Below are 72089 nucleotides of genomic sequence, written 5' to 3'. Positions count from 1 at the left end.
AAGAAGAGACCCCAAGGTATTCGCTGATGGGCATAGTGAGTTCATGGAAGTTTTTATTTTTTGTCACAAGTTAGTGGAATATGAGACTTTGTATGAAAAAAAAAAAAAAATCATCATTTTCCACTAACTTGTGACAAAAAATAAAAAATTCTAGGAACTTGCCATGCCCCTCACGGAATACCTTGGGGTGTCTTCTTTCCAAAATGTGGTCACTTGTGGGGTAGTTATACTGCCCTGGCATTTTCCAGGGGCCCTAATGTGTTGTAAGTAGGTAAATGACCTGTGAAATCCGAAAGGTGCTCTTTGGAATGTGGGCCCCTTTGCCCACCTAGGCTGCAAAAAAGTGTCACACATGTGGTATCGCCGTACTCAGGAGAAGTTGGGGAATGTGTTTTGTGGTGTCATTTTACATATACCCATGCTGGGTGAGAGAAATATCTTGGCAAAAGACAACTTTTCCCATTTTTTTATACAAAGTTGGCATTTGACCAAGATATTTATCTCACCCAGCATGGGTATATGTAAAATGACACCCCAAAACACATTCCCCAACTTCTCCTGAATACGGAGATACCACATGTGTGACACTTTTTTGCAGCCTAGGTGGGCAAAGGTGCCCAAATTCCTTTTAGGAGGGCATTTTTAGACATTTGGATACCAGACTTCTTCTCACGCTTTGGGGCCCCTAAAATGCCAGGGCAGTATAAATACCCCACATGTGACCCCATTTTGGAAAAAAGACACCCCAAGGTATTCCGTGAGGGGCATGGCAAGTTCCTAGAATTTTTTATTTTTTGTCACAAGTTAGTGGAATATGAGACTTTGTATGAAAAAAAAAAAAAAATCATCAAAGTCTCATATTCTACTAACTTGTGACAAAAAATAAAAACTTCCATGAACTCACTATGCCCATCAGCGAATACCTTGGGGTGTCTTCTTTCCAAAATGGTGTTATTTGTGGGGTGTTTGTACTGCCCTGGCATTTGAGGGTCTCCGCAATCATTACATGTATGCCCAGCATTAGGAGTTTCTGCTATTCTCCTTATATTGAGCATACAGATAATGAGATTTTTTTTTTCCGTTCAGCCTCTGGGCTGAAAGAAAAAAATGAACGGCACAGATTTCTTCATTCGCATCGATCAATGTGGATAAAAAAATCTCTGCCAAAAAAAGAAAAAGGAGGGGAAAGGCGTCTGCCAGGACATAGGAGCTCCGCCCAACATCCATACCCACTTAGCTCGTATGCCCTGGCAAACCCGATTTCTCCATTCACATCAATCGATGTGGATGAATAAATCATTGCCGCGATTTTTTTTTTTATATATACAAAGTGTTTGCCAAAGTATATGAACACCGCCACCTCCTCAGCTCATATGCCGCGGCAAACGTATCTTTTACTGCAGAGGAGAAATCTCGTCTTGCAGCGCCGCATACACCGACTTGCGTGTAATCTGACAGCAGCGCAATGCTTCTGTCAGAATGCACATCAGTGCTGCAGCTAGTCGATCGGTTGGTCCACCTGGGAGGTAAAAAAAACAAAAGAAAAAAGAAAAAACCAGGCCGCAAAGCAATAACTTTATTAACTTTAGAACAGAACATTAACTTTTTTAAACTTTTTTAACTTTTTTACTTACCGGTAATTTTTTTTTTGTTTAGTTTTTTTTACCTTTATAGAACAAACCTCTCCTTCCCCATGGGACAATGTGCAAAGCGCAAATCGCCCAAAGATGTGGCAAAGTACGTTATGCACTTTATCCCAGGTGAAAGGAGAGGTTTGCAGCAGCTGTGAGTAAAAGGGCCCTAATAGCCCTGTGTGCCTGTCCTGTGAGATGCAATCCCTATGCTAGGTGTACCTGTGTGTGGTACTTCCGGAAACACTCTCCTAAGCATAGGGCAGGGTGGTCAGGGCAGTCAGGACAGAAATAGCGGGTGTCACGCCTTATTCCACTCCTGCTACAGACACAACATTTTTTTCGGGGTGGCGGTTGGGTTGAGGTACCAGCAACGACACTGGGGAAATGTCGCTCGTGTAGACGGCTAACTACACTGGTGGATGGGGCCACGGAACCTCCTGGGTAAAGGAGGTTCTCGATGATCTCTTCCTGGAATTTGAGGAAGGATCCTGTTCTCCCAGCCTTACTGTAGAGAACAAAACTATTATACAGCGCCAATTGAATTAAATATACAGACACCTTCTTATACCAGCGTCTGGTTCTGCGGGAAACTAAATAGGGAGCCAACATCTGGTCATTGAAGTCCACCCCTCCCATGAGCGCATTATATTCGTGGACTGAGAGGGGCTTTTCAATGACACGGGTTGCCCTTTCAATTTGGATTGTCGTGTCTGCGTGAATGGAGGAGAGCATGTAAACATCACGCTTGTCTCTCCATTTCACTGCGAGCAGTTCTTCGTTACACAAGGCAGCCCTCTCCTTCCTTGCAAGACGGGTGGTTACAAGCCATTGGGGGAAGCCCACGCGACTAGTTCGCGCGGTGCCACAGGCGCAAATCCGTTCTAGAAACAAATGCCTAAAGAGGGCCACACTTGTGTAAAAATTGTCCACATAAAGATGGTACCCCTTGCCGAATAAGGGTGACACCAAGTCCCAGACTGTCTTCCCACTGCTCCCCAGGTAGTCAGGGCAACCGACCGGCTCCAGGGTCTGATCTTTTCCCTCATAGATCCGAAATTTGTGGGTATAGCCTGTGGCCCTTTCACAGAGCTTATACAATTTGACCCCATACCGGGCACGCTTGCTTGGGATGTATTGTTTGAAGCCAAGGCGCCCGGTAAAATGTATTAGGGACTCGTCTACGCAGATGCTTTGCTCAGGGGTATACAAATCTGCAAATTTCTGGTTGAAATGGTCTATGAGAGGCCGAATTTTGTGGAGCCGGTCAAAAGCTGGGTGGCCTCTGGGACGGGAGGTGGTGTTGTCGCTAAAATGCAGAAAACGCAGGATGGCCTCAAATCGTGTTCTGGACATAGCAGCAGAGAACATGGGCATGTGATGAATCGGGTTCGTGGACCAATATGACCGCAATTCATGCTTTTTTGTCAGGCCCATGTTGAGGAGAAGGCCCAGAAAAATTTTAAGTTCGGAAACTTGGACTGGTTTCCACCGGAAAGGCTGGGCATAATAGCTTCCCGGGTTTGCGGTTATAAATTGTGTGGCATACTGGTTGGTCTCTGCCACGACTAAGTCCAAGAGCTCCGCAGTCAAGAACAGCTCAAAAAATCCCAGGGCCGAACCGATTTGAGCCGTCTCAACCCGAACTCCAGACTGGGCGGTGAAAGGGGGAACTACAGGTGCGGCTGAAGTTGGTGACTGCCAATCAGGGTTTGCCAGCACCTCAGGGATTCTAGGGGCTCTACGGGCCTGTCTGCGCGGTGGCTGCGACGGGGTAACTACTGCACGTGCCACCGTACCAGCTTCAACTGCCCTTCTGGTGCTCGCTACTTCACCAGGTTGTATGGCAGTGCTGGTACTAGGTCCAGGAAGGGCTGCGCTGCTGGTGTATGCCTCACCACGTGATCCGGCAGCGACAGCCCCACTCTGCTGCTCTTGAAGCGGATCCTGCGTAACCTGTGGTCTAGCGACACGGGGCCGGGTACGCCTGGTGCTGCCAGGGACCTCAACCTCCTCGTCCGAACTTTGGGTCAGAGAGCCACTGCTTTCTACAGGTTCATATTCTGACCCGCTAGATTCGTCAGATGAGGGTTCCCATTCCTCATCCGACTGGGTCAGAATCCTGTAGGCCTCTTCAGAAGAATACCCCCTGTTTGACATTTTGGACTACTAAATTTAGGGGTATTCCCTGAGACTACCCAAGAAAAAAAGCAAACCTGTCTTACAAAGGGGAGGCTAGCGAAGTACCGGAGGCCGCTGCGGTTGATAAAAAATATCAAAACTGATTTTTTTATCGCCGCAGTGCGTGTAAAGTGAATGTGCAGTGATCAAAAAATAATAATTTTTTATCACTGCGGTGGGGCGGGCGTGGGTGAACGCACGTGTGGGCGACCGATCAGGCCAACACTGCGTTTTGGGTGGAGGGCGAGCTAAGGTGACACTAATACTATTATAGATCTGACTGTGATCAGTTTTGATCACTCACAGATACTATAAAAGTACAAATGCTGATTAGCGATACGCTAATCAGCGAATAAAAGTGACTGCGGTGCGGTGGGGTGGGCGCTAACTGACGCTAACTACCTAACCAAGGGGCCTAAACTTTCCCTAAAACCTAACAGCCAATACTAGTGAAAAAAAAAAGTGACAGTTTACACTGATCACTTTTTGTCTTTCACTAGTGATTGACAGGGGCGATCAAAGGGGTGATCAAAGGGTTAATTGGGGTGCAGGGGGGTGATCTGGGGCTAAGGTGTAGTGTTGGTGCTACTCACAGTTCAGTCTGCTCCTGTGCTGGATCCAACCGACGAAAAGGACCAGCACAGGAGCAGAGAAGCCATATAACAGATCATATTTACTAATATGATCTGTTATATGGCTTGTGATTCGATTTTTTAAAAATCAGCAACCTGCCAGCGACGATCATTGGCTGGCAGGTTGCTGATGCAATTCTCCTCGAACTTTTGCCGGCCCGCGATGCGCATGCGCGGGCCGGCTGTGACCGAAATCTCGCGTCTCGCGAGAGGACGCGCCGGCGCGTCCACTCGGAATGAAACAACCACCTCCAGGACGCTTCTGTGCGTACAGCGGTCCGGAGGTGGTTAAAGGGGTATTGCCATCACAGACAATGGGGACATATCGCTAGGATATGCCCCCATTGTCTGATAGGTACAACAAGAATGGAGAGGGGAGAGCTGTGGCTAGAGGATCCCGGATTTCCCGGGGTCCGTCCACCACTAAGCGCTGCTCCCTGCTGCTCCCATAGAAGTGAATGGGAGCGCACCACGCACGCGCTGCCCCTGTTCCCATTCATTTATACGGGGCAAACGGAAATAGCCGAGCCAGTTCTTGGCTATTTTTGGCAGCCCTACAGAAATGAATGGAGGGCGGCTGCGCATGCGCAGTACGCCTTCCGTTCATTTACCTGCTTCATTATCATTGTAGGTGCGGGTCCCAGTGGTGGGACACGCACCTATCAGACAATGGGGGCATATCCTAGCGATATGCCCCCATTGTCTGTGATGGATATACCCATTTAACCCCAAAAGACAAGAGGGCACTGCGTCCGACTGGAGAAGAAAAAGTTCAGTCTCCAGAAGCGTCAAAGCCTCTTTACTGTAAGAACTGTGAATCTGTGGAATAGACTTCCTCAGGACGTGGTCACAGCAGGAACAGTGGACAGTTTTAAAAAGGGTTTAGATGAATTCTTAAAAGTAAATGACATTAATGCTTATGAAAACGTGTAGAAGTCTCACTTCCTTCTGGGATTCGTGTCCCCACCTATCCCTTGGTTGAACTTGATGGTCTTTTTTTAACCGTACGAACTATGTAACCACATTATACCATTCTGGTAATGTATAGTCAGGTTTATGGTATATAATTATGAATTAATGACCACTATTATGTTGATGTATTTTTCAACCTCTATCTTATCTTTTACTGCTTACATAAGGACATGTTTAGTGAGGTAATAAAAATCCATCAGGTTCAAGCTGCTATTTAGTTATAGATTTCATACAGTGATAACTGGGGACACGTCCTGTGTAATGCCCCTATGACTGTACTAAGAGTTCTTCATCGTACCATTTATTCACATTCAATGTCAACAGCGTGATATCAGTGAGTCTGAACACGTGAAATGATGAAAGGCCTCTTTATTGCTGCTCATTATAGGTGGTTTAGACATCTCCATAAAAGTAATCATTTATTACAGCAATCCTAGAAGGATGTTGTGTTGTACTATTAGATAAATGTGCGGGTGAAGGACTATATACAGTATAGCTATTAAAGGCAATACAGACCTTTGCGACCACTGTATTTCTTGATTCCAATGAATATACATTGCCATAACTTTGTGGACATTCTGAGGCCACATTCACATCTCCGTTTCGGATATTCTGTGCAAATGACGGGTGTCAGCTGGACAAAAAAACGTTGCATGCAATGGTTTTTGTCGGGCTGAAACCTAGCATTTATGCCAGAAATCAGCTGCATCACCACCGGACCTCGTTGCAGTCAATGGGGATCTGGCGGTGAAGTAGAGGATCTGGCAGGCTGCTCTGTGGCGGAGATGTGAACGTAGCCTAATTATTGACCTCAGGAATTTCCGCCACATCCATTGCAAACAGCTGCAGAAAAAACGCTGAAAATACAAAAACAGATTAGAAAAAAAGGATATATGTATGTTGCTATCTGGTTTTAACTGGCAGGGAAAAAAATGGTGACAAATTTCCTTCAATTATGACATATATCATGCAACTACACAAAGCAGCAAGCATAAAGGAAGGGTTGCTACCTCACACATCCCCTTTGGCTGTCCCCGGGGCTTCTCCATCCTTCCCGACAACTTCTACTGGTATACCCCTTAGTGACCAGGTGTAACCTGAAAAGGCCTCCTCGTTGTGCCTACGACAAAAGTACCTCCTACAGTCTATGTATTACGACGTCTGTTCACGTGGTCCTTGTACACCATGTGGGCTGGTTGCCGGATACCGGTGGTGTGTATTTAAGGCCATGTGCTGGTGCGGCAGTGCATATTCGCCTCTGTGTTGTGCATAGTGGCTGTGGATACTTTGTGATGTGAATATGATCATTGGTATGTCTCTGTTCTGTAATGCAAGGCAGGGGTTTAATCGCCTTTGCTTGCTGTGTCTTCACACACAGCAGATTTTGTGGCAGGAAATTCAGCGACTGAAAATCAGTTCCATTTACCTTAATGGAGAATGCAGAAATCCATGTGCTTGCTGCCACATTGAAATGCATGGAACTGATTTTCAATCATGGAATTATCTGCTGCGTGTGAAGGCACCCGGAAGTTTAATCCCTTCTTCTGTTTGTTTACACCTATGGGTGCTTTAGGCTAATGAGCTCAGCTATATGTTCTGTCTGTGTTTCCTGCCCCTTGGCTGAGCATCAATAATAGTTCCTGTATCGGCTTCTCTTCTCTGCCCCGTCCTTGCCAGTCTGTATGTCGTGACCTGTGTCCTTTGTCTTGTCTGACCTGTTCCTGCTGTGGTCTGTCTGTGTTACCCTGCTCTTGTTCCAGAGACCTGTGTTCTAATCTTGGTTTCTGTTCAGACTGTGCCTGTGGTTTCATGCGTTTCCTGATCCTGCTTGTGTTCCTGAGTAAGAGAGTAAGCTGCCAGGTACACCAGGACAATCCTAGGAGGTAGCGGTCTGGTGGCCGACCCGTAGCGAAGTCCACATCCGTGTTAAAGGGTAAATACCGGGGAGGAGCCAGATAATGCTCTTTGGTCCAACGTCAAACTGCTTACTTGGTACAGGGGTTCCACATTATCATCTGTCTTGATCCGTAATCAGGGGATCCGTAACAGTATGGGAGTTTTTGTGGCAGAGAAATGAGTAGTGCATCATGGGTTTGGTTGGATACAACAGAAATTGCTATATACAAGATGGAAACAAACCATAGGCATGTGTTCACATGATCAAAATGAGTCGGAAAAAAATAAAATATACAATAGGTAATGAACTACATGAGAATACAGTATCTGCTAAAAACCATAGTAATATCGGAAAACCTCTTTGACGTATCCTGGTAGAAAATGAGTGATGCAAGGCAACTAGGCATTTCATAAGAAGGACTGGTGCTGTTGTCGCTGCATCCCAGTGAGTCTAATCAATGGTTCTTGCCCTGGTTAAGGTAAGCAGTTTAATGGAATGTCAATCAAGCATGTCATCTCTCACATTCTCTATCATAGCTTGCGACCTTTTAACGCCATTTTAAGGCGCAAAGGCAGTGGCGTAACTAGAAATGACTGGGCCCCACAGCAAATTTTTGAATGCCCCCCCCCCCAGCAACTTCTTTGCACCCCCCTACTTCTGTGCAACTCCCACTCCTATGACTAGTCAAGATGGCTCTCTCAGACCAGGCCCAGAAGCCTCTACGTCTCTTTCCTACACGACATCACAAAGGAGTACGTACAGTGCAGTATGATAGGTATTACTTTACAGCATTTCGTTAAGTGACATGTGATCAATAAAAGTCCAAAGACAGATAATCAGGATGAAATATTGATGCTGCTACGTCAACCTTCTGAATCAGTTGGTTTTTCCATAAGAGGGGAAAAAGGCAGTGAAGGGGAAAGGGAAGAGAAAGAAAAAGGTGGGGGGTTAGTAACACAGCTTAACTTAGAAACCATAAACTGTGACTTCTCCCCGATCACGCCTGGTCTAAAAAAGTGGGCAGGGGACGGGCTGGCAGGGAAGATAAAGGGCTGGCCGGCCCGTCTTATTTACCATTTTCTACGCCTGCTTCAGGCATAGAAAAAGCTCTAAATGTAAGACAGCTCAGAAGCTGTCTTACATTTAAAAGCGGCACAGGATGCGCCGAAGTTATGAAGAGGCCGGCGCCTCTTCATAGCTTTGACGATCCACCACCATAGCAGGGGTTTTATTAAGAACGGCGTCTAAAACGCTGGTCTTAATAAATGTGCCCCTATGTTCCTATAGAGCCCTGCCACAGTCTCCATGGGAAACTATGTGTGGCAGCCTTGGATCATTCAGGAGGACCGAGGCTGCTGCACGCACAATAACCGGCTCCCCCAATCCCTGTTAGGGGGAGATGGCGCACGCCCAGGATTTTGCGCTCTAAGATGCCATGGTCACATTTGACCATGGCATCTAAAGAGTTAAATGTGTGCGATTGATGTTATAGGCCAGTGGTGGCAAACCAATGGCATGGGTGCCAGAGGCGGCACTCAGAGCCCTCTCTGTGGGCACCTGCACCCTGGAAAAAGTCTATGGTGTACAAATATGCCTTAGACTTTACCTGACATTCATCAGCGCAGGGCGCACTGTGGGCAGCACATTGAATGTAGGCAGGATATCATAGCTAAATGGTAAAGTACATAAAAGATATACTATATTGGACTGTAGTATTCAGGTTACACTGCCGTGTTGGCACTTTGCGATAAATAAGTGGGTTCTAGGTTGCAGTTTGGGCACTCGGTCTCTAAAAGGTTCCCCATCACTGTTACAGTCGTTCCCATACATTAGCCCCAGGTGTCTGCTGTTTTAAAACCTGGCAACTATGGCACCCACTGTGCTCATGAGCGCCATCTTTAAAGAAGGGCTAAACAGCTGAGTATTTTTTTTTTCGTGAGGTCTGGGCAGCATGGGATTCTTATTTCATCATTTCTAATGTGCAGATGTTTTCTCTCAGATTACATTCTCGACCTACCCTACCTAGTTTGTTCTCCCTGCCCCCCGCCCCCGCACTTCTTGACTTATCTTTTTTGTACTGTCTGACGTGGTTTAATGTCTTTTTGTCTTCACAGTCGTAGATTCTCCACATAATTTGTTACTGATAGTTAATGTTTTAGGGGATGCACTGCTGCTGGCTATGCCCAATGTGCTTTGGGCTGGCGTCCTGACCTTTTCTATACCTCAAGGCTTTTTGCATTTTCTTTCAGTCATTGATGCTTTGTTTCATTTAGGCCCCTTTCACACGGGCAAGAATCCCGCGCGGGTGCAATGCGTGAGGTGAACGCATTGCACCCACACTGAATCCGGACCCATTCACTTCAATGGGGCTGTTCAGATGAGCGGTGATTTTCACGCATCACTTGTGCGTTGTTTTGAAAATCGCAGCATGTTCTATATTCTGTGTTTTTCACGCAACGCAGGCCCCATAGAAATGAATGGGGATGCGTGAAAATCGCAAGCATCTGCAAGCAAGTGCGGATGCAATCCGATTTCCACGCATGGTTGCTAGGAGATGATGTTAGTAAATTGCTAAAATTCAATTTACTGTATTATTTTCCCTTATAACATGGTTAATAATAGCATTCTTAATACAGAATGCTTACTAAAATGTGGATTGAGGGGTTAAAAAATAAATTTGAAATAACTTACCTTATCCAATTGATCGGGCAGCTGGCATCATCTTCTTTCTTCTTTTTTCAGGACCTGCAAAAGGACCTTTGATGATGTAATTGCGCTCAGCTGACGTCAGCGCAGGTCCTGCTGAATGAAGATAGATTTCTATCTTCATTCAGCAGGACCTGAGCTGACGTCACCGCGCTCACGTGGTGAGCGCGATTATGTCATCAAAGGTCCTTTTGCAGGTCCTGAAAAAAGAAGCAAGTAGACGATGCCAGCTGCGCGATCAATTGGATGAGGTGAGTTAATTATTATTATTTTTTTAACCCCTCAATCCACATTTTACTAAGCATTCTGTATTAAGAATGCTATTATTTTCCTTTATAACCATGTTATAAGGGAAAATAATAAAATTATTAGAACACCTAACCCAAACCCGAACTTCAGTGAAGAATTCCGGGTTCGGGTCTGAGTACCACATTCAGTTTCTTTTCACGCACGATAAAAACTGAACATTGGAACGCAACCGCAGTCAAAACTGACTGCAATTGTGTGCCTACTCGTGCAGTTTTCCAGCAATACACACGCAACGCATCTGGAGCACATCCGGAACGCTCGTGTGAAAGAGGCCTTAATGATTTTCTTATTATGTCTGCTCTATACTGGACATCAGGGTGCTGTATTCTTCATATTTTGTCCTTGTATTGGAATATCCTATATAAAACAATAAAAATGTACAGTTTAAAAAAAAAAACTTGGAACAAGGCACTAGGCAGCTTGAAATAAAATCCACAAGTGCAAGGGACCAGATCAGTTCATCCAAGAATATGTCCTTGTTAATTCGTAAAGGATAGGCAGGACGCAGGGGCGTAGCTATAGTGGAAGCGGCTGCTTTGGGGCCCGAATTCAGAAAGGGTCCGCCCAGGAGGAGGACTAAAAGATTTTATTGTCAGGGTCTCCTCAACAGTATTATGCAATGAGATTAAATACAGTCACAGTATATACAGTATATGGATTTCAGCAGGGCCCCTTAAGGCTCCATTCACACGTCCGTAGAATGGGTCCGCATCCATTGCGCAATTATGCGGAACGGGTGTGGACCCATTCATTCTCTATGGGGCAGGAAGAGATGCGGACAGCACACAGTGTGCTGTCCGCATCCGCATTTCCGGAGCGAGGCCCCGATCTTCCGGTCCGCAGCTCTGGAAAAAAATAGAGCATGTCCTATTCTTGTCTGGACAAGAACAGGCATTTCTATGGGGGTGCCGGCCGGGTGTATTGCGGATCCGCAATGCACTACGGACATCTGAATAGAGCCTACGATGAATGGAACTGATTTTCAGTCGCAGGAATTTAACAAAATCTGCCATATGTGAAGGCACTACTAGGCTACCTACACACGTAGCGGATTACGCATGTTTTTTCCATGCTGTTTTTCATGCAGAAAAACTGCAGTGTAATTGTCAAGGCTGATATCAGCCTGTTATTGTGGGAGGGGTGTAGGCTTTATAAGCTCCCCTCCCACAGACACTCAGCGTTTGGCGTCTCTCAGTGCAATCTTCCCGGGTCACGTCAGTCTCGCTTAGCCCGGCTTCAGCCAGGTAAGTATGGCCGCCCGCGTCCTACCTTCTCTCCGCGTCCCCGCCACCTCCTTCTCTACTGCAAGCCCTTCGGTCCTCTTTCCCGCACCTCCACAGAGCGGCAGCCCCCATCCCTCCGGCTTGGCTGCGGCGATCGCGGTGTTTCACCGGCCGGGTAGACGCCATTCCTCCGGCTGTCCCGGCCGGCAGACCTCATGCTCCTTCTGATCCGGGGCGGGGGGGGGGGGGGGGGGGGCGGTTCAGTCTCCTCCCCGTCCACGCCTCCTCCACGTCGCAGCCTGAAGAGGGGCCGGCGGCTCAAACTCCCAACTTTAGCCAGCTAGTCGGCACGCTCAGGCTCCTTGCGATCCGGGGCGGGGGGTGTGGTTCAGGCTCCTCCCCGTCCACGCCTCCACCACGTCGCAGCCTACAGAGGGGCCGGCTGTTCAGCTCCCCACAATTGCCTAGCCAGTCGGCACACTCAGCACTATTGCCCCACAATCACAATTTTCTTCCCTAGACCAGGGATCCACACTTTTCGCATGATGGGGAAAAAAAATAAAGAACTTCACTTGCTGCATTCGTCAAAAATTCTATATCCCAAACTAGGCCTGCGGCAGGCACTTCTGGGTCCCAGCCGAGACAAAACACGGGTACTGACAAACTAGGCCGTCCCATAGTCTTCCTGGGCAACAGCCAGATTTGCAATAATTACAACTTGGCAACCTGCAATTATAACCAGTGCAGGGCACTCCACGTCTGCTCCACATGCTTCAGAGCCCACCCCCTGTCAGTTTGCCCAAATACAACCGCCAGAAACAAGTGACTAGGCAGGGTCAACGTGGACCTGTTAGCAACGCTCCTCCATGACCATCACAACCCTCACCAGGTACAATTTTTAGTCAAAGGTTTCACAGAGGATTTTCATACCGGTCTCGTGGCCCTTCCTCAGTCTTCTTGGGGAGGCCCCAACCTCAGGTCCGCAGTTACCGATGCCGCTTCGGTGGGTCCTCTGATTCAGGCGGAGCTGGAGAAGGGTTTCCTCATCAGGCCTTTCTCTAGTATTCCTTTCGACTATTGGAGGATCAATCCCATCGGCATCGGCACCAAAAAATTCTCTAATAAAAAACGATTAATCTATGACCTCTCAGCGCCTCATGGCTCAGGCATCCCTAGCCTCCACTCTCTAGTTCCTTCAGAGGAGTTCTCCATGAAATACTCCTCACTCAGCGAGGGCATCTCACTCATTCTTCTAACAGGCTTAGGGGCATGGCTGTCCAAAGTAGACCTTGCGGACGCCTTTAAGTTGCTTCCCATCGACCCACAACTTTGGAAATTTTACAGCTTAAAGTGGGACGGCTTGTACTACTTCGCCAACCGCCTCACCTTCGGCTCAAACAGCAGTCCATGGCTATTTAATCAGTTCGCCCAGGCCCTGCACTGGGTCCTGGTCGACCACTGCAATTGCCCAATGGTCATCCATTACCTGGATGACTTTCTGTTGATAGAGCAGCCCGGCGTCACACCCTGCAAACTTGATAGTGTCCTGCAGGTCTTTGCAAGCCTCAACATCCCCGTCGCCTCAACTAAAATAGAAGGGCCCTCAACCACCATAAACCTTCCTCGGCATAGTCTTAGACACCCAAAAAATGGAAGCAAGACTGCCAGAGGAGAAACTGTCCAAAATCAAGGAGCTTATTTCCAAATTTGTGGGTTGCAGGGTTCTCTTGAAGCAGGAATTACAATCCCTGCTGGGCATGCTGAATTTCGCCGCCAGAATAATGCCCCAGGGCAAGGCCTTTTTATCGAGGTTATTGGATCTGCTCCCAGCAGCCACAGAGCAGGACTCCCTGGTATTTCTGGATGCCCAAGCAATGGCCGACTTGACCATGTGGGATTCTTTCCTGACCAACTGGAACGGGATCTCCTTATTTGTTCCCCAATGGAGTCCTTCTTCTCCTACAATGTTTTCAGACGCAGCCACCTCCAGAGGTTTCGCTGCCATCTACAATAACCAGTGGTTTGCAGGCCAGTGGCCACCCGAAATCTCGTCTCTCAGTGAGTACCTCAGATCCTTCCCTCTGTTAGAAATATACCCGATTGTAGCGGCCGCCCAAGTTTGGGGCAGGCAGTGGGCCAATTCCCCGGTGACATTCATCATGGACAGTCAGGCAGTAGTGGACATCATCACCAAGGGCAGGTCAAAATCACATCACATCATGCCCTTTGTCCGCAAATTAATTTGGCTCTCTTTACAGTACAATTTCCAGATATCATGTAGACATATCCAGGGCGTCCAGAATTCAGCCGCTGACGCACTGTCACGCTTCAATTTCCAACATTTCTTTCAGGTCATGCCAGAGGCGGAGCCAGCAGGACTATCCCCTCCAGAGTTGAACACCCTACGCATGGACTAGCACAATTCATTTCATCCGCCAACTCCCTCGTAAAAAGGTCGCTATCTGCCAACACAGATAGAAATTACAAAACCGGTTGGAACAGCTTTAAAAGAATTATTACTTCTCCGCACCCAAGAAGCGGCACAGATAAGATCACTTATTTAATGGCGTTTCTGGCTTACTGTCACCAACATCTCAAACTCGGCTATAATTCCATCAGATTATACATGGCAGGGGTACAATACTACTCTACCTTAAAATATCCTGATAGTAGGGCGATCTTCGCGTCCCCCACAATCAAGGCAATTCTTAGGGGGATTCAAAAAAGTAGCCAACCTTGCACTCCAAGCAGACAACCAGTTTCAGGGGAACTGTTCAGGAAGCTCTCAAATTCCCTAGACAGCAACCCTTTTGGGCTCCAACCCAGCACAGTTATCCAGGCGGCCATGTATCTGGGCTTCTACGGTTTCCTGTTACCAGGAGAATTCACAGGTTTCTCTTCCAAATCCAAGGGCCTAACCAAGAGCCAGCTAGCCTGGAATCACGATCATTTCATCTTGCAACTACCGTCCACCAAAACGTCACAATCAGGGCCTCCCGTCCAAGTCAAATATTTCAAATCCTTCAATAAGTGGTGCCCAGTCCAGGTTCTAAATAAATTATTGAGCTCCTTTGGTCATTCCTCCCCAGATAGCCCGCTATTGCCCTTCAAATCCAAGCCCCTCACGACAGCACAGTTCGTATCCCACATCCGCCTACTAGTTTCAGGCCTAGGTATTGAACCATATCAGGACACTCCTTTCAGATCGGGGCTGCCTCTGCGGCATTCAAGCACAACGTACCCAGTCATATCATCCGTAAAATGGGTCGTTGGGAATCATCTTGCTTCACCAGGTACATTCCCAATCCACACCAGGAAATGTCAGACGTTTATCTCAAACTAGTTTTGTAATCCATGTACCTTTTCAATAAAATCCTAAAATCTACCCTGCTTGACTTTTTGGCCCCATATAGGCTACCCACGTTCGCGGCTATGGGCACAATCCAGGCCTGTTAGTTATTCAGTAGCACGGATAGGTCTATTCCTGGGCACCGCCACGCCAGCTCCAGTATCCGTAGCCACTACCATAATACAGTATTAGCAAAGTGAATGAGATCTGACAAATCTCATGTACACTTAGCTTTTTTTTCTGTGTGGAATTTTTTTTTTAATAGTATTTATTTCTTCACATTTTAGTTCACAGAACATCAACATCCCAACCGGGATGAAAGAAAACCAGAAAGAACATTGAAAGTAATTGAAGACAGTTAGCCCAGGAATCGCAGTAAGCAGTCACAGGAAAAATCCTATAAGGGCTTGTTCACACGAAGCACGGGCACCTGCCATGTGGCAGCCGCATAGGCATCGCGGCCCCATTCACTTGAATGGGTCCGCGATCCCTCCGTTGCGCAAAAAGATAGCGCAAGCTCTATCTTTTTGCGGTGCGGAAGCACGGAACGGAACCTCAGAAAGCACTCCGTAGTGCTTCCGTAGTGTTCCGTGGTTCCGTTCCGCATCTCCAGATTTGCGGACCCATTGAAATGAATGGGTCCGCATCCATGATGTGGAATGGCCACGGAACGGGACCCATGTATTGCAGATCCACAAATGCGGTCCGCAATACGGGCACAGGCTTCACACGCTCGTGTGAACGAGCCCTAATAATGAGGGAACCCAAACAAAATTACTTGCGTGTGACTATTTGGCAGTATCCCCCCAGACATGTTGAGCGATCGCTAGACGTCGTTCACACTACACACCCATGCACACCAAGCACCCCGTTACCTCACCCAAGTTTATACTGGCCAGACTCCCCATATCTTCTCAAATCGGTCTGGAGTCCCTCTAGCAGCGTCAGTTAGCTTATACATGTGGAGATCAGCATTTGTGAGCTGTATCCACCGTTCCGGAGTAGGGGCCTTGGGTGGTTTCCAGTTCAGAAGAATAGCCTTTCTCCCATAGAACATGAATAAACGGAGCAGTCTTCTGCCATATTTAGTGGAGATTACGTCAACCACAAGGCCCTTCTGTGTGAAAATTAACCTTGCCGTGCGAATTTAAAAATCTGCAGCGTCTAAATTATTTGTGAGAATTTTGGTGTGGATTTCAGCCTTTTCAGTGCAAGGGGTGAGATTGGGGAAAACCCGCCAAAACCAGGTTTGGGTCAAAAGCACAGAAAATAAGGAAATCTTTCCATAAGGCCTCTTGCACACGACCGTATATATTTTGCGGTCCGCAAAAAATACGGATGACGTCCGAGTGCATTCCGTATTTTTCGGAACGGAACAGCTGGCCCCTAATAGAACAGTCCTATCCTTGTCCGTTATGTGGACAATAATAGGACAAGTTCTATCTTTTAGGCCTCTTTCACACGACCATTTCCCCCCCCCCCCCCATTTACGGGCCGTTTTTTGCGTTCCGTATACGGTACGTATACAAAACCATTCATTTCAATGGTTCCGCAAAAAGAAGTACGGGACTACGTGGTGCTTCCGTAGGGTTCCGTTCCGCACCATTCCACATCTGCGGAATGCACACGGAACAGAGCCCGTGTATTGCGGATCCACAAATGCGGTCCGCAATACGGCAACGGGAAGCACACGTTCGTGTGCAAAAGGCCTGAGTCTGCTGATCAGTAACGCCGGCAAATGTGGCGCTGCCAGCGATAGAACATGTTTGTATATAAATGCACTGGGTTTGGATTTTGACATTCGGTTGTGGGATCCGGCAGGTCTACATTCACTATCATTAGGTGCCATGCTATGTCACCCTGTAGCCGCAGCCTAAAAGTAGCACTTCTGACAACAGACATGTTACAGGTCCTTCTATGTCCCTCCTTTCCTCGGTGATGATATCTATCACTTCCATGTGCCGTTTACGATTAGACATAGGGGGTCATTTATCAAAGTGGTGTAAAGTAGAACTGGCTTTGTTGCCCACAGCAACCAGATTCCACCTTTCATTTTTCACAGCTCCTTTGGAAAATGAAAGGAGGAATCTGATTGGTTGCTATCGGCATCTAAGCCAGTACTACTGTACACCAGTTTGATAAATGCCCCCATAATACCTGCCAGCACTTCTATACTCTACGCTGACACACTACCGGACACTCTCTGTGCAACAGCGCCATCTAGTGGTGGCAGCACACACTTACAGCCTCTTATGACGACTCTAGGTAAAAACTAGTCGGTGACGTAACAATATACGTCACAACATGACCCTCTAGCGCGCCGCTGACGTACTGGGACTGCGCAGTGAGGACATGAGCTCTGCGGCTCGGCTAATGTAGCGTAGGTATCGCAGGGGCGAGAGTGAAGCACGCTGGGAGCACGCTGCACAGGTAAGCATGAGGCATGCCGGGAACCCGGAAGTAAACAGACTCTGGAGCAGTGGCTGATGGGAGAGTGCCCCGGGGCAGTATGGGAGCTGGTGCTGAGCACCCAGTGTGCAGTGTGAGGGTTAATACGGCGAGTATTCTGGGGCTTGTTGCCCTCCTGACACAGTAAAGAGGTCAGTGCCGGTTCACAGTGGGCCCCCCAGCGCTGAGAGCTTACATCAAGGGGCCCTCGCCTGGGAGCCAGGGGCCACAGAAACATTGTGACTTGGTACTGTGCAGTGAGGGTGTTCTATCATGGGCACCGGCTATCTGCTGCCCTGGGCATACCTGATGGCAGGACATACTGATTCCGGCTGTGCAGAGTAAACATCAGAGCCAGTTTAACTCTTCGCCTGTCCCTATACCAGGAATAGCAGTTCCCTGTAATGATAAGGTTGGGATTTGCTGGAGTAAGGCAGTGTTGACATCGGCACTAGGGCACTCGGTTGGGGGGGCCCGTCTCTTTTGGATGACAAGAGTAGCGTAACATATCGAGCTATTCCTGTCATCATAATGATGTTAACCTTGATGGGACCTCGAGGCTAGTTTCACATATGTGGACGGCTGTTCCAGCATAGAATGCTGGGAATCGGCAGAGAAAACCGCTGCGCGCAGCATTTTTTTGTCTGGCCGGTTTTCAGCACATTCATTTCCGGGTCTCTGCCGGACCTCATTTTAGTCAATGCCGGATCCGGAGAAATCCAGCGGGCTGTGCTGGTAAAGAACTCTACCGCCTGTGTGAAGTTCCCCTTAGACCAGTGACAGATGAGCGAGTTCAATGAAATACGCTGTGTCTGTGATCGTGGTTTCCCATTTTGACCTCTGCTCCTCTGAGAGGATGGAAGAGCATTACAGTGATTTATAATGCTGTGTGACCCTTCCAGATCCCGAATCTACTGAACTGTCCAGACATAATGCTGTCAGTGTAATTCCATAGATCCGTGAACTGGCAGGGAATTATAAATGATTGTAGTGCCACGCGATACTATGGGAGGAGCAGAGGTCAGAACGGGAAATCACACTGCCACACGCAGTGTGTTTCTCGCATTGCACTCGCTCATCTGTAACTAGCCATCAAGTAGGTAAATGGAAGCCATGACACCAGTATAAACAGGGCCTAACGGATACTTTTCATTTCTGTAAGATTTCTCAATGGCTTAAAGGGGTATTCAGTTATGTGAAGTTATCCCTTATCCACAGGATAGGGCAGGGATCGGCAACCTTCGGCGCTACAGCTGCTGTGAAACTACAACTCCCAGCATGCAAACATTCTCGGCTGCTCTTCTAACTCCCATAGAAGTGAATGAAGCATTCTGGGAGATGTAGTTTCTGAACAGCTGGAGGTTGCTGATCCCTGGGATACAGGGATAACTATTAGATCCCCACCAATCACCACAACAAGGACCCTCCACCCTGTGTAGCGCCCCTCCCCCCCCTTTCCCATGACATTAACAGAGCGGTGACCTCTGCTATCTCTGGAACTCCCATAAAAGTGAATGGAGCAAATGCATGCTTGGCCAGCTGTTCTTTCCATTTTGGGAGGCTCCACGTGGTACAGGGTTAGGCTACATGCACACGAACGTTGTTTGTTTCCGTGTCCGTTCCAATTTTTCTTGCAGATAGAATGCGGACCCATTCATTTCAGTGGGTCCGCAAAAAATGCAGACAGCACACCATGTGCTGTCCGCATCAGTATGTCCGTTCTGTAGCCCCGCAAAAAGATAGAACATGTCCTATTCTTGTCATTGTTACGATGGATCTGCAAAAAAAAAAACGGATGGCATATGGATGTCATGTTTTTGTTTTTTTTTTGCGGACCGCAAAACACATGGTCGTGTGCATGTAGCCTTATCGTGAGAGATTGGTGTAGGTCCCAGCGGTAGGACTCCTATACTGTGGATAGGCATAACTTCACATAATCGGAATACTTCTCTAATGGTAAAAAAAAATATATAAAGTCTGTGGGGCCTATTTATCATAAGCTGTATGCCAGTTTTTAGGCGTACAAAAGTTGTATGTTTGCGCAGGTGGCATTTTGTGCAGCAGTTTGACTTAAATTTTATGCTGCTTTCGCCACTTTTGAAAAAATTGGGCTTGGCCCCCCCATGGCCTGACAGATTTGCCTTCAGAGAAATCCTATAACGTTTGACGGACTGTTAGTTGAAGTTTTCTTTACGACAAACCTAGTTCTAAAAGTTTTTTTTAAATCTTTTTAGAATACTGCAATCGGCAATCTGGAATCATGGACTCCTCTCCTCCCGTTGGTGTATGCCTTGATATGTGCCCGGCGAGAGAGATGCGAGAGCGGGAAAGCCAAGGACGTCTGCATCAGTTCGAAATACAGAGTGTTCAGTGGACATATAAAGGTCACAGAAGAAGAGGTCATCCTGTCGCTGATCCCAAAAAGACTGTGAAAGAGTACAGGCGCCCTGCGGCAGGGAAAGAACTGTCCTGCCCTATAGACCTGCGGACCCCTGCAACCCTAGCCAAAACCGTTCAGTATCTCTTGATGGAGGTCTGGCCAAGTGTCAACTACAGGGATTTGTCGAGTTTGGCCAAGGCTTACTCTTTTGTGTTTGACCGCCTACGTGCTATTAGACAGGACCTGATTGTGCAAAGAATTAGGGGGCAGGGAGGGGCTCTAGTTTTAGAAGGAAGCCTTGGGTTTTTGCTTTGTGCCCCCTATTTGGTGAGGGACTTGTCGATAGCAGACTATGATGAAGTGCTACACTGCACGCAGGTACGGGAATGCTTCGCCGAGCTAATGGAGTGTTACAGAGGGGCTGGAGGATTTACAAGACAAGCTGAATTTCAGTCTCTTCTTCTTCTTTATGACTTAGGTAAGGCTCATTGATATTACACATTCAGAGTCAGTACTACTACTGGCTGATCGCCAAGTAGTGACCGGTAGATTGCAGTGAGAGGCCAACTCTCTAATCTTCATCTCATTCTTTGTTGTAATCAGTGGCTGCCACTTACTTGAGACCACCCAAATAATAATGCTGCTGCCCTGTGTCAGAAATTGTGATGTCACAAGATCTCATGACATCATGTGATGCTTTCTGAGTGAGCATGTTGTAGCTGACTCAAAAAAATATAACACGTCCTATTCTCGTCCGTCTTGCAAACAAGAATAGGCATTGTTACAATGGATCCGCAAAAAATGGCTGCGACGCAGACATCACATGCGGATCCGCATTTTGCAGACTGTAGAATACGTACGGTCGCGTATGTGCTTCATGTGAGCCTGTCTTTACTGTGATCTTAATGCGTGTGACTGAGGTGTTAATAAGTCCCCAATTAACATACTCTTTCGCCAACAGAGTTTGGCACAGATTCCGTGCCAAAAAGCCTCCACCGACTGTGCGGGTTCCACTTCCCATTGTTTTTAATGGGTGAACGTGCATCCGTTCATATAACTGCAGTTTAGAGCTGTTCGGAAATTCCCAGCTCACCTCTCAAAGTAGATGCTGCAGGAGACGCCACTGAGCCGACTCTCAGGTGAAACCGTTGTGAAAATAACCCAAAAGGAGGAATGTCTTTTTACTTTATAGCTGTGACTGGGCTGAAAACTGCGGCGGGCCTCTGCTCACGGTTTAACCTCATTGGATGGGGCTAAACCAAGAGCAGGTCCAGCACATTCAAATTGAAAAAAAGGCGGCAGAAACCATAGAGATTTTTAATATGCTATGAATTCTGCCTTTCCAAAATCTGCCATGTGAATGGGTTCTCAAGTGGCGTCTGTGGCTGGCACGAATGGTCTTTGTTTGAAAGCACTTAGGGGCTGAAGGCACTGGGGGAGTGGAGATGAAGGAACCGGGGGAACAGAGCTGATCGCACTGGGGTGGGGGGGAGCTGATGCACAGGGGGGAACGAAGGGTGTTGGGTAGTGTTGAGCGAACTTCTGTTTTAAGTTCGGCGTCTAAAGTTCGGCTTCCGGTTAGCGGAGAATCCCGATATGGATTCCGAATTCCGTTGTGGTCCATGGTAGCAGAATCGAAAATGGCCAATTATTGATTCCGCTACCACGGACCACAACGGAATTCGGAATCCATATCGGGATTCTCCGCTAACCGGAAGCCGAACTTTAGACGCCGAACTTAAAACAGAAGTTCGCTCAACACTAGTGTTGGGGACTAATGGCAGGGGGTCTGATGAGTTTTTATAAAGGAAAACAGTCTATTAATTCATTTTTTCTTATTACATTACTCGATTAATCGTAAAAAATAATCGATAGAATACTGGATTCCTGAAATAATCGTTTACTGCAGCCCTAAACCAGACCGTAGCGATCGCTCCTCCCATACTCTGGAGGAAATGTATCGGTCAGAACGCCGTTGTCCCGTGTAAAAGGACCTTTACTTACAGAGGAATTTGCTCCCTGTTCAAGCAATGACATTGCCAGTGAAATTACCAAACTATTGCCCTAGTTTATGACTTATTAATATGACTCAAACCATCATGACTGGTAGATCTCCGTCTCTACACAAAGTAGCCTCCATACCACTGTTTAGCACTCGGAGACATGTAAAAATAAAACCGATCCATGTCCTTGGTGAAGCTTTCAGAGGTCCAGTATCTTTGTGTTAGGGATGGAGAAACTGCAGGAGAAGTAGAGAAGAGACGTGTATATCGCTCTCCGTTATAACTTCATCTCCCTCCACAATTTCACTTATGTTTCTGGGTAATAAAAACTGCATCAAACTGTGTGAACTGGACTCAACAACTTGTCTAATAATGTGTATGTCCCATTTCTGCCTTGCAGGTAACCTGGATACTATACACAGAGCTCTGCAACTCCCTCATGGGCTCCTGCAATCTGCACATGTCCGTCTAGCCCTCGGTATAAGCAGAGCCCACTTAGAAAATAACTGGGTACGGCTTTTTCGCCTGGTGTACCAACTGAACTGCCTTCAGGCTTGTGCTTTTTACCGCCACTTGCCAAGCTCCCGCCACAAGGCACTTTGCCCCCTAATACATGCGTACAGCAGCCGGAACTGTCGCTTCCCACTTGACCTCCTTACCAGAATGATGGCACTGGACAGCCCTTCACTAACCACGGAAATGTGCACCAAGCGCGGACAGACGGTAACGTCCGGAGAACAACCTTCAGTCTTGTTCCTGAAAACAACACTCAAGGATGTGAAGCTTGAGCTTCCAGGCCGAGAGATGAACTTGGTGGAGCAAAAGAAAGGCAAAGCGTCTTGGGCAGAAGTGATGATGGGACAGGACCATGGCATCACAAACCCAATAGCATCATTACATTAGATTTGAACCCAGGCTGTCTGGCTAAATAAGACCCTAAACATTTTTTGTGTGGATTTCAAAAACTTAATTTGTATAAAAAAAAAAAACAACATCCTTAAAGTGTGACATTATACCTAGAAAATGGCGATGGTCACCATGCTTTGGTGCTGGCGTTTTATTTCTGCCGCTGTTTTAGTTGGTATTATTGTGTGTGCTTTTTGTTTCATACAATAAGTTTTAGTTTGTCTTTTATGCAGTCTGTTTTTTAAGCACGGCCATCTTATTTCCTGCTGGATAGCTCTAGAAGTATGCCTTCTTCTCAAGGTATATTCACATTTTATATGTTTCTTAGGAAACTGGAATAAAGTTTTGTCTCGCCACAATACAGGATCGGTCATCAGTATCAGATGGTAGTGATCTAACCACCCGCACCCCCACTGATAAGCGGTTTTAGGCAGCTGCTGTAACTGGAAAATAGACAGCGGATGGAGCCAGAAGCAGAAGGCTCTATCCACTGTGTAGTGGCTAAACTGCTATACGAAACCTCACCATGAAAGGAGCCTTCAGCTTCCTGCTCCATCTACTGTATACTTTCGGATGCTGGCAGCTGATCGGTGGGAGTGCGGCCTGTCAGGTCCCATCTGACCTGATATTGATGATGAGGATAGCTTATCAATGTCCCGGAAAACTCCTTTAAAGGGAACTTGTCGCCATGTACATGCCGTCCAATCTCTGGGTAGGAGATTATGGTGCAGGAGTAGCTGAGAGGATTTATATATAGTTTTGTGGGAACAGATTCTGTTTAACTTATATGTATTCATTTAAACCTCCTGCTCTTTTTAAGCTTGGGAGTGGTTGGTCCTACCCAGTGACTGACCACAGTCATCGAGGGGATGCTGTGGTCACTGATGGGCTCTGAAGAATAAGATAATTAGAGGTTTAAATGAATAAATGCTCAGATCCTCATGCACTATAACCTCGTGCTTAACATGAGGTTCCCTTTAACCCTCTGCACATTTGACTGTATTTGAAGTTCCCTTCCACATAGCGTCAATATTTAACATGAGTGACAGATTGTGTCGTTTTAAAGAACCCAGTAGAAAACCTTTCCCGAACTTTCTGGATAGCGCAGTTTGCATTTCTGATAATCCCGTGGCACATGTGGACGTCCACTCCATGAGACAGACTGTAGGCAGGTGGCAGCTGTTTTATTCCGTGCAGTCTGTGACTGCTGTAACTATTCCTAGTACAATAAGCGCACAGGGATCTAATCCTGACAATTGATTTAGCCCTTTTTGTTTTAGTTGGTATAGAAAATGCTTCTGGAATTAGTCTGTATTTCCACAAGCAGTGGACATCTGGAGAGGTGGGTTCGTATGCAGGAAATGCCGAAAATAGAGTTGAAATAAGGGCTCATGCGCACGAACGTGTGCCACCCGTGCCGTGCATTGAGGACTGCTAATTGCGGTCCCCAATGTACAGGCACCGTCTGTGTGGCGTGTGCTGGCAGATGCAGACTCATTCGACTTGAATGGGTCCGCGATCTGTCCGCATCGCAAAAAATTTGCATGTTCTATTATTATTATTTTTTTCTGGTGCAGCGGCACAGACCAAAATGCCGCAGAAGCACTCCCTATCTACCAGATTTCAGACCCTTTCAAGTGAATTGTTCCACATCCGTGATACAGTGTGCGCACAACCGGTGTCCGTATATTGCGGACCCTCTGTTTTGAAGGCCGCAATACAGCACTGCTGACACACGTTGGTGTGCATTAGCCCTAAGTGACACAGCACAGGCACACAGATCAGGTGACGTTTTTCTTATTAGTATGGATTTTGATTGTATTATGTATTGTAAAATTTTTCAGTTATTCTGTATTTCAAGAAATTAAATGTGCGTTGTGATAAATGACGGTAATGGGTCATGTAAAGAGTACCTATATTTAATTTATTAAACATTTTTACATATTTTTTTTTTGTCATCAAAATACATTGAGTTATTCATGTGATTAATAGTTTGTTATAGGGGTCTCCTGCTCCATTGATTACAGCGGACCTTGCCTGCCACTCGTGGGCAGTTACTGAATATGGATTTTGACTGAGAAAGAGAGCCCCAACCCACCATCACAGTATATCAATACACTGATATGAAGGGGAATCTGTCCCCTTCAACCCCCCCACCCCGCCCCCCAACGACAGTAGAGAAGCTGATTCTGAATCTGTGGTTTTTGTCTTTCTACTTGCTCGCCATGTGCTGTGCGGTACCTGATGAAGGAGTCCTCTCTGTTAGGGCTCATGCACACGACCGTTGTTGTTTTGTGGTCAGTTTTTCACGGATCCGTTGTTCCGTATCTGAGTTTTTTTTCCCCTCTGATTTAAGTCCTCTTCCATTCTGTTATTCCACAAAACATATCCGGATGGTTTCCGTATGCAATCAGTTTTTTGCGGGTCGGAAACAGTAACTTATTAATCACTAAACACATTAGCAATATGTGCTGGGCATAGCATTTCTACAGTATGGATCCGCAAAATACGGATGTGTTCAGTGTGCGTTCCGTATATTTTTTGCGGACCCATTGACTTGAATGCGGCCTCGGATTGTGATTTGCGGACAATAATAGGACATACACTACTTTTTTGCGGAATGGAAATGGAATGCACACGGAGTACCCTTCGTTGTTTTTTGCGGACCCGTTGAAGTGAATGGCAAAAAAAACGGAAGCTGAAAAAAAAAATACATTCGTGTGCATGAGCCCTTATAGCGAACCAGCTTAGGCTTAGTTCACATCAGGGTTCAGCCTTCCGTTCTGCTCTCCGTTCTGTTTTCTGTCCGTTCGTAAAACGAAACTGATTATTTCATAACGTACACCTTTATGTACGTTAAAAAACAAATAGCAGTAACGTATCTGTTAAAAAAACGGATACAAAAATGTCCGTTAAAAAGTCAAGGAACGGATCCCTTCGCTCTTTTTTTTTTTTTTTTTTTTCCCTCCCACATCTACATGCTTCAATGGTGCTATATTGTCATTTTGCATCACTTTTTGCAGAAAGTGGAACAATGCTGCCTGCTCATTTTCTTTTTTATGTGGACTATATGATTTGGAAACTTAGAAACAGGAGAATGGCTTTCATAAATCAAAGAAGACGGCGATATTGGGTGCATCCTATTACATCGTGCCGAATGACATGCGGTGTGTTTTTCACTCTTTTTCATGAACTTCGAAAACACCCAGAAAATTTTTCGGAGTATCTCAGTGTAAGTGTCTCAAGCTTTGATGACCTTGTTCAACATTTGCGTAGACGATTGAGACGCAAGGATACTAAATTTTGTTGGAGTGTAACTCCTGAAGAACGAGTTATGGTCACTTTGAGGTATGTATTGTACTGTTCACCAACATCATTCCTGTTTTATTTTTTTCAACTACAGTGTTTTTGTTCCTTTTGTTAACACCAGTTATTGTTTGGAATACATATTTAACATCAATGCTAATTTTATAATATATTGAGACTAGTATGGGATTGAAATCAATTAGCTCAAGAGACAATATTGCTCGGCTGAACAGATATAGTCCAAAGGTAGTTTGCAAAACATTTTACATTTGAGACTTTTGGTTAATGGAAGCCAGAAAGGTTGTATACCATATTTTCTATAAATCATGAAATACATAGTCTTTAAAGGGAATCTGTCACTAGCATATTAGCATTATTTTTTTTTATGAATACATGTGTAATAAAGTACCTTATTTCCATATGTCTTGTTCTTTTTATTCTGTGTCTTGTCATTTCTTCCAAAAAACGCTTCTTATGATATGCAAATGAAGCTGTAAGGAGCCCAGAGGGGCGTTATTCTTTGTCCACGGTGCCCAGAAACACCCCTCGGAAGTGCCGTGCCCGCCTAAATTTGAAAACTAATAACTCCTCCAAGCTCGCCTAAATCGCCTCCCAGAGGCGAGGCTAAGTGCTCCCCCTCCCCAGCGCCGCGCTCTGCGGCAAACACCCCCGATCCTCCTCTCGCCTGCATCCGAAATCCCGCGCAGTGCCTGCGACTGAGGGCAACAGCTTCAACAGCGTCACTGGGCATGCGCCGATCCCAGCTGGCTGAGGAAACAGCGAACACGTCACTGGGATCGGCGCATGCCCAGTGACGCTGTTGCCCTCAGTCGCCGGCACTGCGCCTGCGCGGGATTTCGGATGCAGGCGAGAGGAGGATTGGGGGTGTTTGCCGCAGAGCGCGGCGCTGGGGGGGGGAGTACTTAGCCTCGCCTCTGGGAGGCGATTTAGGCGAGCTTGGAGGAGTTATTAGTTTTCAAATTTAGGCGGGCACGGCACTTCAGAGGAGCGTTCCTGGGCACCGTGGACAAAGAATAACGCCCCTCTGGGCTCCTTACAGCTTCATTTGCATATCATAAGAAGCGTTTTTTGGAAGAAATGACAAGACTCACAATAAAAAGAACATATGGAAATAAGGTACTTTATTACACATGTATTCATAAAAAAATTTTTTTGCTAATATGCTAGTGACAGATTCCCTTTAAACAAAGTTACTGCAAGCTGCTATTTGTTAATTATTTTTTTTATCTACCTGTTGTTAAGTACCTTAACCTGAAGGCCCCTTTTTTAATACTACAGATAGTTGTTCTGCTGGATGAAAACTGTCTGTATTGCTACTTTAAGTATAATATGTGGTACTTATGTTTTTGTTTCCTAAGTTTCTGGCCACCGGTGAAAGTTTTTCAAGTCTTCATTTTAAATTTCGACTTGGGAAATCAAGAATTTCTTATATCGTTAAAGATACCTGCCGGGCAAAATGGAATCTTCTGCGTGAAGAATTTGTTCCCCCTCCTACTCACCAGCAGTGGGTCAGCATAGCCGACAAGTTTTTTTGAGGTCACCCAGTTTCCTAATTGTATTGGGGCTGTGGACGGAAAGCATGTGAGAGTCCTGAAGCCCCCACATAGTGGATCCTCTTTTTTCAACCATAAAAAGTATTTCTCTGTCATATTAATGGCAATAGTGGATGCACAATACAAATTTGTTGCTGTTGACATAGGAGCTTTTGGACGAACAAATGATTCTCGTGTTTTAAAAAAATTATAATATGGGAAGAAGACTGTACTCTGGAAACTTTGGAATACCTGAGCCCAGGCCTTTACCTGGTACTTCAAACCCCGCTCTACCATGTGTTCTTGTAGGAGATAAAGCTTTCCAAATGTGTGGAAATTTACTGAAGCCATATGCTAGCCATGGTTTTTGAAGTTGTCAACATTCATGCTGTGCACTTTCAAGTTTTATGTTTGCTTTTTTGATTAAATTTCAGTAACAATTTTGTTAACTATAGTTCCACAAAGAAAATAAGTTCTTATATGCAATTAATATTTTTTGGTCAGTTATTACATACAGAGCATAATAATGTAAGTACTCTCATTTATTTGTATTATGTTGCCATATTGTAGCCTGGTTCATAATTGAGGGTACAGTCGACCAGTATGCATCGGTCAACCTCCATTGATTGTCTGTTGTGCTCCAAACAATTCTTCATCAGGGTAGCAAGGCTTCTCCAACCATCATATCTTGTGTTATTGTCCCCTGTTTGGTGGATTGATTGTCTTTATATTGTGTTTCCAATAACATGCCTACATACTATACCCTAATGACCCAGACCAATTAATTTTTTTAAATGATTGATAAAGAGAAAGTATCATTGAAAAAGTTTTTATTAAGGAATACCTTTTTAAAAATATATAAGAATACTTTTACAGTGTTGTTAAAAAAAATAGAACTTATAAAACCTTCTATAAAAGCAGAAAGTGCACCGATATGGGACTACATATCAAATATGGTCGATAGACAATAAATCAAAACCGAAATCCGACTTTTGTTATAAGATCTATAGTATACAATCAGATGTGACAATAGTTGGCTATATCCCCTAAATGAAGGAACAGATTTTTCAAACAAGCCAGTCCATTGTGATAATCTTGCTCTGTCTGTGATTGTGACCCTCCTCTCTATATGATATGAGTGCATAACATTATCTCATGCACATGACTGTATGACATGCTGTCCATAAGCCGGCCATATGTCCCGTAGTGGCATAGGTCGTGCAAACAGGAGTGCACAGCATCATAGATTACAATGCTGATGTGCACGTCTAGCGGCCCGCAGGGCTATTGTCCAGCACTAACATGATCTTATTAGTTCGGGACAATAGCCCCGCCGACGGCCCAACATGCACAGCAGCATTGTAATCGTGCGCAAGAAAATTACCGCTAAGGAACACATGGCCCTCTCACAAACCGCATGTCTCGGAGGGCATATGGTCATGTGCATGAGTGATTATTATGTAAACGGTCTAGCAGAGACATATATCATTTGTAGTCTTGTTAATGCTATGTTCTCCAGCAATTCTACAATGGAGGATCATGCTAAAGAGAGAGATTAATGCGATGGACTTAAAAGTGGAAAACAGGCCTTTAAAATGAGGTAATTACAAACAACCCGCATATCCAACGGTTCCTTAAAAGAAAACTAAAACAATAAAAGTAGAACATTAAGAAATTTTTCAAGGTTAAGATAATTTCCTTGGAATACATGGGACTGAACAGTACTTTACCACCTCCAAGGTATATATCAACATCTGAGATAATAATTGCACCTAAACCACTACTTGACTTCAGGGCAGCTGTATATCAATGAGTACGAATAGGGATGAGCGAATCGACTTCAGATGACCCATCCAAAGTAAAAACCACATTAAAATTAGTCCATATGGAGCAGGAGCTCCGTACAGTATCGAGCTAAAGGTTTTGTTTCATGAACTTTCCGCAATAACCTCATAAATTAATTTGTACAGTCAAAACATATTTCAAGAGCTTTGCATTTGTTCCAAGGTACCACTTGTAACCAAACAGATTTTTTTTAAAGATATTTTTATAGTACAAATTAATGTATGAAGTTATTGTGCAAATTCTCAAGATACTTTGCGAAGCCAATACATTTAACTGTACGTAGCTCATGCTTCGTAAAGACAAAGTTTTATATTAATCAACTTTTGATGTTTAATCCCAAGTCGATTAGCTCATCCCCTACCTACGACCAGATCATTACTGACAGTGTCACTACCAACATATGAAAAGGTTATATAAAAATTATTGTAGAAATACTAGTCCAACCATTTTTGCACAAGCAAAAAAAAGCCAACGTTTCAATAAAAGTGCAAAAATATACGCAGTCATCAAAATGCCCTGATGAGGTATTATGTTATAATTGTTAGCAACATTACATTTGGGTTCCCCATCGTGGTTGTGGAGTGGATTGATAAAATTAATTATACCACCGCTATTGGTGTATATGCAGTGGTATGTGATTACACCCAAATATAGCTGATAAATTTTGTAAACTGGGACTAATTAAAACGTAACCTTTACTAGGTCATTTAAAATATTGTTTCACACTTAGTGGGAGACGACAGTAACAGTAAATTACCTCCACTATATCACATTATATATGGTCATAGAAAAAATGCAAAAAGGGTAGATCTCACCTCGTCCGAGCTGGATCCACATCCGTGGAGGTAGGTCCTGGCAGTTAGTGGTGCCTATGACCGGTGTGACCAGGGTGCTTGTGTTGTATTGGCATTACATCCACTCCTACGCCACCCTATAATGGCTTTCCTGCCTGTCTAGGGGTAGGGGGTAGGGGGCTGTAAAATGGACCTGCCTACCACACATGGAGCACCCGCCCCGACAGGGGCGACCCCACACCGAACCTTTCCCTGGGGTATGGGTCTAGTGTTCTATAAAGCCCTAATTACAATGCCCTACATGCCATGTTTCTGTCTTTCTTGACATCATCAGGGGCTTCACATATGTATTCAAGGACAAACTACAAAAAAAGTTACAGACATACACTCAATATAGGTCACAAATGGTACAGAGTACCGCAAACGCAAAAACTTGTAAGCAGGGTGGCGTAGGAGTGGATGTAATGTCAATACAACACAAGCACCCTGGTCACACCGGTCATAGGCACCACTAACTGCCAGGACCTACCTCCACGGATGTGGATCCAGCTCGGACGAGGTGAGATCTACCCTTTTTGCATTTTTTCTATGACCATATATAATGTGGAGTGGATTGCCCCATTCCTGGAGCATCAGTAATGGACCCATCATCTTGAACACTTTGGTCAAGGAGGGATTGCATGAATGACTCTTGAAGTCTGTGATATTCACCCTGCTGATGGTCTTGTGGAGTATGAAGGTGATAGGATTCTGAACTAGATTGGTATGGAAGAGATTGGTTGGAGGAAGGGGTAGTAAAAGAGGTGTAAGCAGGAAAAACTGCACGAAATATAGCATCTTGCTGGGAGACTCTAGATGTACTCGACGTAAAAGTCAAATCAGGACTAGGTGTCTTGAGTCGAGTTTGAGAACTGCCACTGGTTTGGGATTGTGAAGATGTCTGTAAAGAGACAAAGGAAGGTAAATTGGATTGTGAATGGCTTAACGACTGTGGCACTCTAAAGGTTGATGTTGGTTGATAGCTGTGGGATAGGTTTGCGATGGGGGAAATGTGTGTGACATTAGGGATGGGATGGAGGATGGCTTTGGGATGTGGGAAAGGTGTGGGACTGGGGAAAGGTGTGGGACGGGGGAAAGGTGTTGGATAGGGGAAAGGTGTGGGACTGGGGAAAGGTGTGGGACTGGGGAAAGGTGTGGGACTGGGGAAAGGTGTTGGACGGGGGAAAGGTGTTGGATAAGGGAAAGGTGTGGGACTGGGGAAAGGTGTTGGATGGGGGAAAGGTGTGGACTGGGAAACATTGTGGGAGGGTGGAAAGGTATGTGCCACAGAGTAAGAGCGAGCAGGTGGTGAAGTCATGGCTGTTGAATAGGATGTGGGTGGGGGATACGATTGTGATGGAGGACAGGACTGGGAGGGGGGTGGGTGTTGAATATTTCAGACTGTTTTAATCAATGTCAATCTATAATCACAATTCTGCTCTGGAGTCATGTCGTCCATCCAATGACCTTAATAGAAACTGATGATTAGGGTTAAGAGATTCCGGACAGCTGATAGCATCGATCTGCCGGATCATGGTTGTTAACTCTTGCTTATACTGAGTTTGCTGTTCCTCTACTTTAAGTAAACAATCTTTAAAGATTTGTGCAAGATCATCAAAGACTCTATGTTGTCTCTGAACTGCTCTTGGCCTACTTAATACTCTATCAAAGGAAGAAGAAATGAACTGGCGAGTCTCATGGATCTCAGCACATGTATGCGTTTGGCGACCTTGAGACTCCAGAGCAGAATCCTGTGAATGAGAGGGTACAGAATTTTGATCGGTAGATGGTCCAGACAGTTGTTCAGATGAAACACCATGTTCAACAGGTTCTGCTTCAGGAGGGAGGGTGCTTGAATGAGTCCTAAAAAATATAAAGGGAAAACAAAAATATTCTATAATCTCAGTAGGCATAATAGAATATTCCAGCCACTTAATGAGGACCTATAGAAACAGATACAGCCGGCACTCTGACATATCAGCCTCGCGTCCAGGGTCAGCGTCCCATAAATCAATATGAAGTAAAGGACCGGCACTCGAAGTAAGATATGATCTTCAATCTTTCTTTATTTTGCCATGTAGAGGACTAGAAAAACAACGCGTTTCGACTCACATACTGAGTCTTTGTCAAGCATACTGCTTGACAAAGACTCAGTATGTGAGCAGAAACGCATAGTTTTTCTAGTCCTCTACATGACTTAAAGAGGACCTTTCACTAGAATAAAACATCTAAACTAAGTATACAGACATGTAGAGCGGCGCCCAGGGATCTCCCTGCACTTACTGTTATACCTGGGCGCTGCTCCGTTCGCCCGGTATAGCCTCCGGTATCCTCATAGTTAGGCTCCACCCAGGGGAACCTGCCGCTGTCTCCTTCTCCCATGCTGTAGCGCTGGCCAATCGCAGCGCTCAGCTCATAGCCTGAGAGAAAGAAAAGCCTCTCAGGTTATGAGCTGAGTACTGCGATTGGCCAGCGCTACAGCATGGGAGAATGAGACGCCGGCAGGTTCCCCTGGGTGGACCCTAACTATGAAGATACCGGAGGCTATACCGGGTGAACGGAGCGGCGCCCAGGTATAACAGTAAGTGCAGGGAGATCCCTGGGCGCCGTTCTACATGACTGTATACTTAGTTTAGATGTTTTATTCTAGTGAAAGGTCCTCTTTAATGAGGACCTGTCACTCACGTGCGCTGCTGAAATGAACGTCGAAGAAATTGGAGATGGGGTCCATATTGGTATGGTTTTCTTCTAGAAGCCCCAGAACCACTTGGTGCTGTTCGCTCACGATTGAGGTCACGCATAAAACGATCACATATCGACCTCTAGCGTGTTCATATAATATCAGCTAAAAAAAACTAACATTTTTAAGTTAAAAATCAATCTATTATAAGACCTGTAACCAAACTGTGGAATACTGCTGTATATATAGTTTTCTGTCGACATAGGATTGCACAGATAGTGCTGCCCCTGCTTGTATAAAAGTCTGAACTGTAGATCACTGTATTTTACTTTGTTTTTTTGACTGGTACATGACGGTGCAGTAGCAATATCCGCTTTTGAAACCAACATGCCCTAAGAGAATACATATTGGCATTTCAATGTTCTTCACGTGAAACATAAATGTACAATCCTATTTCACTATCCTAATGAGCGAACTAAAATAAAAATAAATAGCTAGAAGGAAATAAATGATGGCTCAAATCGTTCCATGTGGGTACCCCATTGGCATAAACCTCTTGCCATTGCCGACAAGTGGTGTTGTGGTCCGAGTGTTTGGGTTTGATTGGTCCCATAAAGCTGGCCTTGCTTCTACTAGCTGTATTAGCAGCTCACAGTTTATGATTGGGACAAATAGGCTTTCTTCCTCATCCACGTCTTGCTGTCTATGACCCTATTTTGTTTAAAACAAATATTAACATGAATTTATAAATGTAGATAGAACATGGTGAATCTGCCTGCAATGCCCACTTCATGACTGTTTTTGTAGAAGAATGTATATAGAACATGGTGAAAGTGCCAGCACTGCCCACATCATATGACTGTTATTGAAAAATAAAAATTATGAAAACATTTTTCTTTTCCTTCATGTTATTTTGTGTGTGTATGTCTTTCTGTGTGTGTGGGTATAAATATAAGGAAAGGGGGGAAGGAGGGGGGAAATGTTACATTTTTTATGTGGGGCCCTGTCAGTCAGTTCCAGCTACGTCCATTAGGGGATGGTTGCTGCCATGTAGAAGCGTCACATAAATTTCCGGGTGGGCCAATGTCCAATAGGGCCAATTGAGCAATCCTCACGGCCATACAGTAGAATTTTTTTATTTTTTTTTGAGGGGGGGATGTATAGTTGGCTGGTGGCAAGAGTATTTAGTGATGGACTTTGTTTTGTGGCTCTCCTGGGATGTCTTTATGTGCCTCTTTTGGGGTATTGATTGCCTAGGCTACTTGTGTTGACCCTGTCTTCCATCAATTTTGAGCCAACTTTAAAACGGGGCCACTTTCAGTAATTTTTGAAAAGTGCCACCCTAAGTTCCTTAACCCCTTAAGGACTCAGCCCTATTTCACCTTAAGGACTTGGCCATTTTTTGCAAATCTGACCAGTGTCACTTTAAGTGCTCATAACTTTAAAACGCATTGACTTATCCAGGCCGTTCTGAGATTGTTTTTTTGTCACATATTGTACTTCATGACACTGCTAAAATTGGGTCAAAAAAGTTAATTTTTTTGCATAAAAAAATACCATATTTACCAAAAATTTCGAAAAATTAGCAAATTTCAAAGTTTCAGTTTCTCTACTTCTGTAATACATAGTAATACCCCCAAAAATTGTGATGACTTTACATTCCCCATATGTCTACTTCATGTTTGTAGCAATTTGGGAATGATATTTTATTTTTTGGGGATGTTACAAGGCTTAGAAGTTTAGAAGCAAATCTTGAAATTTTTCAGAAATTTACAAAAACCCAAATTTTAGGGACCACTACAGGTCTGAAGTCACTTTGCGAGGCTTACATAATAGAAACCGCCCAAAAATGACCCCATTCTATAAACTACACCCCTCAAGGTATTCAAAACTGATTTTACAAACTTCGTTAACCCTTTAGGTGTTGCACAAGAGTTATTGGCAAATGGGGATGAAATTTGAGAATTTCTTTTTTTTGCCTAATTTTCCATTTTAACCCATTTTTTCCACTAACAAAGCAAGGGTTAACAGCCAAACAAGACTGTATCTTATAAGGGGTTGAGTCCGCACAACCTGCCTGCAGGTGCACATCACTATGGCGAACTACATACACAAACGGAAAATGCAAATGTGATCGCACACTGCATCCAGCACTCTGCCCTCCATGCTGGATGAGACATTGGTTTATATTTTGGCCAAAGCATAGTAAGCCACTCATCGCGTCAAGGTCGTCTCAATTGAGTGGTCCCTAACTCTTGTTCCTACCTGTTCATGGGCCATGACAGCCACATAAAATCCAGGGAATGCAGGTCAGCATGCAAGCCAAGTACACTTTGCTTGTAACCCCGTCCGGTGCCATTACAGCTTTCATCGGATCCAGGGATGCAAGTACCAACATGCATGCTGAACCCACCATATACTTCTCCTGGAGCCAGATGGCTAATGGTAGGTTCTATATAAGCAGACTCAGTTTTATACTGACTTTAAAACCAGCCTCCAGGACAGATTAACTGGTCAGGTGTGCTTGACTCAAAGGAGATCGCCACGCCTCCAATATATGCTACAAAGAAAAAAATATAAGGGGTTGAGTCCGCACAACCTGCCTGTAGGTGCACATCACTATGGCGAACTACATACACAAACGGAAAATGCAAATGTGATCGCACACTGCATCCAGCACTCTGCCCTCCATGCTGGATGAGACATTGGTTTATATTTTGGCCAAAGCATAGTAAGCCACTCACCGCGTCAAGGTCGTCTCAATTGAGTGGTCCCTAACTCTTGTTCCTGGCCCATGAACAGGTAGGTATGGTTTTTGGAAGCCAGATTTTGCTGGACTGGTTTTTTTACACTATGTCCCATTTGAAGCCCCCCTGATGCACCCCTAGAGCAGAAACTCCATAAAAGTGACCCCATCTAAGAAACTACACCCCTCAAGGTATTCAAAACTGATTTTACAAACTTTGTTAACCCTTTAGGTGTTGCACAAGATTTAATGGAAAATAGAGATACAATTTCAAAATTTCACTTTTTTGGCAGATTTTCCATTTTAATATTTTTTTTCCAGTTACAAAGCAAGGGTTAACAGTAGGGTTGTCCCGATACCACTTTTTTAGGACCGAGTACAAGTACCGATACTTTTTTTCAAGTAGTCACCGATACCGAATACCGATACTTTTTTTAAATGTCATGTGACCGTTTTGGGGGATCTGTGGATCTGTGGATGACGCACTGTCATGTGGGGGATCTGTGGATGGCACTGTTATGGGGGACCTGTGGATGGCACTGTTATGGGGGATCTGTGGATGGCACTGTTATGGGGGATCTGTGGATGGCACTGTTATGGGGGATCTGTGGATGGCACTGTTATGGGGGATCTGTGGATGGCACTGTTATGGGGGACCTGTGGATGGCACTGTTATGGGGGATCTGTGGATGGCACTGTTATGGGGATCTGTGGATGGCACTGTTATGGGGGATCTGTGGATGGCACTGTTATGGGGGATCTGTGGATGGCACTGTTATGGGGGATCTGTGGATGGCACTGTTATGGGGGATCTGTGGATGGCACTGTTATGGGGGATCTGTGGATGGCGCTGTTATGGGGATCTGTGGATGGTGCTGTTATGGGGGATCTGTGGATGGCACTGTTATGGGGATCTGTGGATGGCACTGTTATGGGGATCTGTGGATGGTGCTGTTATGGGGGATCTGTGGATGGCACTGTTATGGGGATCTGTGGATGGTGCTGTTATGGGGGATCTGTGGATGGCACTGTTATGGGGGATCTGTGGATGGCACTGTTATGGGGATCTGTGGATGGCACTGTTATGGGGGATCTGTGGATGGCACTGTTATGGGGGATCTGTGGATGGCACTGTTATGGGGATCTGTGGATGGTACTGCTATGGGGTGGGATATCTGTGGATGGCATTGTTATGGGGTGGGGGGATCTGAGGATGGCATTGTTATTTGGTGGGGGATCTGTGGATGGTGCTGTTATAGGGGATCTGTGGATGGAACTGTTATGGGGAGGATCTGTGGATGACACTGCTATATGTCATCCACAGATCCCCCTCATAACAGTGTCCCCCAATACACCGGGCCCCGCCGCTCACCGAAGTATTTATAAACGTGAATCCTTATCCTGTTGTTAAGTTGAACTAACGCTGCGCTCTCCCATGTCACCCCTGTATCCCCCTGTATCCCCACAGCACTTACTTAAGCTTCCATAGCAGGCAGAGCAGACGGCAGCAGTAACGTCACTCACTGACGTAGAGCGCCTGCTCCGCCCACTTTATGAGTGAAGCAGGCGGAGCAGGCGCTCTACGTCAGTGAGTGACGTTACTGCTGCCGTCTGCTCTGCCTGCTATGGAAGCTTAAGTAAGTGCTGTGGGGATACAGGGGGATACAGGGGAACATGGGAGAGGGCAGCGTTAGTTCAACTTAACAACAGGATAAGGATTCACGTTTATAAATACTTCGGTGAGCGGCGGGGCCCGGTGTAAGAGTACAGTGACTGCACCGGGCCCCGCCCATAGTTACGCCCATAGTATTCTATTTATGTATCGGGGCGGGGTATCGGCGGCTGAGTACCGCCGATAAAACTCGGAACCGGTCCCGATACCGATACTAGTATCGGTATCGGGACAACCCTAGTTAACAGCCAAACAAAACTCATTATTTATGGCCCTGATTCTGTAGTTTACATAAACACCCCATATGTGGTCGTAAACCACTGTATGGGCACACGGCAGGGCGCAGAAGGAAAGGAATGCCATACGGTTTTTGGAAGGCAGGTTTTGCTGGACTGGTTTTTTTGACACCATGTCCCATTTGAAGCCCCCCTGATGCACCCCTAGAGTAGAAACTCCAAAAAAGTGACTCCATTTTAAAAACTACGGGATAGGGTGGCAGTTTTGTTCGTACTAGTTTAGGGTACATATGATTTTTGGTTGCTCTATATTACACTTTTTTGTGCGGCACGGTAACAAGAAATAGATTTTTTGGCACGTTTTTTTTTTTGTTATTTACAACATTCATCTGACAGGTTAGATCATAAGGTAATTTTATAAAGCAGGTTGTCACGGACGCGGCGATACCTAATATGTATACAATTTTTTTTATTTATGTAAGTTTTACACAATGATTTCATTTTTAAAACAAAAAAAATGTTTTAGTGTCTCCATGGTCTGAGAGCCATAGTTTTTTCAGTTTTTGGGCGATTATCTTAAGTAGGGTCTCATTTTTTGCGGGATGAGATGACGGTTTGAGTGGCACTATTTTGGGGTGCATATGACTTTTTGATCACTTGCTATTACACTTTTTGTGACGTAAGATGACAAAAAATAGCTTTTTTTACACCGGTCACCTGAGGGGTTAGGTCATGTGATATTTTATAGTAATTTTATAGAGCCGGTCGATACGGACGCGGCAATACCTAATATGTATACTTTTTTTTTATTTATTTAAGTTTTACACAATGATTTCATTTTTGAAACAAAAAAAATCATGTTTTAGTGTTTCCATAGTCTAAGAGCCATAGTTTTTTCAGTTTTTGGGCGATTATCTTGGGTAGGGTATGATTTTTGCGGGATGAGATGACGGTTTGATTGGTACTATTTTGGCGTACATGCAACTTTTTTGATCACTTTTATTACCTTTTTTGGGAAGTAAGGTGGGCAAAATTTCAATTTCCTAATAGTTTTTATTTTTTTATTTTTATGGCGTTCACCATGTGGGGAAAGTAACATGATAGATCAGGTCGTTACGGACGCGGCGATACCAAACATGTGTAGGGAATTTTATTTTTTTCATTTTTAATCAGTGATAAATGTGTTTTTTGATTTTTACTTTTTTTTCACTTTTTTTTTTGACCCAGACCCACTTGGTTCTTGAAGATCCAGTGGGTCTGATGTCTGTATAATACAGTACAGTACAATATATATTGTTCTGTACTGTATTTTACACTTGTCTGAACAGATCTATGCCTTTTAGCACAGATCTGTTCAGCACCATGGACAGCAGGACGCCTGAGAGGCGTCCTGTTGCCATGGGAACCTTCCCCGTCTGCTCAGTACTGGTCAGAACTTCGCAGACGGGGAAGGGTAAGGAGGGGATCTGTCGGGGGGCTGTCTGGGGGCTCTCTCCCTCTCCATCGGGGGGCTGCAAAGGCACAGCAGCCCCCCGATGGGAGAGGGAGGGAGCTCCGTCTTACTGTTAACTTTTTCCGTACAGCGGTCTGTACGGACCGCTGTATGGAAAGGGTTAAACGGCTGACATCGCATCATCGATGTCAGCAGTTTATACCAGGGTGCCAGCAATGTGCTGGCACCCTGGTATACCCACTGAACACCAATGAATTTTCAAGGGGAGGCGGGCGGGGGATCGCGATCCCGCCTGCCGCACCGCCTGCCTCCCGCACCGCCCTTACCGCCCACAACTCCCCCCCCTGCACCTCCCGCCGGCAAAAAATCATGCAGGGGTGCAGGGGGGGTGGAAAATATATATTTTAGGGACACTAAAGCTTCTGATCCCCGGTCAGGGCCGCGGGGATCAGAAACTGCAGAAAGCGCAGCAAACCGCAGGTCTGAATTGACCTGCGGTTTTCTGCAAACGCCGATGTGGGGGGGTCAAATGACCCCCCCCCCCTGCATTGTTACGGGATGCCGGCTGAATGATTTCAGCCGAAATCCCGTTCCGATTAACCCCTGGGGCGCCGGAATACCGATTTCAGGTTATGACGTACCGGTACGTCATGGGTCCTTAAGGACTCGGGACCCATGCCGTACCGATACGTCCTAAGTCCTTAAGGGGTTAAGCTTCAAACTGCACTGCCTCCCTGTATTGCCTCAAGTGAGCGGTAATAACACTCCATGCGACGGGGTAATCACATAGCTGGACAAGAGTACTATGAGAAAGCTGTATGCCGGCGCTGGCAATGCAGTTTACTTAACAGAAGGAAATGAAATATATTTAGCAACTTGAGGAGAGGAATAGAAATAAAGTTGCGGCACTCACCGAAATGTATCAAAGGTGTCTTTTATTGTGGCTTCCTCAACAGGTAGCAGAAAGGATCCGGGGCGGACACATAGTTGCAAGCAGCGACGGCCGTTTCGCGCGCTAAGACGCGCTTCCTCAGGCCACTGATTACGTCATTGCGCATACGTGCGCTTTATACGAAGTGGGTAGGGGGACGGCCGACGCCGTCAGCAAGTATCTCACTCCCACGGATGTGACGTGGTAAAAATACATGCAAAACAACAGGTAAGATTTCAATCCAATGGTTAATTGAGCCAAAAACAAATAAAGAAAACATACAGAGGAAGGACTCCTCCACCAGACCAGCTTCCACCCAGCTTCAGTCATACGCGCAGTTCCATACGGGCAGTTCGTCCGTCTGCGAAGAATTAATGACACGGACGAAGGTTTTTTTCGCCAAGCTGGAGAACTTAGAGCTAGACTCATCAGTAGGGGCTATCCACCGCGAGAAGTCTCCGCAGCCTTATTAAAAGCGTCTGCACTCGAGCGCAATTTCTTGCTCACTGAACGGAGCAATAGTACTAAACCCTCACGTTTTGCTTTTGCTTTTCAATATAGTCCGGTTGCTGAAATGGTCCGGCAGATCATCAATCGAAACTGGGACCTTCTTAAGGGAGACCCCACTCTTAACAGCTTCACTGAAAACAGACCATTGGTCACATTTAAAAGGTGCCCCACAATTAAAGACAAATTAGTTAGAAGTGTCTTTTCTTCACCTAGAGATGAAATTTGGTTGAAAAAACCGACGGGCAATTTTAGATGTGGCCATTGCTCCTTCTGCGCACTTAATGTCTGCTCTAGGCATCTACAAATAGGCAGTGTATCACACACAGTACGGGACTTCATTAATTGCCGTACGTCCTATGTAGTATATGTGGTTTTCTGTCCCTGTAGACGCTTCTACATTGGAAAGACAATTCGCCCCCTCTTTGAGCGCATTCGCGAACACATTGGTTCTATTCGATCAGGCAGAGGCAGTCCACGCCTCATTGAACATGTCCGCACGGCCCACGGCGCGTATCCACGTTGCCTCTCCTTTGCGGGCATAGAACATGTCCGCCCCATCCCTCGGGGTGGTGACCGGCATCGCCTGCTCCTGCAGAGGGAGACAAGGTGGATTATGCGCACGGAGGCCATGCATGCGGTAGGAATGAATGATAGAAATGACATGTCTGTATTTTTGTGAAACTCCATGCGCTCATGTTTGGAGGGATTTTTTGCGACTTGTCTTTCCCATGTAGAAGCAGATCCTTTCCCTCTGTCTTTTTTATAAATACATTTTGCCTATTTGATTAGGCCTTATATATATATCGTGGACCTTGGTCCATATCAAGGAATTCCAATTTACTACCGTAGCCCAGGCCAGCCGTTCCATCTTAATCCCGATACAGAGATGTGATTTTGCCGCTTGCCTTATATGTACACTGTAATACTCGTCCTTCCTCTGTATGTTTTCTTTATTTGTTTTTGGCTCAATTAACCATTGGATTGATATCTTACCTGTTGTTTTGCATGTATTTTTACCACGTCACATCCGTGGGAGTGAGATACTTGCTGACGGCGTCGGCCGTCCCCCTACCCACTTCGTATAAAGCGCACGTATGCGCAATGACGTAATCAGTGGCCTGAGGAAGCGCGTCTTAGCGCGCGAAACGGCCGTCGCTGCTTGCAACTATGTGTCCGCCCCGGATCCTTTCTGCTACCTGTTGAGGAAGCCACAATAAAAGACACCTTTGATACATTTCGGTGAGTGCCGCAACTTTATTTCTATTCCTCTCCTCAAGTTGCCATTTTTCTACTACAAACTATTTTCTGCTGAGCACCACGTTGAGAAGTGTTTCTCACTGCATCTGGTTCGGTCTAAATACGGCGTGATCAGTGTATGCAGTGCCGCCTGATTATTATCTACGTCTCCCTTCATTCTATATTACCTGTATCATGATGGCAGAGCACGCTATATCGAACACTGAAGCCACCACTTCTGACATAGAAACCGCACCTGAAACCACATGCAGTTTAATTCAGGGTCGTCAAGGGGCGGACACATTTTTTGTTACCTGCAATCAACAGGATTATGTGCAGACTTCCAGTACTAAAAGTTTGGAAGCAAAAATATTTCAACTGGCTGATAAAGAAGTCAGATTATTCTGGACTATTGAGTCATTGAAGTCCTACAAGGAAAGTGGACGTGTTCCTAGAGGCCTACGCCTCTTCAAAGAGATCGTGCAGTATGAGGATGATCCCCTATTTACAGGGGAATGGAAAGCGGCACACCAGAGATTCTCTTTAGAGATCATGGAACTGGTGTTGGCACGGGACCAGCAAGAGTACACCAATGTTACAGAGGAATTAACTAAGGCAAAGGGAGAGTTACAAAAACGACTCATGGAATCGCAATTCCATGGATTTGAGAAAAGGCTAAATAAAAAATTACTTGCCACACAGGCGGACATTAAAGATCGTAAGAGGGACAAATTCATCAGAGACAAAAATGATTATGAGGCTGATCGTGTCTTTGATTGGGGCAAAAAGCGAAACCGCCCCAAACGAGCCCCACGGAGAGGACGCCATAATTTTTGGGCCACTGATTCGGAATCAAGTGCCTCCGAGGGGAACGGAGCCAATCCAACTGAAGATTTGACAACCCCTTTAGAAAAGGCACGAGAAGGGGGCGTGGCAGACGTGGAACAGCAAGCAAGAGGAATCAGAAAATCGACAAGACGAAGACGTCAGGTCTCCTGGCGACAGTAGTTCCTGACGAACTCTATATCCAAACACCTCCTGAAAATGTGGTCATCAATCTCACAGGCTCTGAACTGCCCCAGGGCTGTATCCCACTCCTCAATCGGGGGCTGGGATACAGCCTACCTGGACAGTTCAACCTGGTTGACTTTGAGATAGATCTGTTTTTGTCTATCCGCAAGCTATACCTCAAGAGATTGTTCTCTGAAACTGCCTCTCAGGTCCTCGACCCCTTACAGGGGGAGGTTCCTGCCACAATGTCCATCGCTGATTTTCATCTGTCTGGTAAATTCAGTGATGAAGAAATTTCCTGCATCCATTTCCTTTCCAGCACTGAACCTGATGAACCCACAGAGGGAGTAGAACATTCCAGTAGATATACAGGAGGCATCAGGTCCACCTTCCTTCCTCCCATGCCGGCCGGCTCACCAATTGACCTTTTTCACAAACAAGTTTTGAAAGAAATACGTGCGCTGGTGTATCCAGCAGCACCTCCCAACCTTACGGTGGAAGAATCTCATGCTTTATTGTGGTTAGGGAAGCAGAAAAATATGGTGATTAAGCCGGCCGACAAGGGAGGGAACGTGGTCCTGATGTCGAGGGAGTATTACATGGAGGAGGCCAATAGACAGCTGGGAGATAGTACAGTCTATAAGAAGCTAAGGGGGAACCCGATACCGGAAATATCTTCCAAACTTTACCGGTTTATTGATCAGCACATATATAATGGGTTTTTACCAAAAAATTTTAGGGACAAACTCGTGCCAGCTTTCCCAAAAATCCCCACCTGGTACTTTGTACCAAAAATCCATAAGTCCCTCACCCGACCCCCGGGACGTCCCATCGTGGCAGGTATCGGTTCAGCGCTGGAACCTCTATCCGGCTATATTGATTGGCTCCTTAGACCATTACTAAGGAGCACCCCGACATATCTCAAGGACACGGGAGACTTCCTCCGGGCACTCCGTGTTCTGGAGTGGCGGGAGGAATTCAGTCTCGTGTCCTTGGATGTCGAGAGCCTTTATACTAGAATACCCCATGATCTTGGTTTGAGGGCTGTTGATACAGTCCTGAGTAGAAGCAATAAGAGTGCGGTTTTCATTGACTTTGTCCACAAGGCATTAGACCTTGTTTTGTCAAACAATGTCTTCCAATTTGATGGACAGTGGTACCGCCAGGTACTAGGTACGGCTATGGGCACACCTGTCTCGTGCACATTCGCCAACCTGTACCTGGCGGTATTTGAGGAGACTTACATTTTCGCGGTGGATAACCCCTATGTGAGCCACATCAGCCTATTCTTAAGATATGTGGACGACATTTTTCTGGTCTGGTCGGGGAGCGAGGAGTCGTGTCGTGCATTTGTCGACCATCTTAATGCATGCAACCGCATGAACATGAAGTTCACCATCAATTTTGGTGGTGAAGTTTTGGATTTTCTAGATGTACATGTCACGGTAAAAGATGGAGCGATACATACTTGTGGCTACCGTAAGCCGACAGCGACAAACTCGCTCCTCCACCAGACCAGCTTCCACCCAGCTTCAGTCATACGCGCAGTTCCATACGGGCAGTTCGTCCGTCTGCGAAGAATTAATGACACGGACGAAGGTTTTTTTCGCCAAGCTGGAGAACTTAGAGCTAGACTCATCAGTAGGGGCTATCCACCGCGAGAAGTCTCCGCAGCCTTATTAAAAGCGTCTGCACTCGAGCGCAATTTCTTGCTCACTGAACGGAGCAATAGTACTAAACCCTCACGTTTTGCTTTTGCTTTTCAATATAGTCCGGTTGCTGAAATGGTCCGGCAGATCATCAATCGAAACTGGGACCTTCTTAAGGGAGACCCCACTCTTAACAGCTTCACTGAAAACAGACCATTGGTCACATTTAAAAGGTGCCCCACAATTAAAGACAAATTAGTTAGAAGTGTCTTTTCTTCACCTAGAGATGAAATTTGGTTGAAAAAACCGACGGGCAATTTTAGATGTGGCCATTGCTCCTTCTGCGCACTTAATGTCTGCTCTAGGCATCTACAAATAGGCAGTGTATCACACACAGTACGGGACTTCATTAATTGCCGTACGTCCTATGTAGTATATGTGGTTTTCTGTCCCTGTAGACGCTTCTACATTGGAAAGACAATTCGCCCCCTCTTTGAGCGCATTCGCGAACACATTGGTTCTATTCGATCAGGCAGAGGCAGTCCACGCCTCATTGAACATGTCCGCACGGCCCACGGCGCGTATCCACGTTGCCTCTCCTTTGCGGGCATAGAACATGTCCGCCCCATCCCTCGGGGTGGTGACCGGCATCGCCTGCTCCTGCAGAGGGAGACAAGGTGGATTATGCGCACGGAGGCCATGCATGCGGTAGGAATGAATGATAGAAATGACATGTCTGTATTTTTGTGAAACTCCATGCGCTCATGTTTGGAGGGATTTTTTGCGACTTGTCTTTCCCATGTAGAAGCAGATCCTTTCCCTCTGTCTTTTTTATAAATACATTTTGCCTATTTGATTAGGCCTTATATATATATCGTGGACCTTGGTCCATATCAAGGAATTCCAATTTACTACCGTAGCCCAGGCCAGCCGTTCCATCTTAATCCCGATACAGAGATGTGATTTTGCCGCTTGCCTTATATGTACACTGTAATACTCGTCCTTCCTCTGTATGTTTTCTTTATTTGTTTTTGGCTCAATTAACCATTGGATTGAAATCTTACCTGTTGTTTTGCATGTATTTTTACCACGTCACATCCGTGGGAGTGAGATACTTGCTGACGGCATCGGCCGTCCCCCTACCCACTTCGTATAAAGCGCACGTATGCGCAATGACGTAATCAGTGGCCTGAGGAAGCGCGTCTTAGCGCGCGAAACGGCCGTCGCTGCTTGCAACTATGTGTCCGCCCCGGATCCTTTCTGCTACCTGTTGAGGAAGCCACAATAAAAGACACCTTTGATACATTTCGGTGAGTGCCGCAACTTTATTTCTATTCCTCTCCTCAAGTTGCCATTTTTCTACTACAAACTATTTTCTGCTGAGCACCACGTTGAGAAGTGTTTCTCACTGCATCTGGTTCGGTCTAAATACGGCGTGATCAGTGTATGCAGTGCCGCCTGATTATTATCTACGTCTCCCTTCATTCTGAAATATATTTAGGTTTAATTATTCTCCTACAATAAGAGGCAACCTACAATACTATATGATGATGATCATAGCACTGCCCATGTGCCTACTCACACGGCCTCCACGTCTTGAACGACCGGCATGCCCACGCTGTCCACGACCACTGCGCCTAGAAATTCTGGTTTGAACAGTTGACGTAGTGTAAATTTACCTGTTTGTTTCCTAATAAAAAATATTTATAATAGTTTTGGAAAAAAGACGATTGGTTGTTTTAGAGATCATAAGAATTTATACTCACATCCTCGATTTGTTGATGACTACTTCTTGGAGTTTCAATGCAACTGGAGTTGTTGGAATGTGTACCCTCATGTGTCTGAAAATAAATACACAGTTATGACTCGCTCACATCGCCGTGTGCCTGCCGTGTAGAAAAATAAGGGCATCACCCATGTACACTCTTTTATGTAAAGTCATTTTCTACAGAGTGGTTCCAATGCATAGTCATCTGTATTGTTGGTCGGTGCGGGGCGATCATGGACCTATTCATTTAGGAATCTGCATCCATTCTACACAGTACACATCGGTGGAACCCTTGAAACCCTTATAAACATTCAGATAATAATGTAAATTTAATATTTCCCACTTACTGCCTCCATTGGCTCTGGAGAAAACCTCAATTCCTCAGCATCAGAGGATTCAGTGGGAGAATCTCCCTGAAATATATAAAAATGTATTGTATGTCAAATATATATATCTTTATCAACAGTATTAAAATTTATATTTTTCTATTGATTTATTACCGGATTCTGAAATGATGAAGTACTTCGACTGCCAACCGAAGGAGAAGGTAAAGACATCTGAAATACAAATCAAAGAAGAAACGTTTTAATACAAGCTCTTCAATTGACATATTTCGCTAGACGCATTGGCCCAAGATGCACCAAAGGTTTTAGAGGGGGACAATAAGAACAAAATATTTTTCATTACACCCAAGGTCAGAACACCAATCATATCCCACAATGTAATTAGACCTGTCCGGTCAGTCACAAATGTGAATGACCACCAATCAGACCGCAGATAAGAGCCCCATGCCTCTCATCAGCCCCCATTAGCCTCATAGCAGCCCCCATTAGCCTCATCTCAGCCCCATTAGCCTCATAGCAGCCTCCATTAGCCTCATAGCAGCCCCTATTACCCTTATCGCAGCCAAACCAGTAGCCTCATCTCAGCCCCATAAGCCTCATAGCAGCCCCCAGTAGCCTCATCGCAGCCAACCAGTAGCCTCATCTGAGCCCCATTAGCCTCATAGCAGCCCCAAGTAGCATCATAACAGCCAACCAGTAGCCTCATCTTAGCCCCATTAGCCTCATAGCAGCCCCTATTAGCCTCATAGCAGCCCCCAGTAGCCTCATCTGAGCCCCATTAGCCTCATAGCAGCCCCCATTAGCCTCATCTGAGCCCCATTAGCCTCATCTCAGCCCCCATTAGCCTCATCTCAGCCCCATTAGCCTCACAGCAGCCTCCATTAGCCTCATAGCAGCCCCCATTAGCCTCATAGCAGCCCCTATTCGCCTCATCACACCCAACCAGTAGCCTCATCTCAGCCCCATTAGCCTCATAGCAGCCCCCAGTAGCCTCATCACAGCCAACCAGTAGCCTCATCTGAGCCCCATTAGCCTCATAGCAGCCCCAAGTAGCCTCATCTCAGCCCCATTAGCCTCATTGCAGCACCAACTTGCCTCATAGCAGCCCTCATTAGCCTCATCTCAGCCCCCAGTAATGTTTTCAAGATTTAAACTGGTGTTCTGTGGAACATATGTATAGTGTTCAATAAAAACTTTTCTTTTGTATAAATTCATACCCTTTTCTTGTGACCAACGCTACTTCCATCTGCATCCCAATATGGTGAATAGTAGCGCTCATGTGACTGTTACATGATCCTCCCTGTTTTTTTTCATCTTCCTGTCTTCGTTTGGAAGTTTCCTGTTGGTTCTGCGCATGTTCATACTGAAAAAATGTACAATATAAACGTAATGAATGAAAAAACAATACTTTTAATATCCGTCTGTCATTGACTACAATGAACGTAAAGGGACGCTTTGTCATGAATCCGCTTTTTTAAGCGTAGAAAAAAATCCTGCAGACAGGACTAAAAATGGATTCAGAATGTATTATAAAATTACGGACGCAAACTGTGGGGGCAAAGACCCCTTACTCTTATTTATGCTGAGTTCCAAATCATCATTGCCCATAGATTTAGTAATGGGTACCCATTTAGAATTGATTGACCGACACTCAGTGATCAAACAAGTCTCTGTTTATTCAAAGCAAAGTGTGCATAATCTTATACTGTTTTTGGGGGGGAGGAAGAAAACCACCCACACACGTCTAATATACGTCATGATCACATTTGCTTACAGAGCAGAAAATATTACACAACCACAATTGCAGAGATCAGCTTAACCTCAATTTAGGAACCTAGTTTCTTGGAAAATTATAAGAGGAAACGATGCCAGGTGCAAACAGCTAAAACTGCCATGACATTTAAAAATGAAAAAGACAGAAGAGGAACTATGTGAAATATGTAACCATTATTTTAAAATAATCACAAGCACTTCAACCTTTTAAGACATAAGACAAGAAAAGATCTCCTATCCCTCACACAAACGTATGCATACATATGTCTAATAAAGGTCTGATAAATAAAGGTGAGAACGGATACGTTAAAAAAAAAATATATTCTACTTCCGGACGGACAAGAGGAATGGAAAGCTCGAACGCTGATGTGAACTCAGGAGTCCTCTATGCATCAGCATCTGGCACACGGCAGGGGAACGCAAGTGACTAGAAAGATAAAATTACAGATTCAGAATCCAAATCTGCTTTTAAGCTGATTACTGTAGTTTAGGAGGGTTTGGAGGTGACAGTCGCTTTAAGATATGTACCTGCTAAAGAACTTTTCACCTTTATTTACTGGTTTCTTTTTTTCAGTTGATCGATCCATGGCTATGCTGGTAGTTATAGTTCTCTTTTGATGTGTTATAAGTGCCTGTTATGGGTTATCCTCTTTCCAGCTGCTCAAGGATGGGGGGGCATGTTCCTTTTGTATTTGATTGAGCCTGCCATTGGTGTGTATGTATATTGAATTTTATCTGAATACAGTTGTTTTTTCTAAATTTGATGTATGGCTGTTTTTATTTTATTTTATTTTTTTCTACCCCTTTTTCGTTCTCTATTGCCTGGGAAAGGTGTATTTATGCTGTTGCCAAATTGCAATTTCAATGTATTTTTTAGAGTTAGATTTTTCCCACCATCTATGATTAACCGTGCTGCTTTTTAGATGTGCTGCAGTCCTGTTTATTTCTCAGGTCAGATCCTGTCCCTTCAAGATAATATAAGAAAATCTTTTGTCCTAGAGAGCTGTTAATTTGTCCTGCTTTCCCCTGATGGTTTCACATGTAGTGTAAGATAATGTACTGTAAGAACCAGTTTGGGAGCATTTGAGGACTGGCTGTAACGGTCACGTCCACACACACACAGGGGGAAGGATAGTGACCACTGCGCTCCACCCTCACCCCTGGCCCTACCTACTTGCCTCACGAGTCCTGATGACAGGGGACAACTGGACGACAGTCCCTTACTTAGGATATGTGCAGGGAAGACAGACAAGACAAAATACGGAACGTGAACGGACCGGGTCAGAACCAAGAGAGCTACAAAGTACAAAGGATTAAGCAAAGAATGGTCAGGAGAAGCCAGGGTCAAATACCAGAGGAGTCCGCAAAGAGTAGTCAGGTGGGAGCCGAGGTCACAATACCAGGAGGGATGTGCAGTACAGGAGGAGCAGGCAAAGGATCGTCAGGGAACAGGATCAGGTGAGTATTCAGTAGTCCAACAAATAGCCAGGAACCTAGAATTAACAGACAACCTGTGGCCAGCAGGCTGCCTGTATTTATAGTGGGGTCGGAGGGTCATGTGACGTGGCCAGCGTCACATGACCGACAGACAGACAAGTCGAGCACCGAGTGATCAGCACGGCGCTCAAGGCAGACCTAGGAGCAGAGAGCCTCCCAGCTAGCAAAGCCGCCCTGGGAACGAGGCCAAACACAGATCCTCGCTCCCGAAGCTAAGCAGCAGGTCTGCGGCTGATGGGAGACCGAGTGCGCCTTTGGCGCCCCGTGACACTGGCTTTACACGGCTCAGTTGTCGGAGATGAACGTTCCTTCAAACGCTCATTCGCGATAATCTGCCCATCCATGGATATGCTATTACCTCATAATTAGTGGGGATCTGACCTCTGTGATCCCGCCAGTAACGAGAATGCAGTTTGCACTGAGTAGGCTCAGTCCACCAGCTGTACAGACAGCTGCAGCACTGCTCCATTCAAGTGATTGGGTTATATTGCCTTTCCGTACATCGAAGTCTGAAGGAAGCATTGCTGTACAGGCAATTTCCCCCTTCCGATGCTGCAGACAGTCATACTCCTACCACTCAGGAGGTGTACTATAGGTGTATGTATTATATATGCATTCAGATCCTCAGTCACGGTTCCCATCACTTTTTGATGGAATAAATAGTGCAACATGCAGCACCATTGTTGCCATCAAAATTACAGAAACTCTTTTAGTCCTCGATATAAGTCAATTACTTCCTTCAGTGACTGTATATCTGATCAAAACCAACAACAATGTTTGTATTCTGTCATAAATAAAAGCCATAGCGCTTGTGTGAACATAGCCCTAATAACGCAATATTACTGTTTCGTATCTAATACTTTCTCTGGGGTATATTCATATATCCATAGTTGGAAGATGATGTGAGCCAGTTCAGGTCCAAATAAGAAACTAAGTGGACATGTTCTGTTAAAGCCTGTCACTTGTCTTCCCCAAACTCTCCTTCCTTCTTGTTTTCTGATCTTGCTTGTGTAGAACTTGAGTTAATACAGATAACCTAGCTAGTAAAAGTCAGTTATGAGATGATAATCACAAGGACATTGTAGACACAGGACATACTAGACTTCATTCACATAAGGAAGTTTTGAAGCCATATTTGCATTTGTTTTAGGCTAAACTTGGATTAGATGAAAAAAATGAGATGTGTAAGCATTTTTCTTTATACCTTTTCAGGCTTTTTTTCTAAATATATTTATGTTTTGTTTTTTTACCTTTAGAACGCTGTAGCTCACTTGCCAGACTTGCTGTGTAGACTTAGTCATCATGAGCAGAGTCATCTCATTATAATTAGAGGCGAGTTATCATGCAGCTAGAGGCCTAGACAAGGCAGGCTAGTAACACTATACACGTCACTTCCTTGTCTCTGGGGAGGAGCTGTAGTCCACCATTCCTTGGATACTCTAATAATCTGACGTTTCTCGGTGAATTGACTGGTGCAGTGTCTAATCAGTTATTGCAGGAATGGTGTATTCCCCAGAAGGGAATAGAAAAAATAACTGTAACATTTAAAGAAAACAACAAACACATTTTTCATCTACAGACTTACCTTTAATAATGAAATACATAAGACATTCCTTTTAACAAGGGCTACAGGTATATCAAATCTGAACAGAGCTTTTACATAAACTGTACAGCAGTAAGCCATTGTTACTCTTTTCCTCATAGACATGGTATTGAACGTTTTATATATCATGAATTTAAAGGGTTTTTTCACGTGTTTAATATTGATGACCTATCCTGAGGGGGTATTTGCCACCCAGCTTTGCTGCCAATCAGCTGTTTGAAGAGACCATGGCGCTCCCAGCTGACCAAGCATAGTGCTGTCCATTATATAGTGGCTGTGCTTGGTATTGCATCTCTCTGTCCCATTCACTTCAATGGGACTCAGCTGTGCCTAGACCAGGGATGGGCAAACTCGGCCCTCCAGCTGTTTTTTTTTTTTCCGAGTGTGAATTGCTGTTTTTATTTATTTGGTGACTATATGGGGGAGATTTTTTAAAACTAGTGTGAAACCTGACCTACTTGCCCACAGCAACCAACCAACCAGCCTCCACCCTCCACCTCTCACAGCTACTTTTGAAAATAATAGGTGGAATCCGATTGGCTGCCATGGGCAACCAAGCCAACTTTCCTTTACACCATCCTTATAAATCTCCCCCTATATCGGATGTTTTTTTATTTTTTTTATTTAGCATCTTTATTAGTATACAAATATACACAAAATAAATTCAAACTTAATATAATTAATACCATTATTTTTTTTACCCCTACCCATTTCGCCACCAAAGCCCCCACCCACCCTGTGATGCGACCGCCCCCTTCCTCCCCGACACTAACAATAATTGTTATCTTCAAAATACAGCCAAATCAGAACTTCCAGTCATTACATATCTTAATCCATTTTTCTAATACCTCTCTCTGCTTATACAGAATCCGTTCATAGTTTTTAACCTTATTAACCAGATTTATCCAGTTATTTACCTTAGGAGTATGGCATGCAAACCAGCTCCGGCTAATCAGAAGTCTGGCCAGTAATAATATTCTCCCTAATAAAATCTTTTGATATTTATGGATACTTAATGACGAAAGATCGTTCAGTAAAAACAATTGTGGGTCAAGAGGAATCCGTATTCTTAGTTTGTCAGTAAGAAAACTACCAATATCGTTCCAGTATTGCCCTAGTTCTGGGCATGCCCAGATCATATGCAGATAATCCGCACCTACCGTATCACATCGAGGGCACTTAGAGGTATCTCTCAATCCACACTTATTTAACCATATTGGGGGTAACATATAGTCTATGGTAAATATTGAATTGTGTTAGGACATGATTAAAATTGTGAGATAGTACATCAGGGTTAGTAAAAATACTTCCCCACCCCACCAATTGTATATTTGGACAATCCTTCTCCCAGGCCCTTTGTCCCGGCGATTGTGTCTCACCGAATCGTGATTTAAGTAGTGATTTATATATATTTGAGATCTTCCTTCTTAGTGATAACTTCCCTACCCACTCATTTAGCAGAGAAGAATTATCTATTTCTAGCAGTGATTTGTCATCCAAACTAAAAAGTGCCGACCGAAGCTGAAGATATCGGAACCAGGAAAGGTTCTCTACATTATGTGATAACTCTACAAACGACTTAATCTCTCTATTCTTAACAACCTGTGTGATATAAAGAATCCCTTTCTTTTGCCAGTATTGATCCATTGCTATACCCTCTAGGATGTGTAAGTGAATATTATGCCAAAGAGGCGTGAATATAAGTGATCCCTTTACCCCCATCCATCCTCTAGTAGTAGCCCACATTTTTTATAGTAATTTTGTAGTCTCTTTATGACCCTGATCTCTATTATTCAACAGCCCTGCTTCCAGGAACGTAAATATGTTATTATGTAAAGAGTTTCTTACCAAACTACTTAAAAAGGTGTCATTTTGCTATTCAAAACACATCCATAGCTGAGCAGCTATGAAGTAACCTTTGAAGCATGGGAGATTTAAACCCCCCTGTTTCAGAGGTTTATATAAATATTCCAGTTTAAGTCTCACACGTTTTCTTCCCCAGACTAGGTCATTAATTATTCTTTCCATAAGTTTAAAATATTTATCCTCTATCCAAATAGGTATATTCCTAAGAACATAGAGGAATTGAGGCAGAATCGCCATCTTGACCAGTGATACTCTATCAGCTCTAGATAGAGGGAGTCTCAACCAAGTCCCTATTTTAACCCTAGTCAGTGGGATCAAATTAAGTTGTACAGAGTTTTCAACCTTGGGAGATATCAAGTATTGGAAAGTGTCAACAACATCTAGCTGGGTTATTGTGGAGTCCTTTTGGGACACTGGATCTAATGGCATCAAAGTTGTCTTTGACCAGTTTATATCTAGGCCTGATACCTCACCAAATAGTTTAACCATGCGGATGATTCTTGGAACAGTCATGTCTGTATTCTCTACAAAAAAAAGAACATCATCCGCATATAAAGAAATGCGATCCTCCGCACCCAGGATTCCGAATCCTTTAATTTGTGCATCCTGCCTAATAGCCAAAGCCAAAGACTCAATATCAATATCAAATAAGAGTGGTGATAATGGGCAGCCCTGGCGAGTACCTCTGCTTAAGTCAAAACTAATAGTAAGGTTCCCATTAATACTCAACTTAGCCGTGGGAGATCTATAAAGTAATTTAATCATATTAATGAATCTCTCCCCAAAGGCCATCCTGGCCAGAACCCTCCACAGGAATCGCCACTCCACCCGGTCAAAGGCCTTAGAGGCGTCCAATGACAGGATGGAACGAGCAGACCCCCCAGGAGCCTGCATATTAGGAAAAAGCCGATGGAGATTGTAATGAGTACCCTTATTTGGGATGAAACCGTTCTGGTCAGGATGGACAATGGAGGAGATGACCCTAGAGAGTCTTGAGGCCAAAATCCTTGCCAGGAGCTTTACATCTGCATTCAACACTGAGATCGGTCTTGGGGTCCTTACCTTTTTTTGGAATTAGTATTATTACCGCTTCCATCATTGAACCCGGCAGGTTCCCCTCCTCCACCGATTCAGCAAGGACCCCCAGCAATCTAGGAAAAATAACCTCCTTATATTTAGTATAGAATTCATATGGGAGTCAGTCTGAACCGGGGTGGAATTACCCGAGCATAATTTAATTGCCCCTTCGAGCTCCTGAATTGAGAGGTCAGCCTCCAGTACCTTCTTTTGAGTCGGGGAAATAGTAGGAAAAACAATACCATCGAGATAGGAATCCATCTTTTCATCCGTAATCTTAGAATCAACTCTATAAAGGCCTTTGAAGTAGTCAAGGAAGGCCTCCTCTATGAAGTCTTGTCCACTAACTATCCTCCCATTAGAATCGAATGGTATCTATATTTTTTTTGGACTCCTGACTCGAGATCACTCTGGATAGAAGTTTCCCTGGTCGCCCTGATTCCGTAAAGTATTTTTGACCTTTAAAAAAAAGACTCTGTTGGACCTTCTCCAGCAAAAGTTAGAGTATGCTTGTGTACTCTTCTGCATAGTTTCCCTATTTTCCTCTGTCCTACTTATATAGAAAGATTGTGTAGCTAAGGAGGCTTGTTCTTTAAAATGTTTCTCATTTTTCCTGTACTCCTTTCTCAAATTGGCAATATTACTGACCATTATTGCCCTCATATAGGCATTGAAAGTATCCCATACTACTTGGATTTTAGCTGAACCACAATTAGTATCCCAAAATTGGTTGATTTCCTTTTGTATAATTTCATGTTTCTTTATTACTGATAGCCAATAGGGGTTTAATCTAAATGGAAACCTCCCTGTTTGTTTATCATGAGTCAAGCAGAGTTCGAGGAGTAGGGGTAGATGGTCCGAAGATAACCAAATCTCGTACTTCATGCGTTTTACATACCGCAGATATTTTTTATTAATCAGGGCATGGTCTATTCTGGACATAGATCTACCTGATTTACTAATACATGAGAAAACCCTTCTCCCCTGTCCCAGACTTCCCCAAACATCCTCAAACCCAGCCTCAGAGCAAAAACGTGCCAAGGGGGACTCCTGAACAACGGAGTCTCCCGAGACACCCATAGAAACCCTGTCTACCGCAGGGTTGATAACACAGTTGAAGTCTCCAATAATCAATGTAGGACATTCTGGCCATTAAACAATAAATTTTAATAGAAAGAGAATGGAGGTGGAATATATAGACAAAAGCTAGAATGCACATATTCCCAGCCAATTTACAGTATAAGAAGACAAATTTCCCCTGGTGGTCAACAGAAGATGCCTCGCACGTAAAATCAATCGTTCTATGAATGTAGACAGTCACTCCCCTAGAGTGACTAGAGAAGGTAGAGTGATACGTGTGCGCAGCCCATCCCCTGGTGGCCACCCTGGAGGTCTCCCCGGTAAGATGTGTTTCTATCAAGCATACAATAGCTGGGAGGTGTATACGCATCAGATCAAAAACCGCTTGTCTCTTTCTTCTGTCCCCCAGACCTCTAACATTCCAGGTAAGAATTCTAATTGACATTTATAACAGAAAAGGAGAAAAGAAAAAAAAACAACGCAACCCTCTCCTCCCCACTCTGGACGCATCACAGCCCATAACCACCCCCCAAACCAATTAATCCACCGCATAATGCAGCAGATCCCTCACCTATGACCATCCCTCCCCCACACCCCGCCGCTCATCACCTCCCTGCCTATTAAACAGAAAAGGAAAAAAAGTATAGAACATCAAATGTCATTTCGTTCAAGCCACTCCGCAGCTTTATCCGGCGTATCAAAAAAAAAAGTTGTATCCTTAAAAATAATCCGGAGTTTGGCTGGAAAAACAAGTGAGTACTTAATATCCCTTTCTCTTAACCTCTTTTTTACAGAAATAAAGGAACGTCTCTTTTCTTGGACATCTTTTGAAAAATCTGGAAAAAAAGCCAATCTATTTCCATCATATAAAACAGGGGAACATTCCCTCGCCCTTCTTAGTACCATATCTCTGTCCTTTGAAACCATCATTTTGGCGAGAAGTGTCCTTGGTTGTCTCCCAGGTTGTCTCGATGACGTCTTCACCGAAAGAGAAGACGTCATCCGCGCAGGCGCACTGAGGGAGTGCTGAGGAGGCGAGCCTCCTTCTCTCAGAGCGCCTGCGCCGAATAAAGACAGGCGCGGGATTTGAAATTATGACAGGGCCAGCCGGAGGAGGAGAGAGTTCGCTGGCCCTGTCAATCAACAGGAGGAGGGGGCGGTTTTTTGCGGCGGCTACCAGCAAGTAGACGCCCTACTTGCTGGTAGTGAAGTGATTTGCATATTTTAAAAGATTGTTTTTTAAGGAAAAGAAGCCACAGACAAAAGGTAAGATCCCTATATAGGGAATAGTCGTTAAATAAGGATTTTAACAAGCCCAAAAAAAAAATATGTGTTTTGGGGGTGACAGAAGCCCTTTAAGATCTGTCCTCAAGGTGGACATCTCTATATTAACTTTTTTAGATTCATCCTGTATAATGACCATCGAGCTCTCCACTTTATCAACTCTCTCCAGAATTTTAGACAGATCATCCCTGATCAATCCCACATCGACTTGGATTACCCCCAGCTGGGTTGTAATAACCTGAATTAAGTCCCCATTCTGTTTAACCGCCAGTAATATTTCTTTTAGCGGAGAGGGGTTGGTATTGATCGCATCTTCTCCCTCTATCCCCTCCTCCCCTTGAGGTTACCCAGCAGCTTTTTTACTTCAAGTTCAGGGTTCACTTCAGAGTTATCAGTTCTTTTTGTGCTGGACTCCTTTTGCCCGCACCTCGTGTTAATCCTTGGGGACCTCAAGAATTGATCTATTTTTGCTCCTTCAAAAGGTTTAGTGGCCAATTTCTGACTGGAAAGATCCACAGAACGCCTACTATCCTTTGGAGCCTTTTTTTTTTCTCTCTCTTTTTTCTCCTTTTCTTTCTCGTTTTTCTCCTTTTCTTTTCCTTAATATTCGCCCTTAGTATATATATTTTTTCCTTTTTTTTTTCTCCCTTTGTTTCCGCTCCCTCCTTTCTCTTCCTCTTTTTTTCCCCCCCCCCCTTTTTCTCCTTTTCTTTTCCGCCTTTTTCCTATTTATGTATTATTTTATGCAGTATCACCTAAACCAGGAATACGGTAATAGCCTTTTGTTGGTTAGTTGAATAGTTAGCTCATTAGTTAGTTAGTCACAGAAAAAAACAGTAAAGGAGCAATCTCACCCATTTCGATTTCTCAGGCCATCAGCCGAACCGGCTGAGAAACAAACGAAGTGCAGCCAGGGAGACCAGCAGGGAGACCAGCAGGCCACAGGGAGTCAGAGGACCAAACAACGATCCGCAGAGACTGAAGCGGGGGTCACCAGGAGAAACAGACGGAACACCAGGAGCCAGCCAAAAGGAGAGAACACCAACGCCAGCCAGCGACCAGCACCAGCAGCCACGGGGGGGGAAAGGGGGCTGAGGCAGAGAAACAAATAAACAGCAGGCAGTCCCAATCGCGGTCCGAAGACAAACAGGCAGAACTGCCAGGCAGCCGAAGTCCGGCAAAGCCCCAGACGCCGTCAATCGAGGTCCTGGACGGGAGAGCAGGAAACAGGGAGCGGAGAAGAGGGGGAGGCGCGGCCCCACACAGGGAAAGGAGGAGACAGGAGCGGAGGCACCAAGCAGGACACCAAGCAGGCAGAGTGGGACAAGCTGCAATCCGGACAGTCCGGGCAGGAGAGAGAAGCGAGGACGCCAGAGACGGAGCAGTCAGCGAGACAGCGGGAGGCGGGGAGAGCGCAACGTCCTCACGTCATCCTCCTCGGCCCTCCAGCTTTTTTAAAACTGCAAATCCCATTATGCCCTGCTGTAGGCTGATAGCTGTAGGCAGACTGGGATTGATGGGATTTGTAGTTTTACAACAGCTGGAGGGCCGAGTTTGCCCATGCCTGGCCTAGACCATGTGATGTCACTGGCATAAGAAGAGGTCACGCCGTGAGATAGACCCCCAGTGATCAGATATTGATGACTTATTCTCAGGAAAGGTCATCAAAGCTAAGCACCCAGAAAACAGCTTTAATGTATGTAGGATGGCTGCGTTTTATTTTTTGTCATTTATGCAATGGAAATAATGAAATTGTGCAAAACCAGGTTTCATTTTTGGAATTTCTGATGGAAATATAAACAAGTTAAAGATTGATGTGTTGTGGAGATAGATATAGATGTATAGATTATCGGTTCTCCATGCACTGACTTCCTGGCGAGTCTGTCAAAGGCTTGTGTTTATACACAGCAGCCAACGGGAGGGACAGAGCAGAACCCGAACCAATGATAAGACAGGGGGTGTGTTACACTTCATTAGACTCCCTGTAGACACTGTAGTTAAATTGTAGTCACAAATCAGCCCTAATAAAGGTGATCTAAAAAGCAGCCAAGCAGAATATCTCAGGAAAATAAATAGCAGGTAATCATTCCTGTAAGTACTGACTTGCAATGCATTCGGGTTTTCACATTATGTTATGATGCGTTCTTGTGCTAATATAAAAAAAAATCGACTTTTCTGCCATCATTCTGCACTCAATACCCCATATTGAAAGCGAAAAACAGAATGTTTGAAATCTTTGCTAATTTATAAAAAAGAAAAATTTTAATTTTGCATTGACATAAGTATTCAGACACTTTACTCAGGACTTAGTTGAAGCACCTTTGACAGAGAATACAGCCTCCAGTCTTCTTGGGTATGCTTCTTGGGTTTGCACACCTGGATTAGGGGATGGATTTTCTGCCATTCTTCTTTGCAGATTCTTTCAAGCTTTGTCATTTTGGATGTGGACCCCTTGGTGGACAACCATTTTCAGGTGTCTTCAGAGCTGTTCGATTGGGTTCAAGTCAGGCTCTGGCTGGACTACTCAAGGACATTCACAGAGTTGTTCCTAAGACAATCCTGTTATGTCTTGACTGTGTGCTTAGGGTCATTGTCTTGTTGGAAGGTGAACCCTTGGCCCAGTTTGAGGTCCAGATCACACTGAATCAAGTTTTTTATTAACAGTATCTCTGTTCTTTGCTCCATTCAGCTTTCCGTCAACCCTGACCATGAAGCCACCACCATGCTTAACTGTAGGGAATGTATTGGGCAGGTGAATAAGCAGTGGTTGGTTTCTTCTAGACATAATGCTTAGAATTGAGGCCAAAAAGTTCAGTCGAACCAGAGAGTCATTTAGGTCCCTTTTTTTTTTTTTTTGCAAACTCCAGATGGGCTTTCATGTGCCCATTACTGATGAGAGGCTTCTTTTTTACCATAAAGCCCAGATTGGAGGATTAATGCAGTGATGGTTGATCTTCTGGAAGTTTCTCCCATCTACACAGAGGATTTTTGGAGCTCAGCCAGAGTGTCCATTGGACTCTTCGTCACTTCTCTTACTAAGGCTCTTCTCCCCCAATTGCTTAGTTTTTTGGGGCAGCCAGCTCTAGGAAGAGTCCTTGTTGTTCCAAGCTGCTTCCATTTAAGAGTTATGTAGGCCATTGTGCTGTTTGGAACTTTCAGTGCAACAGAAATTTTTTTGCATCCTTCTTCACATCTGTGCCTCGACACAATCCTGTCTTTGAGTTCTATAGGTAGTTTTTTCCTTCTCATGGCTTGATTTTTGCTCTTATATGCATTGTCACCTGTGACACTTTATACAGACTAAGCTTTTTCCAAATAATTTCCAATCAACTAAATTTACCACAGGTAGACTCCAATCAAGGTGTAGAAACATCCCGAAGATGATCAAAAGAAATGGGAGGCCCCTGAGTTAAGTTTCAAGTGTCATGGCAAAGGGTCTGAATATGTACCGTATCATTCCCCCATAAGACACACTTTTTTGCCCCAAAAGTGGGGGAAAATGTCACTGCTGTTTAGTACCAGAGGACCGGGAATCGGTGAAGGCTCTGTACTCACCAGTGCCTGGTCCTCAGCTGTCGGCTGTGCTGTGGCTGCGCACATCGTGAGGGCGCTCTGCTACCTCATGCTGTGCGCGTCAAGTCACAGCATAGCCATGGCAGAAAGAAGAAGACATAACGCTGGAGGTGAGGAGCGGCGGCGTCCGGAGCAGTTTTTATTTTATTTTATTTGCCATAAACTGATCTGAGGCAGAGGGCTCATCTGAGGCAGGGGCTGATTTGAGGCATGGGGGGGGGCTTATCTGTGGCATGGAGGGCTGATATGAGGCATTTGGGGGGGCGATCTGTGGCATTGGGGGCTGATCTGAGGTCTGATTGGTGGTCATTCACATTGGGGGTTTGATCTGAGGTCTAATGAAATTTTATTTTTTCCTATAGTCCTCCTCTAAAACGTAGGTGCGTCTTATAGGGTGAAAAATATGTTACTGTATATTTATGCGAAATGTAAGTTTTTCCTTTTTAATAAATTTTCAAAAATGCAAAAATTCTGTATTCACTTTGGGGGGAAACTTTTTTTTTTTTTAGCACAAGTCCGCAACATAACAAAATGTGAAATGGTCTGAAGACTTTCCAAATGCAATGTACATATAATTTTGAGGTGGACAGTCACATTAAATAAATACAGGTAGTTGAACAAGGTGCTCTAACATTGTGACATTTGCTTTACAAAAATAATTATCTCTGTAAGTAATAGAAACACAATTACCAGACTTCAGATGATTGAGTTCTGATTAGTATATGGCCATTTTTTTTAATCTTTTTAGGTAGAAATCCTCTTTAAAGTGAACCTGTGACCAAAAAAGGCAGTTATGAACTGTGCATGTTTAATAGATGTCCTTGAGCCGTTTCAAATAATGGGCCCACAAACTTCAAATTAAGGGGCACGTTGTACCCTTACTTATGTGGCTTATATACAGTAAAACTATGGGACCACTAATCAAAATTGCGTTGAAAGAATATGGCCAGTATTCTAAGCCTTCTAAGAGTGGACCCCTTTTGTAAGTACACTTACAATTAGTTCCAGTAATCACAAATGTCTTTTTTTTTTGCAATGTTTTAATTAATACAACCTTTGATACATTTCCAGTCTCACATTGAAACTAGTCTATGATACATATGGCAGTATATGTGTCTGGTTCTGTACTATTTCACAATAACATACGGTATATGGAAAGATCTATTTTTTGTCTCTGTACTTTGCACTCTCAATAATAATTTTTTACTTTTAATCAAGCCAAGTAGATGCATATTGCCAGGATTTTCAAGTGTCGGAATTTCATACAAACTCAGGCTTATAAATCAGCGTATTAACTTAAAAAAGATGCACTTCTTAAAGCAAAGTTGAATCCAAAGATGAGTTATCTTCTTGACCTTGATCTCCAAACCTTTTGGGCATAAATTTTGATCCAGTCGTTACCTGACTCTGTTTTGGTTGACCATCATTGACAGTTGTGTGAAAAGTCACCGTCCTTTCTTTTTTAGCCCTCCTGTCCCTTCGACCCTCTTGACTATAACGTTTGTCTTCCCAGGTTCCCATAATTGATTCACTTCCTGATGGACTTCTTAGTACAAATGGAATGCACTGGCTAGAGGAATCTGCTGTAAGATCAGGTATGGACAAAGAGCTTGGTGGTACTGATTTATGATGGGCTATACTTTCATTTTTCCCCAAAGGCCCAAACCTAACCTCTCCCACAGGATTAAGGACAGAATGAGTATCTACAGAATTTCCTGAAAATGAAGATCTTTTAGCTGGAAGTGGAGGTGTTCTGAATTCTGTAGACTGCATTCTTTGGTTGAAATCATCATTAGAACTGTGCAAAGGATTGTAATAACTGTAGATAAAAGTGTCTGGCTGGGGACATCTCTCTGTGTATTTGTGTAGGTCATCCTGGTTTGATGCTGTATATAGAATACTCTTTAAATCATTTCTTGGTGGATTTCCTTTTGAATTGTTTGTAAATTCAATTTCACTTCCTATTGCAAGCCCTTCAATTCGTGAGGAAAAATCATCTAAAGTTTGAGGTTTGGGAATGGCAAATCTATCCGAATGCGTGTTTAATCCCAAAAGTGTATCCAGTATCTTCTGTGCAGACATGTAGTCTAGTGCTGGATCCTGAGACCTCATATCAACCCAGTTAATGAGTGTATCCTCTCCAGAGCTTTCAGAACTACTAGCTCTGAAATTATGGTTTTGTTGTGGTATGTGATGAGTAGGAAGAAGGCTTGGAAGAGGAGGCGAAGACTTTAAGGCCCCGGATATTTTCTGTTCTGATTTGGTTTCACAGTCCTGTTGGTATAAACAGTTTATATTCAGTTGTGAACAGCAAGAATGTTCTATTGCACAAATTTGCAAATGTAAAGTATTAAGTCAATAAAAACATTAACATTTCAGTAACAAATACTCAATATTTCAGAATAGCCTCAAATCTGTGGAACATTGCTATGTCTGGTCAACTGTAAAGCACCACCATACTGTAACTGCTTCTATAATTAACATTTTATGGAACGATTGTAGTATATAGGTGACTTGTTTGTTGTAAAACTAGTAATACCCTTGTGATAGTTCTGGAAAAATGGACAATGTCCCTATCTATATTTAAAAAATAATTCTTCAGTTTTGACATTGGCCACAAGGCCTAAAATATGTCAAGATTTCCTGTTCTTTGAGAGTAGCCACATGGGCCATAGACACAATGGACAGGAGGAGACCGCATCGACTTTTATGTAAGAGTTTTCTAGGCATGCTCTTTGACCTGTGCAGAGGTCAGAAGGGAGTAGATAAGCTGTGATATCACCTATACAAAGGTGATATTTTGTCATTGTACCATAATTCTGCCTGTGATGATAATGTGATGGCTACTGAAACGTTACCTGTACAAAACAGGAAGTCTGAACATATTATTAGGCCTAGTTGCCAGTGCAAAAACGGCATGATATTTTTTTTAAATATAGATAGTGAAAAATGAAAACAAAAATCACCAAAAATTAAAAAAATATAATAATACAGGACAGTACAGGTAAATAAGAATGCTTTAAAATGAAATGTAAAGAGTATGGTGGCTCTCTATCGCCTGTAGCTATGAGTGGGTGCTACTAAGCCTAATGACTCACCCAGTCAAAAGGAAAATATAATGTATATAGAGAGGCTGAGCACTCTCCCAATGGACCACACAAAGACTAATTCAAAATTATTAAATTTATTACACCAATATATAGATCCAAAAAGTAAAATAAACAATATAACAATATACACAATAAAAATACAATGTTAAAAAATATTCAGATTAAGAGCATAAATAAATAGCTGGATATGCGATGGCATGCAAAAGAGTGCTTTGTGCAACTTAGGTAAATGAATATGTCCTGATTGAATATAAAATCGATGACAATTCGATGTTAAATGATCGACAATGTAAAGATTAATTTAAATCGAATAAATCTTCGAATAAATGTCCGGACTAAAATTCGATATTTGCTTTCGATTGTTTTTTCGATTATAACAATATATTCGGTCAATGTCCCCTGTGTGGTAAAATGATTGGTTTCAAAAGACCCGCACATCAGCTGATGGATGTCCTGACTCTAACAACCTGAATTGATGTTTTTACCCTGATGAACTTTTCTGGCATACAGCGAATATTCCGACCCTTATACCGATAGAGTTACAATCAAAACTCCTACATCGGAGAATCTGTACACTGAGGGTTACATCGCTCACACTGCTCCTGCTGAATCGCTACTAACAGGTACTGCCGAATCTGACTCCATTAGCCACGTGGGACGCCACCGTGTGCTTTAGTCAGACGGCAATTGCAAGTGTGATTTTCATTTTGCCACACAGGGGACATTGACCGAATATATTGTTATAACCGAAAAAACAATCGAATGCAAATATCGAATTTTAGTCCGGACATTTATTCGAAGATTTATTCGATTTAAATTAATCTTTACATTGTCGATCATCTAACATTGAATTGTCATCGATTTTATATTCAATCAGGACATATTCATTTACCTAAGTTGCACAAAGCACTCTTTTGCATGCCATCGCATATCCAGCTATTTATTTATGCTCTTAATCTGAATATTTTTTAACATTGTATTTTTATTGTGTATTTTGTTATATTGTTATAGTGTTTATTTTACTTTTTGGATATATATATTGGTGTAATAAATTTCATAATTTTGAATTAGTCTTTGTGCGGTCCATTGTGAGAGTGCTCAGCCTCTCTATATACATTAAAATGAAATGTGTTAATAGTTTATTTTTTATCTATTAACAAAATGTAAAGTGAATGAACAAGAGAAATCTAAATCAATATTTGGTGTGACCACACATTGCCTTCAAAACAGGATTAATTCTTCTAGGTACACTTGATCACAGTTTTTGAAGGAACTCGGTAGGTACTGTAGGTTGTTCAAAATATCTTAGTTCTTAATGACATTGGCTGTAGTTCTCTATCTTCAAGAAGAACGAGGAGTCTGAGGTGATAAGATGCCCACACAGAACCCTGATCTCAACATCATTGAGTCTGTCTGGGAATACATGAAGCGACAAAAGGATTTGAACAAGCCTACATCCGCAGAAAATATGTGATTAGTGCTCCAAGATGTTTGGAACAACCTCCCTTCCTAGTTTCTCCAAAAACTGTGTTCAAGTATACCTAGAAGAATTTATGTTGTTTTGAAGGCAGTTGAGAAAAGCATAACTGTCAACTATTTTTTCAAAAATCAGCCAGATAAACTTATAGTACTATTCATTTTGCTCTCTTTAGATCCAGCCAAATTTCCTTGATCTATTGTAAGTGCATTTTCTTACATCTAAATTTCCATCATCTTTCCAGTCATCTGAAAAACTTTCCCCAAGGTTAGGAAAACGTGGAGACAGCAGTTTACAAGTAGGCAGCGTATCTTCTAAGCTGCACTCGCTCTCAGTGGATGTGTACAGGGTATGAAGAGCAGTTAATGACCTTTGCCTCCTAGGACTCCAGGGCGTAAAAGCCGTCAGGCGTGGTGCAGGGTTCCCCTCTTCTTTGCCCTCCTCTCTGTTACATTTCAGATCATCGCTACAAATGTCTGCACAACTAGTTTGTAAAGAGACGGTGCTTGATGATTTGAAGCCTTGTGGGCCTTCTGTTTGACTGCCACTGTTAGGACCTTGGTGGGGGTCTTTCACTGATTCCACCATATCAGGAGGCAAATGACGAATAAGAGAGGACACCTATAATGTAATGGGTACCATTAAGATATAACAAAAGTCAGAAAATTATAAATATGTTAATATACATTAAATATTGCATACATTGTATGACTTCACAAAGGGAACCCCCTTCTTGTTTACTCTGTGCTCAGTTTTGATCGTTGTGCATAAAAAAAAAAACTTATAAAATGGAACCTCTGGAGTCGATAATTCTATGAATCTGATCCCTTCAGTATAAGTTCTGCAAGAACTTTCCAGCTGTTCTGCACACTATGGATAATTAATGGGGCTTTCCGATACTTTTATACTGATGGCCTATCCCCCGCTGATAACCTGTTCTGCAGTAGCTCCAGAAGTCGCTGTCTTATCTACACAGCTCCGTCCATTGTGTAGTGGACGGAGCCGTTTCCTGCAGCACTGCTCCCATTGAAGTGAATGGAAGTAGCACTTTCTACTGCACAATGGGCAGAGCTGTGTTGTTCCAGTGCTGGGAAAGGAGCCTGAAACAGGGTATTTGCACATTGTACTTGATTTGATGTTATTTAATCTGTTCATGCTTCATATGTATTCCCAAAAGCTGTCCGTAGGTGGCACTGTTTAGTTAATTATGCCCTGACTCAGCACAGGGAATTAGCTTTCTCCTCTGAGGAAGGAGCTTTTTAGTCAGGATTGCATCAGCCACTTCAGTTTAGCTCTGCCTGCATGTTTAGGGCAGATGCTAGTTCAGCTCAAGGAGAAACATCATTCCTGTTGAGGGAAAGCTGAAGAAGACATTCATAGACTGTCCAGGATCACAAGTAGAGATGAGTGAATTGCATATTTTGAAATTCGTTCACGCTTCGTTTACTAGTAAAAGGTGAATTGCGTTATGGATTCTGTTACCACGGACCATAACGAATTCTATGACGGAATGCATAACAGAATGCCTTTAGAGGCATTCCGTTATTCATTCCGTCATAATAGAAGTCTATGGGCTGCATAATGGATCCGTCCCGTTTCCATTACGCAGGGGAGTCCTCTCCTGCATAACGGAAACGGGACTGATCACTGATCCGTTATGCAGGCCATAGACTTCCATTATGACGGAATGAATAACGGAATGCCTCTAAAGGCATTCCATTATGCATTCCGTCATAGAATTGCGTTATGGTCCGTGGTAACAGAATCCATAACGCAATTCACCTTTCACCAGTAAACGAATCGCAAACGAATTTCATAACCGGAAATTCGCTCATCTCTAATCACAAGGCCATGTGTGCTAGCAAGGTATACAACTCTTTATGACTGATATTGGCTTTGCCACTTGTGGAAGGATTAACAGTTAATAGCAATTTTCACACTTATATAACAGGTTGGCCGACAGTTTGTAGGATTTGGACCCCGTGATGGGACTACTTATTTTTGAGAGTTTTGAACACCTGCGATCATTTTGGAAAGGTTGTAAAATGTTTAGAAGGAGCTCAGGGACTACTACTCCTATTATCATCATTTTTGCCATTTGCTTTTATACAGCTATTGGGAAGAGACTGCACTGTGGATGTACTACAACTCCCATTCTGCACTTTTATTTAAGCAATTGGCCCGGTTACTGACATACTTCACACACTGGCTACAGCACCTACACCACTCATAACACCAAGGGCACCTCAACTACCATAAGGCAGGACCCTCAACATCAGAGTGTGCCCCGAGGGAAGAAAGGGTGCACCCTCCTGTCTCTGCCCTGGCCCTAGGGAACATCAGTTTGAGGATTGCCAGTGTAAATAATGATTGCAGCCAGAGCCATTACTACTCCCATCCTCCGCTCCTCCAGGGCTTGCTGCAGAGGCACTGTAGAGCAGCTGATCGGCTGGGGGGGGGTGGGTTGTTGGAGCCCCACGATCACTTATTGATGTTCTCTCCTGAGGACAGGCCATAGGCCATAAATATAATTGTGCTTCGAAACCCCTTTAACACTATAGGCAATAACAAAATGGTGGCATGTTTCTAAACTTTATAAAAGTTGCCAAAACACCCCTTCTTTTTTTTTTGGACACGACTTCATGCCCCACAGCTATCAGCTGAAGCTGCACCACGCAGGCTTCCTTTTTGGCCCAGACCTTACAGAGAGCTATTTGCCCCATTTTAACTGCTTCTTTCTATAATTTGACCAGAAAACAGGCAGAATTATGCAGAAAGATCTTTGTAAACTACTTCCAACTACTTGAAGCTGGAAGTGATATCAGTGGGGGGCATCTTTTACTTTCTTCTATGCAGGTTTCTTCTATGGTCATGTATTTCATTATTGATGATATCTAACATAATGCATTCTTGTGAGAGTCAAAACAAAGAGAAAAATCTTACGTTAAGTTTTTCCAGAGCACAAATAGAACTTTGCGCCCGCACAAGATGATCCAGGAGCTCTGTGATCTTCTGGTTCAAGGAATCCCTGTCTTGGTCCAGATTCTCAGTCTGGGTTTATTCAAATTATAAAGTAGAAGAGGGTGTTTAAAAGGCAAATAATTATCACTGACAAAACAGGAACTCAGACAGAAACATTGATTTGTGGGGTCTGTATCTGCTATTTCAGATTTGACCTAAATCACAGTCTATGTGGCCAACATTTTAGACACAGATCCGAGTTGTAAAATCCAATCTTAGGGCTCATGCACAGAAATGTATTTTCTTTCCGTGTCCGTTCCATTTTTTTTTTTTTGCAGACCATATATACGGAACCATTCATTTCAATGGGTCCACAAAAAAAACAGAAGTTACTCCGTCTGCATTCCGTTTCCATATGTTTGTATTTCCGTTCCGCAAAAAAAATAGAACATGTCCTATTATTGTCCGCATTATGGACAAGGATAGTACTGTTCTATTAGGGGCCAGCTGTTCCGTTCCACAAAATACGGAATGCACAAGGACGTCATCCGTATTTTTTGCGGACTGCAAAATACATGCGGTTGTGTGCATGAGGCCTTAAAAGGGTTGTCTGATATTTTAGTATTGATAGCCAAATCTCAGAATAGGTCATCAATATCTCATAGGTGGGGATCCGATTCCCGAAACCACTGCCGATCAGCTGTGTGACGAGGCTGCAGCGCTCCTCACAGCTTACCAAGCACAGCGCCATACATTGTATAGTGGCTGTGATTGGTATGGCAGGCCATGCCCATTCACGTAATTGAGGCTAAGATGCACTTAGGCCATGTGACCAATTAACGTGACGTCACGGGCCTAGGAGAAGGCTGCAGTGCTCACCAAAGCACTGTGGCCTCTTCATGCAGCTGATCAGTGGGAGTGCTGGGAGTTGGACCCCCACCAATCAAATATTGATGACCTATCCTGAGGATAGGCTATCAGTATTAAAATCCCAGACAACCCCTTTAACCGCCTCACGTCCGCCCATAGACTATAAACGTCCTATGGGTGGACGTCTATTTCTGACAGCACGTTTTAAAACGTCCTGTCAGAAATAGCAGCTGCACGCTAATCGTGCAGCTGCTGATCGGGTTGCCCGCTGTCAGTGACAGCAGGGCAACCCTAAGACAAGGCAGGGACAGTTCCCAGGTGTCCCTGCCTTCACGATCGCTGCAGACACAGCGCTCACCGAGCGCTGTGTCTGCAGAGAAGGAAGCGCTGTGCGCTTCCTGTTCCGGCCCGGCGGTCATGTGACCGCCGTGACCGGAGAGTGCAGGGGCTGTGTGAGGTCTCTCAGAGACCTCGATCAGCCCTGCTGTCATGCTGTACAGCGCTGGATTGCTGCTGTACAGCCTCTATAGGGGTGCATTTGTCCTGTAACTGGGCTACTATCTCAGCCCCAGTTACAGGAGAAATCAACTGTGAAAAAAAAAAGAAAAAGTGAAGCAAATGTCCCCCAGAGGTCTTGTATGACCTTATGGGGGACGAAAAGTGTAAAAAAAAATAAAAAAAATAAAGGGTTGAAAAAATAAAATAAAATAAAGTTTCACATGTAAAAAAAAAAAAAGTTCCCAAGTTAGGAATAAAAAAAAAAAAATTAAAATAGAAAAAATAAAGTAAAATAGACATATTTAGTATTGCCGCGTCCGTAAAAACCAGCTCTATAAAAATATCACATGACCTAACCCCTCGGGTGAACACCGTAAAAAAAAAAAAAAAAAACGGTGTCAAAACAAGCAATTTTTGTCACCTTGCATCACAAAAGGTGCAACACCAAGTGATCAAAAACGCGTATGTCCCACAAAATGGTACCAATAAAACCGTCACCTCATCCCGCAAAAAATGAGCGCCTACATAAGAAAATCTCTCAAAAAATAAAAAAACTATAGCTCTTAGAACATGGAGACACTAAAACATAATTTTTTTGGTTTCAAAAATGCTATTATTGTGTTAAAGTGAAACAAATAAAAAAAAGTATACATATTAGGTATTGCCGCGTCCGTAAAAACCAGCTCTATAAAAATATCACATGACCTAACCCCTCGGGTGAACACCGTAAAAAAAAAAAAAAAAAAACTGTGTCAAAACAAGCAATTTTTGTCACGTTGCATCACAAAAGGTGCAACACCAAGTGATCAAAAATGCGTATGTCCCACAAAATGGTACCAATAAAACCGTCACCTCATCCCGCAAAAAATGAGCCCCTACATAAGAAAATCTCTCAAAAAATAAAAAAACTATAGCTCTCAGAACATGGACACATTAAAACATAATTTTTTGGTTTCAAAAATGCTATTATTGTGTAAAACTTTAATAAATGAGAAAAAGTATACATATTAGGTATCGCCACGTCCGTAACAATCTGCTCTATAAAAATGTCACTTGACTGAACCCCTAAGGTGAACGCTGTAAAAATAAATAAATAGAAACTGTGCTAAAACAACCAATTTTTTGGTCACCTTGCCCCATAAAGTGTTATATTGAATGATCAAAAAATCATATGTACCCAAAAATAGTACTAATAAAACTGGCACCTTATCCCCTAGTTTCCAAAATGGGGTCACTTCTTGGGAGTTTCTACTGTAAGGGTGCATCAGGGGGCTTCAAATGGGACATGGCATCTAAAAACCATGTGGAGTTCCTTTCCTTCTGCGCCCTGCCGTGTGCCCATACAGCAGTTTACGACCACATGTGGGGTGTTTCTGTAAACCGCAGAATCTGGGTAATAAATATTGAGTTTTGTTTGGCTGTTAACCATTGATGTGTTAGAGAAAAAAATTGATTAAAATGGAAAATCTGCCAAAAAAGTGAAATTTAAAAATTTGATCTCCATTTTCCTTTAATTCTTGTGGAACGCCTAAAGGGTTAACAAAGTTTGTAAAATCGGTTTTGAATACCTTGAGGGGTGTAGTTTCTACAATGGGGTCATTTATGGGGGTATCCACTATGTAGGCCCCACAAAGTGACTTCAGACCTGAACTGGTCCTTATAAAGTGGGTTTTGGCAATTTTCTTAAAAATTTGAAGAATTGCTTCTAAACTTCTAAGCCTTCTAACGTCCTAAAAAAATAAAATGACATTTCCAAAATGATGCCAACATAAAGTAGACATATGGGGAATGTTAAATAATAAATATTTTATGAGGTATCACTTTCTGTTTTAAAAGCAGAGAAATTGAAATTTAGAAAATTGCGATTTTTTTTAAATTTTTGGGTAAATTTGGGATTTTTTCATAAATAAAGGTGAAATATTTTGACTCAAATTTATGACTATCATGAAGTACAATGTGTCACGAGAAAACAATCTCTGAATGACTTGGATAAATAAAGGCGTTCCAAAGTTATTACCACATAAAGTGAGATATGTCCGTTTTGCAAAATTTGGCCTGGTCAGGAAGGGGGCAAAGGGCCCAGATGGGAAGTGGTTAAGGTCATTTTACACGGGCCAGTGCTGTTTATAGTGAGCTAAGATCGAACCCATAACAAGTCAATCTTCACTTGTTTAAAGGGCTTTTTACACTACCCGATGCAAACTGTATGGGGATCATTATTCGGTCCCCATACAGTTTGCCTATTGTACGCAACACATTCCCTTAAACATGTGGCCAACAACAATGATTTTTAGACCCACAAAAAAAAGATGTGACCACTCAACTAACTAACCATTTGCTGTCTGATTGCTGCCCTGTTTACACGGGCCAGTAAACGATAACTAGCATTCATATGAAAGCTTAGCCAAGCCCCTGTAATGTAGTGGGATAGTTTACTGTACTGTGTTGGTGTAGCGACTACAGAGTACATTGCAGTACACTGGGCCTGCAAGCAATGCTGGGAAATTTTGGCTATATTGCCTGCAGAATTGTGAATACAGCTCAGGACTAGAACTCCGGATCAGTACAGGATAAGTAACTAAATGTATTTTTAAAGGTACTCAACTTTTTATGTACATTATTATTATACTCGCTTATATAGCGCTGACATATCCCACAGCATTTTACAGGAATTAGCATCACACTGTCCCCAGTGGGGCTCACACTCTAAGTTCCCTATGAGTATGTCTTTGGAGTGTGGGAGGAAACTGGAAGAAACCCACTCAAACACTGGGAGAACATACCAACTCCATGCAGATGTTGTCCTTGGTCGGATTCGAACCCAGGAGCCCAGTGCTAACCACTGAGCCATCGTGCTGCCCAACAATGAACAAGAGTGAACTAAACAAGTGTTTGAACTGTTCTGTCATATAAACAACTAGCTTGAATAGTTCAGATAGGGAAAACCCTACTTGGCAGGAATGTTTGTAAGGACATCCGTCTAGAAGGCACTGTATAAGCAGGTACTCTG

General features: G+C 44.0%; 1 protein-coding gene across 2 annotated transcripts; it reads left to right on the top strand.

Annotated features, from left to right (window-relative positions):
• Nucleotides 1-17249: 17249 nt before the first annotated feature.
• Nucleotides 17250-24588, top strand: SAC3D1 (SAC3 domain containing 1). Of its 2 annotated transcripts, none has more exons than XM_040410249.1 (3): nucleotides 17250-17330; nucleotides 19583-20206; nucleotides 22132-24588. In XM_040410249.1, the coding sequence occupies exons 2-3, from the start codon at nucleotides 19609-19611 to the stop codon at nucleotides 22632-22634; spliced, it is 1101 nt and encodes a 366-aa protein (XP_040266183.1). In that variant the 5' UTR covers nucleotides 17250-17330; nucleotides 19583-19608; the 3' UTR covers nucleotides 22635-24588. The 2 variants fall into 2 exon arrangements, with proteins under 2 accessions (XP_040266183.1, XP_040266182.1); XM_040410248.1 differs by lacking the exon at nucleotides 17250-17330 and adding an exon at nucleotides 17385-17500.
• The last annotated feature ends 47501 nt before the right edge of the window (nucleotides 24589-72089 follow it).

This window comes from Bufo bufo, chromosome 10 (assembly GCF_905171765.1).
Source record: "Bufo bufo chromosome 10, aBufBuf1.1, whole genome shotgun sequence".
NCBI classification, from domain to species: Eukaryota; Metazoa; Chordata; class Amphibia; order Anura; family Bufonidae; genus Bufo; species Bufo bufo.
This window is presented reverse-complemented; position numbering and strand designations above follow the sequence as displayed.

Excerpts from the sequence above, each read along its gene's own strand:
- SAC3D1 (XM_040410249.1), top strand. The coding sequence starts at position 19,609 with ATGGACTCCTCTCCTCCCGTTGGTGTATGCCTTGATATGTGCCCGGCG. Across the intron at positions 20,207-22,131 it reads TCTTCTTCTTTATGACTTAG|GTAACCTGGATACTATACAC; the intron begins GTAAGGCTCATT and ends TCTGCCTTGCAG.